General features: G+C 34.1%; 4 protein-coding genes across 8 annotated transcripts; all 4 read right to left on the reverse strand.

Moving 5' to 3' along the window:
- Positions 1-1917: 1917 nt before the first annotated feature.
- Positions 1918-4011, reverse strand: LOC126696465 (uncharacterized). Its single transcript, XM_050393202.1, has 2 exons — positions 3778-4011; positions 1918-2655 (listed from the first exon to the last, which is right to left on the reverse strand). Exons 1-2 carry the CDS (start codon positions 4009-4011, stop codon positions 1918-1920), a joined length of 972 nt encoding a protein of 323 aa, XP_050249159.1.
- Positions 4012-13690: 9679 nt separating this feature from the next.
- On the reverse strand, positions 13691-46757 carry LOC126696965 ((+)-neomenthol dehydrogenase-like). 4 transcript variants are annotated; one of them, XM_050393745.1, is made up of 5 exons: positions 46661-46757; positions 16248-16494; positions 15828-15875; positions 14869-15042; positions 13691-14238 (listed from the first exon to the last, which is right to left on the reverse strand). In XM_050393745.1, the coding sequence occupies exons 1-5, from the start codon at positions 46678-46680 to the stop codon at positions 13861-13863; spliced, it is 867 nt and encodes a 288-aa protein (XP_050249702.1). In that variant the 5' UTR covers positions 46681-46757; the 3' UTR covers positions 13691-13860. The 4 variants fall into 4 exon arrangements, with proteins under 4 accessions (XP_050249702.1, XP_050249703.1, XP_050249699.1 ...); XM_050393746.1 differs by having other exon boundaries at positions 46628-46674; XM_050393742.1 differs by having other exon boundaries at positions 46536-46666.
- Positions 27383-34901, reverse strand: LOC126694003 ((+)-neomenthol dehydrogenase-like). Its single transcript, XM_050390033.1, is given in 10 exon segments — positions 27383-27971; positions 28556-28732; positions 29353-29413; positions 29854-29891; positions 29944-30100; positions 31712-32088; positions 32818-32994; positions 33678-33746; positions 34437-34683; positions 34771-34901. Coding segments are annotated over 10 exon segments (1704 nt in total). The 5' UTR covers positions 34791-34901; the 3' UTR covers positions 27383-27590.
- On the reverse strand, positions 43670-46757 carry LOC126696973 ((+)-neomenthol dehydrogenase-like). 2 transcript variants are annotated; one of them, XM_050393753.1, is made up of 5 exons: positions 46661-46757; positions 46289-46535; positions 45631-45678; positions 44838-45011; positions 43670-44210 (listed from the first exon to the last, which is right to left on the reverse strand). In XM_050393753.1, exons 1-5 carry the CDS (start codon positions 46678-46680, stop codon positions 43833-43835), a joined length of 867 nt encoding a protein of 288 aa, XP_050249710.1. In that variant the 5' UTR covers positions 46681-46757; the 3' UTR covers positions 43670-43832. The 2 variants fall into 2 exon arrangements, with proteins under 2 accessions (XP_050249710.1, XP_050249712.1); XM_050393755.1 differs by lacking the exon at positions 45631-45678.
- Positions 46758-72089: the final 25332 nt, after the last annotated feature.

Raw genomic sequence — 72089 nt, forward strand, 5'->3', positions numbered from 1 at the left:
CGATGAAGCTAATGTGGCTAGTGAGTCGGCGTGTTTGTTTTGTGACCGACCTACCTGGGACACCTTTACCGTTCCGAATTGACCAATAATCTGCTTGGCTGCACTTAGATAGGCTTTCATTTGAGAGTCCCGAGCTTCGAAACTTCCTATGATTTGATAAACAACCAGCCGAGAGTCTGAATAAATCTCAACATATTTTGCGCTTAGATGCAATACGGCCCTCAAACCGGCCAGTAGGGCCTCATACTCGGCTTCGTTGTTTGAGGCTTTAAATCCCAATCTGAAGGAGTGTTCCAATCGTATGCCCTCCAGGGTGATTATGACAATACTAGCCCCGGCCCCCATAACATTTGAAGCACCGTCTACAAATACCTTCCACGGACGAATTTCTGCATTACAGATTACCTTGCCATCGTTCTTAGGTGTGAATTCTGCGATGAAATCTGCAAGAACCTATCCCTTTACCGAGCTTCTCGGTTGGTACCTTATGTCAAACGATCCCAACCGAGTCCCCCATTTAGCAATTCGGCCCGTGAAGTCTGATCTCTTTAACAGTGACTGCAATGGATACTCGGTGAGGACGAACACCGTATGAGCCTGGAAGTAATGTGGCAACTTCCTAGTGGCATGTACCAGGGCTAAAACCAACTTCTCTAGGGGCAGGTACCTCGTCTCGGCATCTACCAAGGTTTTGCTTATGTAATACACTGGCATCTGTACTCTTTGGTCCCTTAGTAACACAGCACTTACAGCATGATCGGTGACTGAGAGGTACATAAACAAATCCTTCCCGGGCTCCGGGGTCGTCAACCTTGGTGCCTTTGCCAAGTATTCCTTCAGCTCTCGAAAAGCCTCATCACATCCCTCGTCCCAATGAAACCCCTTCCACTTCTTCAGAAGTTGATAAAATGGCCGGCAGCGATCGGCGAATTTGGAGATGAATCAGTTTAGGGCGGCTAACATCCCGGTAAGCACTTGCACTTCCTTGGGATTGCTTGGTGGTCTGAGACGGTTCACGGCCTCTATTTGGTCGGAGTTGGCCTTTATTCCCCGAGTAGAGATCAGATAACCCAGGAACTTGCCAGCCCCCACACCGAAAATGCACTTCTCGGCATTCAGGCGCAATTTATGCCTCCGTAGTATCTTGAATACTCCCCGGAGGTCTTCCGTATGTTGTGACTCTTTTTTGCTTTTTACCACCATGTCGTCAATGTATACTTCAACCGTGCATCCAATTTTTCTCTCAGAACATTCTCGTCATCATCCGCTGGTACGTGGCCCCGGCGTTCTTCAATCCAAACGGCATGACCTCGTAATGATAGTTTGCACTCAAGGAGATAAATGCTGTCTTTTCTCGATCCTCGGGCGCCAAGGCAATCTGGTAGTAACTCGGGAAAGCATCCAGGAAGCTTATCCTTGGGTGCCTATACGTGGCGTCTACTAGTTGGTCAATCTTGGGCATTGGGAACGAGTCCTTGGGACACGCCTTGTTCAAGTCTGTGAAGTCCACACAAACTCTCCATTTACCGCTCTTCTTCTTCACTATAACTGTATTTGCTAGCCATCTCGGGAAGAATATTTCTCTTATCACTCCGGCTTCCTTCAGCCGCTGGACCTCTAAGTTTACTGCGTCGACATGTTCCTTTGACGCTCTTCTCAGTTTTTGCTTCTTCGGGGGAAATGATGGGTCCACATTGAGTTTGTCGACAATGAACTCGGGATCTACGCCGGGCACTTCATACGGGCTCAGGCAAAAACTTCTACGTTCTGCAAAAGGAACAACAACATCTCTACCTTTTCTCGGTCATTCATGCTTGTACCTATCTGGAAATACCTATCAGTATTTGGAAAAATTCTAACCTTCAATACCTCCTCGGCCACGTCCGCCCTCGTTTCCCCTTGGGGCTTCTGTAATTGCTATAAAGTTTCTTTCTCGGTTTGCTCCGCTTGTCCGAGGTGTTCACTTTTCCACCTGACCGCGGCGACAAGACACTGTCTCGCCACTTGTTGGTTCCCTCTCACCTCGGTGACTCCATACTCAGTGGGAAATTTTACTTTCACGTCGAGGGTGGACGGAACAACCTTCATTGCGTGAATCCATAGCCTCCCCAGGATTGCGGTATACGGTGAGAATGATCGGACTACTATGAAGGTCACTATAATTCCCTTGCCTTCCATGTCCACCGAGAGAGAGATTTGTCCCTCGGGAATCACGACTCTCTCGTCAAATGAGACCAGCGACGTGTCATATTTCGCCAAATCCTGGGTCTTCAATCCGAGCCCTTCAAACAGGTCTGGGTACATGACGTTAGCCCCGCTTCCTTGGTCTATCATCACCCTCTTCACTAGGAACCCGTTTATCCGAGCCGTCACCACCAATGCATCGTCATGAGGTTGGACCATCCCTTCCAAATCGTCTTCTCCGAACGAGATGGTCAGCCGTTCAACTTTCTTCTTCTTCTTGGCTGAATCTCTTTCTGTGCAAGCCACTGTCAATACCCTTTTTGCTGTTGCCGTTCCTCTTGGTGCAACATGAATGACTTCGATCACCCCCAGTGGTGGCGGGAGGGGGTTCCTTTTCTGTTGGACGCCCTGGCCGGCTTCTCGATCAGTGGAGTCTACTACAAACTCTTTCAGGTACCCTGCCTTTACTAGCTGCCCGAGGTGATTTTTTAGTGCCTGACACTGCTCAGTGGTGTGCCCTTTGTCTCTATGGTATGTGCAGTATAGGTTTTGGTTCCTCCGAGATGGGTCGCCCCCCATTTTGTTTGGCCACCTGAAGAATGATTCGTTCTTGATCCGATCTAAGATTTTGTGCACGGGCACTTTGAACGCCACATTAACTCCTTCAATTTGCACCTCTGGTTCCTGCATTCTGAAGTCTTTTTTAGGTCTTGCCGGCACAACGCCTTGTCGAGATCTCCCGAGTAACGGAGCTTTCCCCCTGTTCTGTAGCCGATCATCCTCCAAGCATTTGTACTCCTCTATGTGTTTCATAAGTTGCCTCATATCCTCGGGAGGTCTTTTTGTCAATGACTCCCATAATTCAAAGTCTTTGGGGAGCCCCATCCTGAAGGTGCTTGCCGCAATTTTCTCATTTCCTCCACCAATCTCGTTGTAGAGTTCCCAGTACCGGCTGGCATAACTCCGAAGGGTTTCTCCGACCCTCGTCTTTATGGAAAGTAGTGCGTCCACCGGCTGTGGCACTCGGCTGCATGTCACGAATCTACTGCCAAACTCTTGAATCAGCTCGGCGAAGCTACGAATGGAGCCTTTTTGTAACCCATTGAACCATCTCAGGGCCGTTGAGCCGAGACTGGAGGGGAATACCTTACACATCAACGCATCATTGTGTGCATGCAAGGACATCATATGGATGTAATGACTGACATGCTCCACAGGGTCTGTCTTCCTATCGTGGGAATTGAATGGCGGTCGTGTAAATCTACTCGGCATAGGGGCCCGTTCAATCTCATTAGAGAACGGTGACCGGGCAGCCATTCGTAAGGCTCGGCTCATGGCGTCCATGGCAGCATTATGGGGCTGCCGTTCCTCCGGTGATTCTGACCCTCGGTCATCGTATCCATGCGACCGTGAACGATCCTGGTGATGACGTGTCTCTCGGGAGTGTCGGTGTGACTCTTGAGAGCGTAATCGGTTTTGGAATCGTTGCGTACCAGATCAACTTGAGCCCTCTTCGCCCCAATTTCTCCTTTGCCGGAGGTTGCGATTCCTTTCTTGGTGTCGACCCCTTGCTTCCAGCTCTAGATCCATTACCAGTCTATGCAACCGCTCCAGTTCTCGGTCTCTATCATCATACTGCCTATGCGCCGAGACACCCGAAATCGTTCGGTGGGTCTGATCCAACCCTTCTCCCAATCCGGACCTTTCCTCTCCTCTGGGGTGCTCCGTATCTTCCTGTCGTTTCTGCCTTCTCTCCCTCCACGTCGATCCCCGAGAAGATCCTATGGAACTGCTCGGTGCACGCCCTCCCGAACGCTCCTCGGACATTTCCCTTATTTGAGTCTTAGTTGAACCACAACTTCGTAGAAGAGCCCTACGGTGGGCGCCAATTGTGGGAACCAGAGGTGAGACTGTTGGGCTTATACTCACTTGGGCTCACAATTTATTTGTAGAGTGGACTTTAAGATTTCCTACTCTAGGTCGTTCTTAGCAGAGAGACTCAAAGCAATATTCATTTTCTCTTCCTCCTTGACTGTTTTTTCTCTTTTTTTTTTTTTTCTAAACCCCCTCCTCTTCCCAAATTTCTGCTATTTATAGCTAAGGTTTAGTGGGGAGATTATGATTACAGCCACCGCTAGTGCTATTGAAGGTCCAATATTATCTGCTTTAAGTGGGTGTTTAGGTGAGAGTGGGATGCAACAATTATGGCCTTGGAACTTGGTTTCAGCTTAGTCGATTGTGCTCGGTAATGCAGTTCCCCGAGCATTTCATGGTTTTCTCGGACAGGGTTCATATGATTGTTCGGGAAAGTTTATGCCGAACACTTCTCAGGATTCGAGACCCAAAACTTGTTTTTACATGAAGGCAGTTTCAAGAAGGGCTTAGGACAATGGGGTCGTTCCATTGGGCCTGGGCCCATATGGGTCTTGGGATCTCGGTGCCATACAACAAGTAAAAAAAAAAAAAAAATCCTTGATTTCACAGAAGCATAAACTACAAGACATATATCATGAATAACCTCGTAAATATAAATCAATAATCAATGTAGCACAATGTGAAACAAGAAACAGATATAAATACATCATAGTATCTCCCCCTATCATAGACAACTTAACTAAAACAAAATACATCAAAAGCCAAAAAATATAAATACAAGATGAAGCACCTAGATACAATCTAAAAGCTCTAAAGCTCCAAAACAACAAAAATATCTCCCTATCAACAAAATCTCCTATCCAAATGTACTCCTCCATTTTGTGACGAGTTGCCAAAGGGCAATCACACATCATCAAAAGGAGGTGGTGGAGGTAATCATCTCAAACTCGCCAAGTCTGCACACCAAGCCTGAAGCTCCGTGAGAACATCCACTAGAAGCTGACCATGAGCTGCCTTAACGGTCATGACAGTGTCTAGAGTACGACAAATGCTAGAAACATCCGAAGCAGACGGTGGAGGAGCATTAGCAACAGTCGGATCGATAAACTCATCAGCAGCTGGATCACCTGAAGAAGAAGGAGGAGGAGGTGCACCAGAGGAAGACTCGACCCTAAGGCGTTTAGAGCTAGCTCTCATCTGAGCAGCTCTTTGTCAAAGGAAAGTGGCACCTATGGGAGCTATGATATGAACGGGCTCAGACGCCGGAAAATGCTTTAACCCTAAATGTAATAAAATCCTATAAATAAAAATAGGAAAGAAAAGAGCATGAGCAGAAGAACTACTCTTATGAACCTCAACCAAAGAATGAATGAAAAGATAGGGAAAACTCATAGGAGCATCTGTGACAAAAGCATACAAAAATGCACATCTCTCTATAGGAATAGTGTGCAAATGAGAGATGGGCTAGATCGATTGGTAAGAAATCCGGAAAAATAGATAATGAATCTCGGTCAACTTGTGAGAGGTGATTCGAGGATCAGAACCCCATTGGATAGAAGATCCAATAAGATATGACACGATGTCATCCAGGGGAGGAGACTCATTGTAAGGATAAACAGGATGCTGGACCATAGGCATCCCAAGAGCAGAGGCCACTACCATATGAGTAATGGTGTACTCTTCAGCTCGTATTCAACTCTTCACCTGAGTGTTGGAATCATAGGAGTGGACAGAGAGGTTCGAGTAGAACTATCTGATCAAGGTAGCAGGAGGAGGATGGCCAACATCCAACAAAGGAAACCAGCCCCTGTGCTCAAAGTTTCTTCTAATTTCCAGGTCAAGCTCATCTAAAACTACTTTTTGCTCAACCCACACATTCCTAAGAATGTTCAGCTTCTTATACGTCTCTTGGTTTTTCTCACTTAGAAACCACTCACTATCAAATGATGGAGTAGAAGAAGAAGATGATGTCCTATGAGCTCCAGTCTTCCTAACCATGATGCTAAAGAGCAAAAAGGACAGTCAGAAAAGAGACAAAAGACAAAAACAAGAAAACCCAAGGGCGGACTGCAAGTTAGAACAGAAATAATATAGAAAATAACAATCTATATAATGCATGAACAATATCAACCCATGATGCATGCTCTAATGTAGTGAGAATAAGTTCAATTTCATTATAAAATCACAAAATTGGCTTGAGCATAGAGTTTATATCCAAAAACCCCAAATTTTGAAAAACACTTTCACGAATTTCAACAAACTAACCAATTGATCATTACACAAGATAGAGAACAGATTTTAATGATCAAATCAATTAATCTAACAAGCCATCAAATTAAGCTCAATTAAACAAAATCCCCAATTCGGGTAGTTTCAAGCCCTAGAAAAATTCAATTTTTTCTCAAATCAACAATTGATCAAATTAAATACCAAGGAACAGTTTAATAAAATCCCATAACAAAAACCCAATGATCAATTTTGAAAGAATTGATTGAAATCAACAAAAACCCCAATTTTCCATAGGTTCGAAATTTCCCAAAATGCATGAAACATGAAAATAAATGAAAAATGAAGGGCAAAAAGGTCTTACCGGCCTTAGAAGTAAAAAACCCTTGAAGAAATTTGAGGGAAAATGACAAAAAATTTGCTTTGAACCTTGACCGATCAAAGAAAGAGAGAAAGAACTTTTCGAAAAAGTTTGAATAGTGACAAACACATGAAAAACTTATGTTTTTAAAAACTCTCTGAACGATTTTCAATTGATCGAAAACAGATTCGATCGATTGAAAATTACATTTGATTGATCTAGAACCAATCAAGCCAGGCAGATTCAAAATAAATTTTTAATCGCAATTTCGATCAGTCGAGAGACAGGTTTGATCGATTGAAATTCTGGAATTTTTTTTTTGAAAAACAGAGCAATTTTATGCAGAAACTCCTTAAAATATAGTATTTTATGAATAGAATGCATGAGTATGAAATGAAATGTTTTTCAAAAACACTTGTATTGAACCAAGATCTTCCAAAAATAAGATCTTCAATCAATTTTCCTTAAATTCTCAAACTTCAAACACATTTTGCATTATAATCAAGGAATTTTCAATCTTAAATGGCCAAAACAAGATCACACACAATAACATGTACAAAGTTTAGCAAAGAGTAACTTGTGTAGTGTGTGCAACTAGAAAAAGTTTTAGATATATGTGAGGTGATATGTGAAGAGTAATCAAGCACAATTTCTACAAAATTCATCCCATAAATTTGAAAGAGACTATCACCTAAAAAGTTACATCATATAACTCCCACATCTCCTAGAAAACAAGTTTGCAATCATGTAAGTTTCTTGATTTGCCTCATATTGTACACACCAATTTTATTTGATCAGAAACTTATTAAAAATAGCCAGGATAATGTACACACCAATTTTATTTGATTGATTTAATTATAGTTCAATAATGTACACACCAATTTTAGCATTTAAACCGAGACTACACCTTATGTTCTTTTTGTGCATGTGCTACACTTTCTCGAGCACAAAATCTTATGATATGCACTAAGGTGTTTATGATTGGCTAGTAAACAGTGGTGAGATGGTTATTTATGCCTTTCTCATTAAGTTCAAGTCCAACAATCAAAGACATGTGACTTCAAGATCAATAAAAAATAATCAAAAACTATAAACATCTTAATGTACACACCAATTTTATTTGATTGATTTAATTATAGTCCAATAATGTACACACCAATTTTAGCATTTAAACTAAGGCTACACCTTATGTTCTTTTTGTGCATGTGCTACACTTTCTCGAGCACAAAATCTTATGATATGCACTAAGGTGTTCATGATTGGCTAGTAAATAGTGGTAAGATGGTTATTTATGTCTTTCTCATTAAGTTCAAGTCCAACAATTAAAGGCATGTGACTTCAAGATCAATAAAAAATAATCAAAAACTATAAACATCTTCCCACACAATATGTACTACAAATCTCAAACTAGTAAAGTGCAATAAATAAACTCATCCAAACTAAACAAGGTACAAAGACATGTTATGTAAAGATAAATTGGCCAACCTTGATTTCAAATCCAAGAAATAATGCAAAAACACATTTTGCTTCCCTTTTCCTTTTTTTGAAAAAAAAAAATTTATTTTGAAAAGGAATAACAAAAAACAATCTAGAATGAAATGCATGAATGTTATGCAATGCAAATCCTAGAAAAGTAAAGAAAAAAAATGGTCACAAAGAGTAGAGTAATGAAACACAAGGACCATGTCAGAAAGACTCACTTAGATTGAGCCTCTTGCATCCAAAACCTTTTAAATGCAACTCTAGCATTGAAGTTATTATTCACATTAGAATGATGACCAACTCCAGAATTGGAATAAAGGTTTAAAGCCTCTACCAAGTCACCAATAAGTACCATAGGATCTTGTGCTTGAGGCACAGGTACTTTTGGTTTATTTGCTCGCTTAGCAGCTTGCAACTTGAAACTTGAAACAGTTTGGACGAATATGCCCAGACTTTTAACAAAAATGACAAACCCAAGCAGGTCTATCATGCACCATGTCCTTAGGAGGGTTAGGAGTCTTAGGTTTAGACTCTTTAAGATCAACCTTAATCTTCCTAGGAGGTGTAACTTCTACAGGTTTGACAATCTCACTCATGGTGAGCTTAAAAGAAGGAACAAAGTTTGTGGAATGAGTTTCAGGCACAGAGATGCTTTCTACAAAACCTAAACTAGTTTTGTTTGAAGGAGACTTTTGACCACTCAGCATCTTGAAACAGTTCGGAAGAATATGCCCAGACTTTTCACAAAAATGACAAACCCAAGCAGGTCTATCATCCACATGTCGTTAGGAGGGTTAGGAGTCTTAGGTTTAGACTCTTTAAGATCAACCCTAATCTTCCTAGAAGGTGTAACTTCTATAGGTTTGACAATCTCACTCACGGGGAGCTTAGAAGAAGGAACAAAATTTGTGGAATGAGTTTCAGGCACAGAGATGCTTTCTACAAAACCTAAACCAGTTTTGTTTGAAAGAGACTTTTGAACACTCAGCATGTGATCAAGTTTAGAACTAGCAGACTTCTTTGTTTGTTCTCTAGCAACAGATAATTCAAGTTTCAAATTCTTAACTTTATCAAGCAAAATCATGTTCTCGGTCTTCACATTATTTAACAATTCATTAGCATCAAACAGTTTCAAAAGAAAAAATTTCTTATCAAGTTCAAGAGATGCAATTTTCTTTAAGTCTAAATCAACACTCATAGCATCCTTTGTAGTAACTTTGCAAAGTTTATTGTAGGCTTCTTGCAAATCTACATCCTCAGAGAGTTTCCCATCAGAAGGGTTCTCTTCAACAGCAACACTTTCACCAACTTCAGCAGTAGCTGTGAAAGTAATGAAGTTTCCATCCTCATCACTACCAGACTCATTATCAGAAACTTCTTCGTCATTAAGGGTTACAGCCATAGCTTTACCCTTAGACTTCAAGAATGTAGGACATTCCGATTTCACATGACCATACCTTTGACATCCAAAACATTGTTGACCCATAGAATTATTAGGGGTTTGACCTACTTTCTCTCTAGGTTTTTCAGTATTATTTACCTTAGTGGGATCATTCCTCCTAAAATTTCTAGGTTCGATATTGTTTTTACCTCTTGCCCTTCTGTTATTGTTCCTAAAAAAATTTCTAAAGTTCTAGGTAAGGTAAGCAATCTTTGTAGCAGAAAGCTCATCATCAAATTCATTCACATCAACATCATCAACAGACTTAAGAGCCATTGATTTGGATCTGCTTGTCTTAGGTAGGTCCAACTCATAGGACTAAAGAAATCTTACAAGTTCATCAATAGGGATGAAGTCCACATTCTTGCTTTCAGTGATGGCAGTCACTTTGGGTCTAAAGTCCTCAGTCAAGGATCTAAAAATCTTCTTAACAATTTTAGGTTGATCATAGATTTCACCCAGATTATAAGCAGAATGAACAATATCATTAAGCTTAGCATAGAATTCATCAAAACTTTCATCATCAGACATCCTAATGCTTTCAAATCTAGTTGTTAATTGCTGCAACTTATTGATCTTAACTACCTTTGTGCCTTCATGCACAGTTTGGAGAATATTCCATGCAGTGTAAACAACCTCAACATTTGAGATTCTCTTAAATTCCTCTATAGAATTAAAAATAGTGTTCATGGCTGTGCTATTAAGAGCAGCTGGAGTAGTGGGCTTCTCCCATCCGTATTTAACGGAGTTCCAAACTCTTTCATTAATAGATTTCAGGAATGCTTTCATCCTTACTTTCCAATAAGCATAGTTGTTTCCCATCAAAGTGAGGTGGGATCACAAGAGAATGACCATATTCCATGACAACAGGGGTCAAGGATCAAATCCAAAGGATCTAAACACTAGAGCTAACCCGTTCTAATACCCCTTAAAACACAATCAGATTAACTTAGTTAATTACCCAAGTGATTACTTAGTCAAATTATTCAAATCTAGGTTAACACAAATATATCTTATCATTGTAAAGTGCGGAAAATAAATAACACAAAGATATGATGACCCAAGAAAACTAAACCGGTAAAAAAACTCGGAAGGATTTAACCTAGGTAACCTCAAGGTAAAACAAATTCACTATGAAAGAATTGAAGTTTACATGATAGTGACTTAGACCACTAACATCCTATTGCTACCTCAAGGAGGAAACTTACTACCACGACCACGTGATAGCTCCGAATCCACGGACTACTTCTTTCTTGCATTCACAGCAAGCACAAGTACTTTCGCTTGTATATCTTTAAGCTCTTTATGCAGCAACCGAACTAATCATCAAGCTCTTGACATCAATCTTGATTCTTGATAATCCTAAGTATATGTGAAGACAAATATCCCTAGATCTCACAAGAGATTCACATACACAGCATAAGCAACAGCCTAAAACGTGGCTAGAGTTTTTCCTTTTATACTTAAGGAAAAACATAAAACCCTATACGTCAAACGGGCTTGGGCTAAGTTGGTTTTTGAGTTTCTAAATTGATATAAACTAAATATATATTAGTATTTTTTTTAAGATCTCATCCATTATAACTTCGCTTTGTTCTGTTTTTCTTGCTGTGCTCCACTCCACTCATGCCACTCCACTCTTTTGCAACATCCATAGGGCTTCCAACTCTATGGCCGATTAACAAATATGAGCCACCTCTAACAATTTTGTTGTTTTCATTTAGGGGGGTAAGTAATTCAATTCTATTTACTGTGATCTTTTAGTTAGACTCCCTTAGTCTTAAAAAAAAAAAAAGTCAGATTTCTTTATTCTAGATTTAGCTATCGCCGAAATTATTATCAAGGGAACTCCTTGAACACTGTCTTCTTTTGAATTGTCAAATTTGCACAGTCACACTCATCATTGTATCACACTGATTTTTCAGACTAGCACAATTGGGAAAAAAATCAACTATTTGTCTGATCCCGGAATAAATACGTTGAAAAGAACTTATATCTAGAAGATCATGATCCCAAAAATATCGGATGCATTCCAAGTTGAGAAGCCAAAGGTACATTGCCTTGTATTCCAAGCTACCAGTCATTTTTTATTCCTTCTAGCTGATTGACTATTGGATATGGTCATATAAGAGACAATTCAAGAGAAACACAACAAAAGCCAAAGAAAAGCATAGAAAAAAAGATCAAAAGAAATGTAAGAGAGAATAGGGGTGAAGACAACCAAAATGTTAATAGACATGTCCTCATAGACACCTTACAGCTAGCATTTGAACCTTAGTTAAATTTGTTGGAAACATTAGAAAGTGTCTGTTGAGCTACAAAGTTCTTAGATTTTCTTTGCAACTATGGTTAGTGATACACAATCATACAAAGACTTTGCTACTATAAGCTGCCTTTCATAGGCAAGTATGGCTAGCGATACAAAGTGTTGGTGTGTTTTGCAACTATAAAGTGCTTTGACCCACTAAAAAGGTGCTTTAAGGACTCTTTTAACACTAAAAAACAACTTTAAGGTTAGTTGAAAATTTTGGAGCTGAAAGCTCCAAAATGTGTTAAAAACACAAGAGCTATTTAGACTCCCAAATAAAAGTTATGGCTCGATAGATTTTACACTAACTTAATTCTGAGTGCGGAATAGTGTAAATGCTAGTGGATAAACAAACAAGCTACTCTAACACATATTCATATAATCACAGCAGTAAAATGAAATGCAAAAGAGTAAAGAAGAAGAAAGCAAACACAAATAACACGCCAATGTGTTATCAAAGAGGAAACCGAAGAATTTGGCGAAAAACCTCTCTGCCGCCCTCCAAGTGGTAATAGATCTACTAGACAATCAGTTGGGATACATGGGTTAGCAAGAGACCCTCCAAGCCTAATCTACCCGTTGTACTTAAGCCCTCTAAGCTCCTACTCCAACAAGGCTTATCGAAACTGTGTCTTGTCTAGCTCTCTAGATCCCGCAACAAGCTCCATATTGCATCTACAATCCTTGGCTTCTTCCAATGCTTCTCACTAGCACCAAAACCTCACTTGACACTCTGAAAGGGTGTGGTAAGTGTTTGGGCTATCAACCTCTCAATGGTATGGAAATTGAGAGGTAGGAGTTGAGGAAATCCACAAGTTTATGTGTAGAGATATATGGGTATGATAAACTCTAACTCTCAAGGTGTTTGGCTAGGGTTTTCTCTCAGAAGCACTCTTCAACATTTGTGGGTAATGTGGTTATATATAATGTGGGTACAGAAAGTGTGTATCAAATAGTACAGTATGGCAGAACAGAATGTTTCGCGGGTGTCTTGCGGGAAGGTCTTACCCGCGAGCTACTCGCGAAACACAGCTGTCTCCATCTGTACTGACACTTCGCATTCCAATCATGTGCAAGGCACATGCTTCACTTCGTGGGATGCTTAGTCGCGAGATACCCGCGAGAAATCTTCTGGCTTCAATTGCTTGAATCTTCACACTCTCTCTCTTTAACACACAATCCTTACAATCAAATCCCACAATAAATACAGGGTACAAAAGATTGAATAAAATTATAATCAAATTTGGTACGGAATAAAAGCCTACAGAATACATATTTGTAAATCACAACTTTACAGGAGCACATGCCAATGCCAAGAATGTAAACATTATTCATTATTCACTATAATTTGCCAACAGGCCCAACACTAAAAATAGTTAAGAACTTTACCATTGAAGCTCTATATCGCAAAAACACTAATAGTTATAACTCTGTTTTCTACATGAATGCCAAATGGACACAAAAGACATTACTAATTCATTTCTCTCTCTCTCTCTCTCTATCTTTCTCTCTAAAAGATAATATCAGCTCCCTTTCACCATGAAACAGGAAACCTCTTTCTTTCTTTTTCTTTTTCTTCCTTTTTATTTAATATTTATTTTTGTTGAGTGTAAACACCATTGAAAACAACAGGATGCTTCTCTCAAAAAAAGAAGAACAATGGTATGCAAGAAATTATCTTGAGATCTCCCTTTTCTAAGTATACTCAAATGCTAAGTTTGTTTCTTCATTTTTTTCCCTCACTATATTTGCAAAATTATTAGTACTACAGGAAAGTTGACCATTAGTTAGATTGCATTGTGCAAACCATATATTTCACATGACATAAAAAGTTACCAGCTTATATTATGGCATCAAAATCCCAAATTGGTGTTATTAAGTTCACCATCAAGGTCTTACGTAAATTAGAGAAAACAGACTTAAATTCAAAACTTACAATCCGTGTGGTTTTATAATCCATCCAAATAAATGGGTTGTCTTCGATCAAAAAGGAGACACTTCTTGCCGAACAAAAAAAAGGCCAGAAGGACTGCCATCAGGCAGCAGTGCTAACCTCACAGGACTTGCAGCACCTTCTTCAACAGGTAAGATGCCAGTGTTGCGATTTATATCTGTTTTGACAAAGCCAGGGCAGACACAATTGATGCAGAAGCCAGGGTACTTTTTGGCTATAATTCTTGTGTAGGCATTCATGGCTGCTTTTGAGACTGTATAGGCAGAAAGAAAAGTAGGCCAGCCTTTGGCTTCCAGTGAACCTTCTTTGTAATCCTTTAGAAATTCCTCTAATACTTCATCCACTTTCTCTTCTGTAAGGTTTTCATCATCACATAGCACTCTTTTAGCCCATTCATTTGGGATGTTCTGAAACATGACAAGAAATATTTATAAATGTTGTTGACAATAAAAACTAAGGTAAATTCTTTCTTGAAATAAAATTACAAATTCAAAATGGATATAAGATCTTAATCTCTGATGGAGTGAACAAGATGGGAAAAATAATGTATAATAAGATAAAGATTCCTAACCATTTTAGAAGAAGACCTGAATCACAATAAATTGTTGGAAAAGTGTTCCATAATCAACTAAGGAAAACAAGCAGGGTCATCCAATGTTTAATGGAAGGGCATTTTCTGCTGATATTATGGTATACACCTCTCTCTCTCTCTCTTGTTTCTCAAGGAAATTTGTCCAAGCCAAAGAGTGATAGAAAGTGGAAAAATGTGCCACCTCTGTTATTGTTCTAAAATGAACTCATTAGCAATGATTTGGCTTGGTTGGCTCAGCTTGATCAACTAATGAGAGGTGTTAATTTAAATTTGGTTCGTATCTCACTCATTTTAAGCCAATCTAACCTTCAAATTGAGTCATCTGCTCTATGGCTAACTTGCATGAGTTTCAAGCCTACCAAACTAGTGTCGAACTCAACCAAGTTTCTTACCAAGGGGCGCGCTGACAATGTATTTCTATAGAAGGATTTTGTTACTTCCATACCTTTAGCTGACCCATGGAGGATGAAACATTAACAATCCGTGGTGAATTTGACAATTGGAGGAGAGGAATGAGTGCTTCAGCCGTTCTTTTAGCTCCATAGTAGTTAGTTTTCAAGCATTCTTCTGCTAATTCATAAGTTTGAATCAGTTTAGGCTGAACAATTCCATCTCCTTCCTGCAGCAGTAAAAAGAACTCAATCCACTCGGTAACTATCACCAAATACTTCCAAGCCCAAGGTAGAATGATACAATCTACTGAACTTTAATATACAAAACAGAACAAAAATACCATAGCTTTAACGTTAATATCCTACCCCTTGATCATAAAAGAGAAGTAACTCTAAATTCAAAAAGCCTAAGTGGCAAACAAATATAATCCTGATTATTGTCCTAAATAGGCATCATGTTAAGCTATAAAACAGAGCACTTATAGATACTAATATTTCCAAGGAACAGTACGGGTATGAAAGATTATTCTCTTTGAACCTCCCCAATGCTCTTTGGCATCACATGGAAGATATAGTGTGCTTTTACCCAGCACTGAAATTATTGTTAAGCTGTGTTTTGCGTTTTTTTGGGGTCCCATGGCACTGTTCATGGACCACCAAATTCAGCAAAATGTAGATTTTTAGGTAAATTTGGATCTCACAGTACTATTCATACCTTTAAAAATTATTTTACTACAATATTTTTAGTAATAAGTTTTCAATTTTCAGGAATAAGCGGTATCTAAACAGACCCATAGAAGTATTCCCCATGTTAGTTCTAATTTCTAAATTAACAATGATCTCAAAGTAAATTACATGAAGAAGTCCAACTATGACGTCAAAAGTGAAAACAAACTGCACAAGACACTTGCAACTGTTGTAAATTAAACTTTTTGCCAAAGGCGCATATATGAATTTCAAGCCCACCTGTATTCTGCTTCAAAGACGAATCATGCATCCATAAAATACTTACCCCACCATCAGAATCGAATTTGACTCCACCAATCCCTGCATTGTTCACCTGCACATAGTTTCAACACTACATGACTAATTTTGTTTACATCGAACAAGAATTGGATTTGAACACAGGGAACATTATTAAATCTGTCAGGTTATCACATCAGTGAATTTCATTAACGGCAAACTTGTCCTCAAATCTTATCCCTTCTGTACATTATCCACTGAATTAAAATATGATGAATCTCACAAGCTCTATCATATCTAGTAGATATGAGGTAATAGACTATAGTTGATTTTTTCTTTATAAGGAATTTAAGTAATTTTGTTTCACAATAACATGGGAAGTTTAAGTTCAAAGAGAATTAATTTCAAGATGAATGATATTCAAATTAAAGAGATAGAAATCTATAAAGAAATTAGCTTAGAATCATACCAAGATATCAAGTTTCCCGAACTGGGTTTTGATGAAATCTGCCAAAGAAGTAATGGAGGCAGGGTCAGCCACATCAAGCTGATGAAAAAGCACATTATCAGAGAGAGCAGAGTCTTTCAGTTTCCCAAGAGCTTCAAGACCCTTCTTCTCATCTCTTCCTGTTAGCACCACTACGAACCCATTTGAAGCCAACTGTCTAACTGTTTCAAATCCAATCCCCTTATTTGCTCCTGTAACAACTGCAAACCTGAAAACAACAACAACATGATCACATGAAAAAAAAGAGAGATGGGTGTTATGTTTGTGGTTAGAAGATTTTATGGAAATTTAGTATATAGACTATAGAGACACCATGGAAGGACCTTAGGACTACCTCTTTATTTCTTCAGCCATTGATAATGTCTGAGGCTGGGACTTGGTATGAGAATGAGACAGTAAATAATGTGTGTCCGTTTGGGACTTGGAGAATATGTTTTGTCGTTACTTTCTTATTTTATAGTATATTTTAATCTATCCACAAGTGGAGTGGGTAATTAATATCCTAGTAATTAATAACCAGAACCCTTTTTTGAACATCTTCGGATCTTCTTTACATTTTTTCCCCCCTCCAATTTTTTGTCAAAAAAAAAAAAAAAAAATTGTCTGTAATGTATCTGCATGGAATGGATGGAGACAGTATTTCGGGCATTAATTGCATGATAATATATATCCTGTATATATGGTTGGGCTAGAGCCCATATGAAGTAATGTTATGCGATTAGCAGTGAGAAAGACATTAAGATTGGAGACAATTTTGTGCATTAATTCATTGTTTGACAATATCCAGAATAAATGGACCATAAGATTTTTTTTCCCCCTTTCAAGTAGGCCATATGTATTAACGTAAAGCATTGAGCAATAAGACAAATGTTAAAATTTCAATCCCTAAATGACCGCCAAGTGATAAAGGAGTGGAGAGACAACCATGAGATTTGCCCAGAAGCATCCTCCCTTGCAAGAGTGCGTAAGTTTGGGATCATGACTGATGTATGACGAGATGAGTCATGCAAACAACAAAAATTCACAAGTTAGCATGTTATGTCATTAAAAAATATTAAATTAAAAATTGTTTCTTAAAAAAATTTAAATTACAGATTGTAGTGGATCCATATATGAAGTAATACTTCTCAAAAAAAAAAAAAAAATGAAGTAATAGACTAATTTATGAATGTTGTGAATTTTTATCGTACTCCTAACTTTATTGCAAGGAGATATGATCAATTATTACTATGTGAGCATTTTACCATATTTTTTTCATTATAAAATTTTGTCAAACTTGAAAATGTTTTTTGTTAACTGTAAAATTCTTTTTAAAACATTTCACCAATAAAACTTTGTAAAATATTTTACAAAAACACACAATAACTCTCCTTCTCCATCTAATGGCTAGGTCACTTGTCCTATGGACTGGGCCAATAGTTTGGTGGCCGATGGTATTTCGGAGGCACTGGTTTTGGTGGTTTGTTCTGGAAAAATTGAATGTCACACCAAACACCTTTTTTTTTTTTTTTTTTTAATTGAATTTATTGTTCAATGGTATTTGGGAGACACCAGCGAAGTCTTTATTTTTTTTTGTTCCTTCTACAAAATGTATTTATTTGTTTTTTACTTAAAGAAAGTATTTATTTATTTATTTCAAGGTATTCTTAAGATTTTTCTACTCAAATTAAAGCTTTTATATATTGTACTATATCGATTAGTATCATTTTAAAAATTTATCAATTCCTATAAAAATAATTATCAATTACTCGGTAATTAAATTTTCTAAAGTCCTTTTTTTATTTAGAATTAAATTTCCTTAAGTCCTTATATTGCTCATATGTTATAGAATGAAAATCATTCAATTTAGAAGACAAATTCAGATATTATCAATGATTAAGCTGCTGAATCAGCATGAATTACACTCTCAATGTCTGGTGGAAATTAATTTGTCCATCTAGATTGTTAAACTAGAAGAGAATTTCTTTGTCTTGCAAAGATATGAGCTACAACATCAAATATGGGATGGAAGTACTTATTGTAAATTAGTAACCACTTGAGTGAGCATGCAAGAGACTTTGCATCCTGAATAATATGACCAGACCATACTAGGAAAATGATTGTTCTTCACCGGAAGAGCCTTGATAATCTACTTTGAGTCTTCTTCCAACACAGCCTTTATCCACACCAATCTCTATAATTAAAGTGCGTGTCCAACCACACCCAGGGCCGGCTCTATGGTGGAGCAAGAAATGCGACCGCCTAAGGCCCCAAGTAAAAAAAAGGCCCCCAAATTTTAACCAATAGGATTATTTATAATCAATAAGTAAAATAATTTTTTTTATTAGATGAAAAACAAATAAAAAAATAGAGAAAAATGCAACGTCGTCCACAATATTTTTCACAACACTTTTACAACTAATGCTAAGTAGCATGTTATTACAGCCTATTGTTGATGGCAAAAACATAATTATAGTGATATTTTCAAATAAAAAACAAAAAGCAGTTTAAAATTTAGGATTTGTTGTAAAAAATATTGTGAATGTTGCACTTCTAAAAAAAAAAGAATAATAATAAGAGTTTAATTAGCAAACTTTTACTAATTTTCATCTAAATCTACCACTAACACCACTGTTTTACTTACCACTATCAATCTACCACATCAACAAGTATGAAAAATTTTGTCAAATTTTTTTGTCTTAAAAATTCCAAAAAAAAAAAAAAATTTCTATGTAGTTCATGTTAATTAGTAGTAATTTTGCATCTAAATTAAGATGATCAATTTTTGCCTTAGGCCCCCAAATGCATCAAGCCGCCCCTGGCCACACCAGTGCTTCAACTTCCTCTCCAATGTGTGCGAGTGTAATTTTTTAGCCATGGTAGCATTTACCAAACCCTTGTCAATTCCTATTACAACACCCAAGCCTACCCTTCCTTCTTCCTTGAATAGAGCTCCATCAAAATTGATTTTGAAATACCCCTTATTTGGTGGTTTCTAACAAGCACAAATAGTACTGAGAGACGAAACAGGGTGGTGCATCCGATGAGAATGAAACTTATGAACGTTCTCTTGTGCTATCAGAGCCACTTGCTCTAATGGACTCACTATTTGGCGCAAACGTGCTTGGTTCCTTGTTTGCCATAATGCTCAAATTAGTCGCAAACAACTCTAGATTTCAATTTTCTAGTAGTACTCTTCACACATATAGATTTTCCAAAATTGTATACAATTATGTACATTTAACGTACACAAATTTTCAAAGAATGTGCATAATCATGTAAATTCAATGTACATATTTTCCAAACAATGTACATGATTCTATACTTTCTTTGAAGCATTATTTATTTTCCAAAAAATAATTAAATCCTACATTTTCTCTTAGAAACATGATAATAACTTCTCTTGCATTTAGTTACTCTTGTGAACATATTTGACACTTTTTTTTTCTCTTGAAATAAGGGAATTCAAAGATAAGCCTAGGACACAAAATTTGACCAATCTTTTTTTTATAGTTGATATTATCTGAGTGATTGGTGCAAAATTTTACTTTGGCTTTCGTTTTGGTAAGCATAGGACACAAATTTTGACGACATTTTTATAGTTGATATTGTCTGACTAATTGGTGCACAGCAACATAGATGAGGTTTAAAAGTTCAACTTTCAGCATTAATCAAAATAGATGGCGACGAACCCGACTTAAAGTTGGCTAACAATAATCACATCTTTTTTTTTTTCATCACCATCTCCTTTGTTTACTTGCTATTTTGCTTGAAATAAAGCTAAAAATTGAAAACAAGTATTTACTAAATATATTAAATGCTTAATTGGTTGGTTTTTTATAATATCTTCCAAAATTATACGAAGATAACATATGCAAAATACTAAATTAGAATATAATAAAAGAGATGCGGTTTTTAATTGCTAATGTGGCACTGTTATTTTAAGGATTTTATTAATGAATTAATGAAATGGCATACTACCAACCATTTAATTCAAAATGAAGGGTCAAGATGATGCGGTAAAGTACCCTTGAAAAACTAAAAGATTTGATCGTGAAAGTGTGTTATATTAGACAAGGAAAAAATAAATAAGTGGGTTCCCAATGGGCCAAAGTCCAACGGTCACTTTGCATATTAAATGTTCAATGAGCAAAAAGAGGCCTAAAAGTGTGTTATATTAGCCAATTAAAAAATAGACTAGTACGTTTCCAATGAGCCAAAGTTTAATGGTCACTATGCAATTTAAATGTACTAATCCAAATGGTCAATGAACACTAACGGAATGAAAAAGAGAGAAAATTAAGGCCCAAAACAAAACTTGTTGGATCTTACACACATGACACATGCATTGTGACAAGTCATTCTCTCATATTAGTTATATGTATAAGCCCTAAGCCCACCATTTCAAGATATTAAAAAATATGGGCAATTACTTATAAACACATAAGTGAACTCACTCCTAACCAATTTGGAACAAGCAACAAAAGAGCAAAAGTGTTTGAATCACACTCATCCACACCAACAAACAAAAGATTCTTAAAAGTTTCATTACAAAATGCATATAATTGACATTACATACCCCAAGTGAAAAAACATATTCTTTGCATACATTTTATTACATCAACGTTAGACATTGGCTTTCAAGTAGCCTATCAAATAGAAATTCAAAGCATAGAAAGTAAACAATTCCAGGAAAAGTACAGATTTATTAGTATTTATATCTTTGAGAAGTGGTAGAAATGAAAATTCTTAATCAAAAGTTGTCACTTCATTCCGAAAAAAGAAGAGGCCAGAAGGACCATCGTTGGGCAGGAGCGCTAACTTTACAACACTTTCAGCACCTTCATCAGTTGTCAAGTAGCCATTGTTGTAGTTTATATCTGTCTTGACATAGCCAGGGCAGACGCAATTGACTTGGAAAGATGGGAACTTTTTGGCCACAATCCTTGTGTAGGCATTCATAGCTGCTTTTGAAATTATATAGGCAGACGAATATCTAGGCCAGCCTTTGGTTTCCAAGGAACCCTCTTTAAAATCTTTTAGATGTTCATTCCATACCTCATCAACTCTTTCTTCTGTAAGGCTTTCAGCACTACCTAACACTTCTTTAGCCCATTCATTTGGTATATGCTGAAACAGCAGAAGAAGAAAACTCATTTTAATTTGATTAATGGGAAAATGAATTGCAGTTTAATTTGAAAAAAAGAAGAAGAAGAAAAGAGACTCTACACCTCTTTTAGAAAGTAAATAAGAGGAGTGCTTCTTATAGTCCCATCAATTTGTAAGAAAGAAAGGAAGTAACTTCCTTAAAAAACAGTAATAGTGATTAATTAGCAACAAAGAAACAGAGTGGCAGCCATTGGGTTCCAGAGTGGTAGCCATTTGAGTTTGATGGCAGAAAGTGTGCGTGTGTTGAGAGAGAGAGAGAGAGAGAGAGGGAGAATGCGATTTATTTCGACTTTTTAACTGTTGGGATGGAAATGTGTTATGGAAGCACAACGAAGATAACCTCAGGAAGGCAAAGTTCAACTTTTTAGATCGTGAAATGAAACTACCTCAAACCACAAATGGCATAAGCACACAAGTATCCAGTCCATTAAAAAAAAAAAATTACATAACACTTAGATGGGAATCAAATTGGTGAAGTTTCAAGTGGCACTGAAACAAATAATGATACATGGATCTATTTCTTAAGCCAGTTATAAGTTGAACCATCTACTTTTGATTGCTTGGGAATTAGTGTTGACTCGTTCCAGGACATTTGCTTGTAATAAATTTCAAAACCAAATGAAAACTTGTAAATAATTAATTCTAAGTTCTAATAAGGGTTCCAGAAATTTTATATTTAGTTTTATACCTTTAAGCGTCCCATGGAAGAGGAAACATTAACAATCCTTGGTGAATTGGACAACTGGAGGATTGGAAGAAGTGCTTCAATCATTCCCTTGGCGCCATAGTAGTTTGTTTTCAGGCACTCTTCAGCTAACTCATAAGTGTCGGTCACTATTTTACTCCAATCCACATTGGCACCTTCCTGCATCAATAAGAAAATTCATTCTCTTCCAAGCCAATTGTACAAAGAAAATGGTAGGCAGAGACAGGTTGCTTAACAACAGTACTTAGTTAGCTTCCCAATCCCAGTCTGAAGACCCAAACACACTATACTTATGGAAAAAACATCCATAATTTTGTGGCCAAACATTGCAAGATTTCATAGGGAGTGCAACAAGGAATTCGAAAAAGCTAATCAGCTACCAGACACAATACACTAACTTTGGTTCTATATGGGTTTTCTTTCTAGAACATGACCAATATCATAAAAAAGTCATACTTTATGCACAAAATCCCTTTTTTCTGGAGTCTAGAGAGGTGATTGGTAGATAACCTTAGTCCTAATTTTTATTGGAGAGATTGATTTCTAGACTTGAACCCGCAACCTAATAGGTTATTTACTTTAATTATGCAAGAGGGCTTTGGCTAATAATGATTTGGCTTAAGATTCCTTCTTACTTTTAAGTTTGTTAGGAATTAACTACAACAATGATCAACGAGAGTTATAACAAGATAATGTCTAATCCTGAAGTTACAGTTAAGTCACTCTTTCTCAAAGTCATCTCGCCCTTGCCTTCAGAGAAAATTTTTTGAGGTTTCCAATAACAATCTAAGAATATTGATTAACTTATATAGAAAATAGATATATATATATATATATATATGTATGTATGTATGTATGTATGTATATTGATAAACTGCAGTTCTATTAAAGCTACGGACCAGAACAACCTGGGGAATCTCCCTCGCATACAGCCTCTAGAGAGGGAGGGAGATTTCCATATGAAAAAGCAAACAGTACTAGAAGAGTGGGGACACGCCATTCATCTCCCCATCTGGGGAATCTTGTTTCTTTCATTACTTTATTTAATATCCTTCGCCATTTAGCTACCACCTTAGGTTTTTTTTTTTTTTTTTTTTTTTTTTTTTTTTTTTTTTTTTTTTTTTGTCACTTACTTCCCTGCACTCACGCAAAACTTTGGAACCTGAAATATCAATGTCATCCTCTTTCTTTTTCTTTTTCTTTTTTTTTTTTTTTTTTCATCTCATCATGCCATAATAACTACCACATGCATAAAAAATTTCACTTTCAAACATTTCTCACAACACAACATTTGTGGTAAATTTAAGTTTGATAATTTTTTTTTTTCCATCTCATCATGCTATGTCTACATCCACAACATTTTTCACAACACTTTATAACAAATCATTTGTTGTAAATTATTATTAATTCTAATTTGAACTTACTAATGAAATCGCTTTTTTACTTAACAATTACAACTTATAACAACCTACAGCTTATGGTTTGTTGCGAAAATATTGTAAATATAGTATTTCTCTTGTGAAAATGTTAAGACATTTTGTTGTCGTCATAATATATTCACAACTGCTAAAGTGTCAATTCTTTACAAGTTAAAACAAAATTATAAAGACATTATGAAAATATTGTACCATTCTATTGTGTTTCTAGATTTTTTTTTTTTTTTTTTTTTTGGTTTAGTTAATTTTATTGAGCCAAAATTCACTGCTTCACATACAATTCTCTTGAGTATACTTTTTGTATTTTTTATTTTATTTTTATATTTATGCACCATTTTACGTGAAAACACAGTTTTATATGAAAGAAAAAAAAATACTTAGGATTAAAACATTTTTCATCCTTTTTGTTTGGGGTAGTTCACAATTCCTTCTTAAACTTTAAAATCAAGCAATTTTTCCATTAATATTTTGGAAAAAAGCAAATATGTTATATTGTTATTCTTACAGGTTTAATTCCTAAACTGCTTTATTTCTAGGATTGATAATTCAATAATAAAATTTTGGAACTTGTTTGAAGCCAGAATGGCTCAAAATCCTTATGTTCTCTACACATATGAAAAGTAAGAGTACTTTGGTTCTGTTGTACTTTGGTCCACTTCCATATGATGGGGAGGATAAATGCAACAGAAACAGCATATACCACTTCAACTGGAGAAAATACATGCTGTTTTTGTTGCATGTATTCACCCCCATGTGAGTATGGGGTCCACCCTCATGTGAGGGGGAGGATACATATAACATAAGTAGCATATACCACCTCCTGCAACTGGGATTTAGGAGTTGATAGTACATATACAAATTAAATAAGGCAACATAATGCTCTGGCTGTCATGTCATGGTAGCTATATAAGTTAAAAAAATAAGAAGTCTTAACACAAACCAATAAACAAAAAATATTCCAAGAAACGAATTACGATGATACCAAGATATCAAGGGGTGTTTGGTTAGCTTAGTTTGAATACACTTTTGAGCATTTTAAACAAAATTACACATTTTTCCACACACTTTTTCATCTACATGTATATTAAAATCACCCAAACAGAATTACTCAAACTCCTCTACCAAAGGTTGCTTTGATGAAACCTGTTAGGGAAGCAATACTTAGGGATGGCCCAACATTATTTAGGGCTTAGGGCGAAAAATTTATGTGGGGTTTTTAAATTATAAATATTAATTAAACAAAATTATTTAATACTAATCAAATTTAGGTTAATTTGATACATTAAATACATAATTTCATGAATAATACAAACTAAATTAACGTTCATTTCTGTGGGGGGTAAAAGACCAGGAGGTCCATGTTAATGTTTACATTGGGCCAAGAGCCCAGTCCAAGGAAAAACCCCTCCTCGGCCATGGGAAGAACCCTCCTCGGCATGGATGTAGCCGAGGACAAAGGGAGGAACCTACCACTGGTAGTGACACTCCAGGTCATTCTAAGGACTAGAAAAAGTACTAAAGCAAAAAATGATAACAGAGAAAATGGAAATGTCAGAGGGAAAAGCTGCCATAATTTCATTCAGTGCCTTGTGCCTGACATAGCCATGCTTTACTGCCTTTATAACCACTCCCAACAACTGGAGGGGAGGGCTGATGGGACAAGTACCTACCCTAGGAACTCCATTCAGGAGGAATGAAACTATTATAAAAAGGGAGTGGAGGGAGACAAAAGAGGGGGCTGAAACCCCTAACACACCAGAGAGCCATCAGAAAAAGCTCCTCGGATCGTGTCAAGGACCAATCCTCTCTGGTAAACTTAGTTCATCTCAGCTTGATTGTGAAAAACACCGTGTTAACCGTTGTCCATACACTAAAACCTAGCTCTTTGGCCCACTCTCTACAAATTCATTGTACCGGGCTCACTGGTCTAAGGTCCCATGCATCTTAGGTCTGGGCTGAAAAATGTGACCTTACAATTTCATATAGAGAATTGAATATCATAGTTGAACCATAAATATTAATAAAAAGAAATAAAAATATAATACGATTAAAAAAAAAAGGTTATTTTAGATATACAACAATACATAGTTAAGTAAAGTTAAAATCTAATTTTTAATTCTATATCTTGTTTTTAAGAGAGGAGGATATATATTATTTGATATGCGGTTTTGTAGGATATTAATTTACAAAAATTAAAGTCTCAAATTATTAGGAGAGATTAATCTATAATTGATGATTTAACACATTGCAACATTTTTTTGAAACATTTTAGAGTTTCAATTGGGTTAAGGTTCATTGGTCTCAAACATTGAGAGTCTTAATAGAAATGAAAACGAAAAATACGCTTAACGCACTATAAAATGTTCACGATATGATGTGACATCGATTCTCATTGATGAAATTTATCAATCTAATTAGTGAATGTTTAAATAACTTTTTTTTTTTATTAGTAACATGGCAATTTGTAAGTCAATAATAAAATTTATAACATCCTTAACATCACTAATAACAAATTGGAAAACCTTGAAAAATATATATAAGTTTATAAAAATTTTGGTCTTTAATTATTGGAAGGGGGGCTTTCTTTTCTAAAGGGAATTTTTTTTGGGTGGGCCTTAGGCCCGGGCCTAACTTGCCTAGGCCTTGGGCCGGCCCTAGCAATACTAGCAGGGTCAGTGACATCAAGCTGATGAAAAACCACATGGTCAGTCAGCAGGAGTTGGAGAAATGGGCGGTCACAGCATGGGCGATATGGGCCGCGAGGAACAAATTTTATTTCCAACACTACCAAACTCACCCAAAAGTGATAGCAGACATGGCGTGTGGACTGCTTGAAGAGTATCAAAGGTTCATGGATACTCAGGGACAAGACTAGGCTTCTACGTTTTGTTTCACTGTGTTTGCATGTGATATGTTTCCATAATCTACTGTAGCCATTTCTGTTTTGGGCACCTCCCTGGGCCCACCTTTGTATGTATTTCTTTACCATATTAATGCAATTCTATCGTTTGGATCTCAAAAAAAGAAAAGAAAAGCCAATTGCCTACATGTATCAAACCCAATCCCCCTGTTTACTCCTGTTTACAAAAACTACAGGTGTTATTCTGTAATATAAATACTATGTGGTTTGGCTAGACTTTAGAGGCTGTGTTGTGTTGGGAAGTGTACAAACTCAATGAAAAAAGAAGCGGCAAATACCTCTTTGGTGCTTCTGCCATTGAAGATGAAGTGGGGACTTTCTTAGAAGTAAGAGAACCGCAAAATGAAGTGGATTTTCGTTAGATTTTGACAGGAAGGACTAAGGAGTCAAGTTTAGCTTTTGACTTTAATCACAGAGCAACATAGTGTTTGACGTTAGCTACTGACTTTAGTCACACAGCAACATCTTACTGTTTGGCTGAGTTTTGGGCTATCAGACACGGGCTGAAGTTGTTGTGTGCACTAGGATATTGTGATATTATGGTAGAATTTGACTAAAATATAATTTTTTTAATCTCTAGTAACAACTTGTATCTATAGTTTTTTTTTTTTTTTTTTTTTTTTTTGAGAAACAGCAACTTGTATCTATGTGGATATGGGTTTGTCTTCTCTTGTGATGGAATGCATGAATCTAATGTAATGTAGTGACAATAGAGGGTCTATTTCAGTCCACTTGTCCCGTTCACATTTCGGTTCACTTAGATTTATTTGGTCTAATTTGGTTCACTTCTGTCTATTCGATCAATTTCGGACTAATTGGACCTACTCTTTGTTCACAAATCACCATTCATTGTCCATCAAATATGCTTCATTGCACGCACAGCATAGAACAAAAGATTCTTCACAATTGCATTACTAAAAGCATATAATTGACATTACATGCACCAAGTGAAAACACTTATTCTCTGCATACACTTTATGCCATTGTTTTCAAATAGACAATTAAATTGTGATTCAAGACATAGTAAACTAGGCAAGGAAAAGTGCAGATTCATTAGCATTTTTATCCTTGAGAATTGGTAGAAATGAATAATCTCAATCAAAAGTTGTCACTTCATTCCGATAAAAGAAGAGGCCAGAGGGACCATCGTTGGGCAGTAGCACAAACTTTACAGCACTTTCAGCACCTTCATCAATTGTCAAGTAGCCAGTGTTGCGGTTTATATCTGTCTTGACATAGCCAGGGCAGACGCAATTGACTCGGAAAGACGGGAACTTTTTGGCCACAATCCTTGTGTAGGCATTGAGAGCTGCTTTTGAAAGCACATAGGCAGACGTATATCTAGGCCGGCCTTTGGTTTCCAAGGAACCCCCTTTAAAATCTTTCAAAAATTCATTCAATACCTCATCCACTCTTTTTTCTGTTAGGCTTTTAACATCACCTAACTTTTCTTTAGCCCATTCATTCGGTATTTTCTGAAAGAGCAGAAGAAGAAAACTCACTTTAATTTGATTAATGGGAAAATGAATCATGGTTTAATTTAAAAAAAAAAAAAGGGTAAAGAAGATGAAAAGAAACTCTGCATCTATAGAAAGTAAATGAGAGAGGAGTGCTGCATATAATCCCATCAATTTGTTAAGAAAGAAAGATAGTATCTTCCTAAAAAAACCCTATAAAAGCAACAAAGAAACAGAGTGGCAGCCACTTGAGTTTGATGGCAGGATTGTGTGTTGAGAGAGGGAAGTTTATTTCAACTTTTTAACGGTTAGGATGGAATGTGTTATGGTCCTTATGGAAGCATATCAAAGATAACCCCAGGAAGGAAAAGTTCTACTTTTGAGATCATGAAAAAAAAAGAAGAAAAAGTACATAAGCATCCCTTTTCCTAAAGATAGAAAATTTTACTTAATTGGACACTTAGCTGGGACTCAACTTGGTGAACTTTCAAGTGGCACTGAAACAAATCATGATACATGGATCTATTCTCAAGTCAGTTATAAGTTCAACCATCTACTTTTGATTGGGATTCCATGACATTTACTTGTAATAAATTTCATACCTTTAAGTGCCCCATGGAAGAGGAAACATTAACAATTCTTGGTGAATTGGACAACTGGAGGATTGGAAGGAGCACTTCAATCATTCCTTTGGCACCATAGCAGTTTGTTTTCAGGCACTCTTCAGCTAACTTCTAAGTTTCAGTCAATATTTTACTCCAATCCACGTTGGCACCTTGCTGCATCAATAAGAAGAAACTTCATTCTCTTCCACGCTAATAGTACAAAGAAAATGGTAGCTAGACAAATTTCCCAACAGCAATAGTTAGTTTCCCAACCCCAGTCTGAAGACACAAACACACTATACTTAATAGTAAAATTATCCATAATTTTGTGGCCAAAAAGCGAATTGCTACCAGATACAATACGTTAAATTTGACTAAATAGGTTTTAGGAAACTTGACATTAAGGTCTTCATATAACCAAATAAGTCTAATAGGCAAATTAATTGATGCTTGTATGATTCGACATGGATTTTTTTTTTTTTTTTTTCCTTTTTCTTTCTAGAATATGACTAATATAATAAGACTTTTATTACATTCTTCCTTTGGGAGTTTTAAATAGAATATTTACTTTCAACCTACAGGCTACAAGAGGGCTTTTGGCTGGACAAAACTGCTTTGGCTTATGTTTCTTTCTTACTTTGTTAGGAATTAACAACAATGATCACCAAGAGCTATATAACAAGATAATGTCTAATCCTGAAGTTACAATCAAGTCACTCTTCCTCAAAGTTACATCCAAGTCCAATCACTGTTTTTTTTTGGCAAAGAAAAAATATCATACTTACAGAACTTACCATATCATTACCTGAATCAGCTAAAGCATCACCATCAATTATAGCTCCAGGCGTTGTTGAACTGCATAGAAATTTAAGATTTGTTATCATTTATTTTATATTGTAAGTTTGACTTATGAACAAGATATAACTCATAGCAAGTATTGTCGAGAATCTCTAATCTTTTGATAATTGACCAATCATATCAAAAATTTCAATTTGAAGTAAATAAGATGGGATTATAACAAGAGCAGTCTACAACATAGCTTTAGTTCTAGTTGAAAATTCATTGATTGAGTCAATGTGCAAATTTTTATGCATTTTTAAGCAAGGTATAGTGTTAACTGTTTAGACTCTACAGTCTACACTCATATCAATATTTCCAATACCTTCTACCCCTCTCTTTCCTATTCTATGTCATTCATATTCAAAATAAATAAATAAAAAACACATATCACAGCTTTCAAATAGTTACAAAGTTCAAATGGCTCGTTTAAGCACCAGGAAAATTTTCAAACTTACCAATATATCAAGCTTCCCATATTTGGTTTTAATGAAATCTGCTAAGGAAGATATACTAGCATGGTCAGCCACATCAAGCTGATGAAATACCACATGGTCAGATAGCCCAGACTCTCTCAGCTTTTCAACAGCTTCAAGGCCTTTTTTCTCATCTCTAGCAGTTAGCACCACCATGATCCCATTTGAGGCCAATTTCCTGCATATTCCAAAACCAATCCCCTTATTGGCCCCTGTAACAACTGCATACCTGAAAGGAAAAAGTAAGTAAAAAAATTAAAACAAATAAAAAGAAAAGTATAAATAAATTGCAGTGTCATAGCACTGTTACGAAAACAACATGAGAGAAGAAGCAAAGTACTTTTTTGTTGCTTCTGCCATTGATGATAAAACTTGGGACACTTTTGTAACAAGTGAAAGCAGTGCTAAACTGCTTAAAGAAGAAGAAATTCAGCTGTGAGACATGTTCACGTGTGGGTTGAATTGTGCCCCATACTAATGACTGGGTTCCTATCAAAAAATAAAAAATAATGACTTGGTAAGCAAAAAGTAACTTTTGTTTTTGTTTTCGGTAAGCCTAGGACACAAAATTTGACCAATCTTTTTTTTATAGTTGATATTATCTGAGTGATTGGTTCAAAATTTTACTTTGGCTTTTGTTTTTGGTAAGCATAGGACACAAATTTTGACAACATTTTTATAGTAGATATTGTCTGACTGATTGGTGTGCACAGCAACAGAGGTGAGGTTTAAAAGTTTAACTCTCAACATTAATCAAAACAGATGGCGAAGAACCCGACTTAAAGTTGGCTAACAATAAGCACATCTTGTTTTTTTCATCACCATCTCCTTTGTTTACTTGTTATTTTTCTTGAAATAAAGCTAAAAATTGAAAACAGGTATATACTAAATATATTAAATGCTTAATTGGTTAGTTTTTATAATATCTTCTGAAATTATAAGAAGATAACATATGTAAAATATTGAATTAAAATATAATAAAAGAGATGTGGTTTTTAATTGCTAATGTGGTATTGTTATTTTAAGGATTTTATTAATGAATTAATGATATGGCATACTGCCAACCATTTAATTCAAAATGAAGGGTCAAGATGATGCGGTAAAGTACCCTATAAATTCTAGAGGATTTGATCATGAAAGTGTGTTATTTTAGACAAGGAAAAAAAATAGACAAGTGGATTTCCAATGGGCCAAAGCCCAATGGTTACTATGTATATTAAATGTTCAACGGGCTAAAAGAGGTTTAGAAGTGTGTTATATTAGCCAATGAAAAAATAAACTAGTGGGTTTCCAATGGGCCAAAGTTCAATGGTCATTGTGCACATTAAATGTGCTAATCCAAATAGTCAATGAACACCAACAAGATGAAAAAAAGACAAAAATTAAGGCTCAAAACAAAACTTGTTGGATCTTACACACATGCATTGTGACAAGCCATTCACTCTGCCACTCACTCATATGAGTTATATGTATAAGCCCTAAGCCCACTATTTCAAGAAATTAAAAAACATGGGCAATTACTTATAAACACATAAGTGAACTCACTCCTAACCAATTTGGAACAAGCAACAAAGAGCAAAAGTGTTTGAATCACACTCATCCACACCAACAAACAATAGATTCTTAAAAGTTTCATTACAAAAAGCATATAATTGACATTACATACCCCAAGTGAAAAAACACATTCTTTGCATACATTTTATGACATCAACGTTAGACATTGGCTTTCAAATAGCCTGTCAAATAGAGATTCAAAACATAGAAAGTAAACAATTCCAGGAAAAGTACAGACTTATTAGTATTTATATCTTTGAGAAGTGGTAGAAATGAAAAATTTTAATCAAAAGTTGTCACTTCATTCCGATAAAAGAAGAGGCCAGAAGGACCATCGTTGGGCAGGAGCGCTAACTTTACAACACTTTCAGCACCTTCATCAGTCGTCAAATAGCCATTGTTGTAGTTTATATCTGTCTTGACATAGCCAGGGCAGACGCAATTAACTCGGAAAGATGGGTACTTTTTGGCCACAATCCTTGTGTAGGCATTCATAGCTGCTTTTGAAATTATATAAGAAGACAGATATCTAGGCCAGCCTTTGGTTTCCAAGGAACCCTCTTTAAAATCTTTCAGATATTCATTCAATACCTCATCTACTCTTTCTTCTGTTAGGCTTTCAGCATTACCTAACACTTCTTTAGCCCATTCATTTGGTATTTTCTGAAACAGCAGGAGAAGAAAACTCACTTTAATTTTTGATTAATGGGAAAATGAATTACAGTTTAATTTGAAAAAAGAAGAAGAAGAAGAAGAAGAAGAAGAAGAAAAGAGACTCTACACCTCTTTTAGAAAGTAAATAAGAGGAGTTCTTCTTATAGTCCCATCAATTTGTAAGAAAGAAAGGTAGTAACTTCCTTAAAAAACAGTAATAGTGATTAATTAGCAACAAAGAAACAGAGTGGCAGCCATTGGGTTCCAGAGTGGCAGCCATTTGAGTTTGATGGTAGAATGTGTGCGTGTTGAGAGAGAGAGAGAGAATGGGGTTTATTTCGACTTTTTAACTGTTGGGATGGAAATGTGTTATGGAAGCACAACAAAGATAACCTCAGAGGGCAAAGTTCAACTTTTTAGATCGTGAAATGAAACTGCCTCAAACCACAAATGGCTTAACTACATAAGTATCCACTATCCAGTCCATTAAAAAAAATACATAACACTTAGATGGGACTCAAATTGGTGAAGTTTCAAGTGGCACTGAAACAAATAATGATACATGGATCTATTCTTAAGCCAGTTATAAGTTTAACCATCTACTTTTGATTGGGATTTAGTGTTGGCTCGTTCCAGAACATTTGCTTGTAATAAATTTCAAAACCAAATCAAAACTTGTATAAAAATTAATTCTAAGTTCTAATAGGGGTTCCAGAAATTTTATCTGCAGTTTCATACCTCTAAGTGTCCCATGGAAGAGGAAACATTAACAATCCTTGGTGAATTGGACAACTGGAGGATTGGAAGAAGTGCTTCAATCATTCCTCTGGCGCCATAGTAGTTTGTTCTCAGGCATTCTTCAGCTAACTCATAAGTGTCGGTCACTATTTTACTCCAATCCACATTGACACCTTCCTGCATCAATGAGAAGAAAATTCATTCTCTTCCAAGCCAATTGTACAAAGAAAATGGTAGGCAGAGACAGGTTGCTTAACAACAGTACTTAGTTAGCTTCCCAACCCCAGTCTGAAGACCCAAACACGCTATACTTATGGTAAAAGCATCCATAATTTTGTGGTCAAACATTGCAAGATTTCATAGGGAGCGCAACAAGGAATTAGAAAAAGCTAATCAGCTACCAGACACAATACGGTAACTTTGACTAAAGCCGCTTTAGTCAAAGTTAATTGATGCTAGTGTGGTTTTATATGGGTTTTCTTTCTAGAACATGACCAATATCATAAAAAAGTCATACCTAATGCACAAAATCCCATTTTGTGGAGTTTGAGAAAGGTGATTGGTAGATAACCTTAGTCCTAATTTTTATTGGAGAGACTGATTTCTAGACTTGAACCCGCAACCTAATAGGTTATTTACTTTCAATTTGCATGAGGGCTTTGGCTGAATAATAATGATTTGGCTTAAGATTCCTTCTTACTTTGTTAGGAATTAACTACAATGATCAACAAGAGTTATAACAAGATAATGTCTAATCCTGAAGTTACAGTCAAGTCACTCTTTCTCAAAGTTACATCAAAGTCCACTCACCCTTTTCTTATTTTTTGGCAATGAAAAAATATCATACTTTCATAACTTACCTTACCAAGACCTGAAGCAGCTAAAGCATCTCCATCTACTATAGATCCAGCGATCCCGGCGTTGTTGACCTGCATAGAATTTTAAGATTTGTCATCATTTATTTTATTTTGTAAATTAAACCAAAAAAAGGATCATGAACAAGATGACCCGCAGCAAGTATTATTGAGAGTCTATTATATTGATAATTGACCAATCACATCAAATTTTAAAATTTGTACATAAGATGGGATTATAACAAGAGAAATTTACAACAAAGCTTTAGTTCTTGTTGAAAATTCATCGATAAAGTTGATGTGCAGATTTTTATGGAATTTAAAGCAAGGCTGTGTTTGCTGTTTAGTCTCTACAGTCTACACTTTTATCATATTAAAATTTCCAATATCTTCTGCCCCTCTTTCCTCTTCTCTGTCATACATATTCAAAGAGTTGATTATATTACACAGCACAATATATGTATAGATAACCATTGATTATATTTTCTTCTTGTTTTCTTCATGCTTGTAAAATTTCAGAACGATCAAAAGGCCAGTGACTATATTATCTATAAAATACTTAAATTTCATATTTTTGTATATTAAAACTATGCATAAGAGACAAAACTTTATAGGTTAAATAGTAAATAACATCTAATTTGGTTCAAAATATAGCATGCATGTTAATAACATACATAAAAAATAATAATAATAAGAAGAAGAATCTCGGTTTCCAAACAGTAATTCAAATGGCTAGTTAAACCACCAGAAACATTTCAAAAGTACCAATATATCGAGCCTCCCATAATTGGTTTTAATGAAATCTGCAAAGGAAGCTATACTAGCAGGATCCGCCACATCAAGCTGATGAAATACAACGTGGTCAGACAGCCCAAACTCTCTCAGCTTTTCAACAGCTTCAAGGCCTTTTTTCTCATCTCTAGCAGTTAGCACCACCACGATCCCATTTGAGGCCAGCTTCCTGCATATTTCGAAGCCAATCCCCTTATTGGACCCTGTAACAACTGCATACCTGAGAAAAAAAGAAAAAGAGAAGTATAAATAAAACACTGTGCCATGGCACTATTGCGAAAACACCATGAAAGAAGAAGCAAAGTACTTTTTTGTAGCTTCTGCCATTGATGTTGAAACTTGGGACACTTTTGCAATAGTGAAAGCTGTGCTTAATTCTTCTATCTACTACGGTAGTAGCTACACTACTTTTTGGTTTTGTCAAGATAACCGTTTAGTGGCGTTCTTTTTATTCTTTTTTTTTTTTTTTTGGGTAATATCGCCGGGTCTTTTTTCTTTTCTAATTTTTTTTTTATATACATATGGGACCCGTTTATATTAATAAATTGTCACAAAATTTTTATCATTTTTAAAATTTTAATTTTTTATAGGTTAAAATAAAATATTATATTAGAATCAATCATAACTAAAAATAAAAATATTGTAAAAAAAAGAAATGTTACACCCATAACATTTCCCATAAATACCGTACTAACTACATTACTTTTTTGTTTGTTCAATATGTATAACTTATTGGCTTTTTATTTTTATTTTTTTTGGTAATACTGCCAAGTCAACTTTTTTTTTTTTCTAATTTTTTTTTTATATACATATGAGACACTGTTTAGATATATATATATATATATATATAATAGTAATATATTAATACAATAAATTGTCACAATATTTTCATAATTGTTAAAATTTTAATTTTTTATAGGTCAAAATAAAATATCATATTGGAACCAACTATGGGTCTGTTTGGATACCGCTTATTGCTGAAAACTGAAAATACTGTAACAAAATAATTTTTAAATGTGTGAATAATGCCGTGAGACTTAGTTTTAATGAAAATTTTACTAAAAAAAAGTATTTGTAGGTCTTGTAAATAGTGCACAAAATCCACTAATTTTGATGCAAATGCAACTGAAAGTGGGTTTTAACTCTATCTAAACTCACACTATGACTAAAAATAAAGATATTGTAAAAAAAGAAGAAGAAAATTAAACATACCGAGAGTGAGAAGAAGAAAATTAAACGAATGGGTGTGGGTTTGGATCCAAGTCTACATTTTAAGTCTGCGTTTTCCCTTTTTTTTTTTTTTTTTTTTTGCTTTAACCGCAGTTGTTGACCAAGTCAGCAGTGAACAATATACCCGTACACTGTTTATGTGTCCCACAAACTTCACTTTTCAGTAATTTTTTTATTAAAAATAGGTCTACGGTACTATTCACACATTTAAAAATTATTTTATTACAGTGTTTTTAGTTTTTAGTTTTTAATTTTAGTAAAATAAGTCCTATTTAAACAGAGCTAAAAGATAAAAACCACTTTTCTTTTGTATAATAATTTAATAGGGTGCTTCTTCTTTTATTGTCGTCATTGATTACGTCTAGAGAGGGAGGGAGATTTCCATACGAAAAGCAAACATTACTAGAAGAGTGGGGCACACGTCACCCACCATACATCTCTCCATCTGTTCAGGGTATGGGTGTCAATGTTCGACCTAACCCACGAACACGACACAAACCCGACACGGGTTTTTTCGGGTTAGGGTTGGACCTTAATGGGTTTGGGTCATAAACGGGTTGACTCGAAAACGACACAATAAGAAACGTGTTATAAGTGGGTCAACCCGCATAACCCGCAATAGACACGTTTGACACGCCAATTTATTTGTGTCAACCCGAAATGACCCACTTAACACAACTCGTTTAACTCATTTAATAAATAAATATTTATTTTATTTTAGATTTGTCAAATACCTTTTATATCCAACATATATTTTAAATTTAAAAAGAAAAGTGAGTAATTACAAAAATTTACAAGAGATATAATTGGAAATTGAAACTTTACAAATCCTAGAACTACTAATACTTTTTTTTATGTTTTTTTTGGCATAGAACTTGCACAAATAAAATTGGATGAGCTTGTGGAAGATGTTATGAATTTGAACATCAACAAAGAATTTATGGATGATAATTGTGGTCATAGTCAGGATTAGTCTACTGTTTACTCAAATTCTTTAAATATTGATACTTAGCATTTGACGAGTTCCAAGGATATTATATATATATATTTTTTAACTATGTTATTTTATTTTTGTTAAACTTAGTTATTTTGAATTTGGGTTGAAGTGTATGCACTTCTTTTAGAGTGTAAAGAACTTATTTTCTAGATGAATATTATATTTTTGTTGAACTATATTATTTTGAATGTGAGTTGAAGACTTGAAGTGTATGCACTATTTTTTGGGATGTAAAAAAAATTATTTCTAGATGTATGTTATATTTAATATTATGCAGGTTGAAATAGGTTGTGTTACATTCGTGTCAACCCAACACGACTCGTTTATTAAGCGTGTCAAATGGGTTGGGTCAGGTCAACCCGCCTTATTAACAGGTCGGGTTAGGGTTTAAAAATCATGACACGATTATTAAATGGGTCGGGTTAGGGTTGAACCATTTAGTCGAATACCCCTACCTTGACACGACACGAACCCGACACGCTAACCCAAATTGACACCCCTAGTTCAGGGTATCCGAATCTTGTTTCTTTCATTACTTTATTTAATATCCTTCGCCATTTAGCTACCACCTTAGGTTGTTTGTTTCTTTTTTTTTTTTTTTTTTTTTTTCACTTACTTCCCTGCACTCACGCAAAACTTTGGGACCTGAAATATCAATGTCATCCTTTTTTTTTTTTTTTTTTTCATCTCATCATGCCATAATAACTACCACATGCATAAAAAATTTCCCTTTCAAACATTTCTCACAACACAAAATTTGTGGTAAATTTAAGTTTGATAATTTTTTTTTTTCCATCTCATCATGCTATGTCTACATCCACAACATTTTTCACAACACTTTATAACAAATCATTTGTTGTAAATTATTATTAATTCTAATTTAAACTTACCAATGAAATCGCATTTTTACTTAACAATTACAACTTATAACAACCTACAGCTTATGATTTGTTGCAAAAATATTGTAAATATAGTATTTCTCTTGTGAAAATGTTAAAACATCTTGTTGTTGTCATAATATATTCACAATTGCTAAAGTGTCAATTCTTTACAAGTTAAAACAAAATTATAAAGACATTATGAAAATATTGTACCATTCTATTGTGTTTCTAGATTTTTTTTTTTTTTTTTTTTTGGTTTAGTTAATTTTGTTGAGCCAAAATTCACTGCTTCACATACAATTCTCTTGAGTATACTTTTTGTATTTTTTATTGTATTTTTATATTTATGCACCATTTTATGTGAAAACACAATTTTATATGAAAGAAAAAAAAATACTTAGGATTAAAACATTTTTCATCCTTTTTGTTTGGGGTAGTTCATACTTCCTTCTTAAACTTTAAAATCAAGCAATTTTTCCATTAATATTTTGGAAAATAGCAAATATGTCATATTGTTATTCTCTCAGTTAAACCCTAATGAAAGCTTACGATTCTTAAAATATATCAATTGTGTAATGTCTAAAATATTCCCACTAAATTTTAACATCCCAAAAATTTTCTTCACATATTTTGAGTATTAGATGATAATAATGCTTAGAAAGTTTAAATTGTGATATAAGATGTTTTATTTATTACCTAGAGAACATTGATTTTCTAGGTTTAAATCTTCGAAACTTTTAATTTATGTAATGGAAAATTCAATAACACATGCCTTTTGTTATCTTCTTCTTCCTTTTTTTTTTTTTTTTTTTTTTTTAATGCCTAAAATGGGTGTTCATTAAAAACTAAGCTAAACATTGCACCTAGACTCATGTAGAATGATAAAGAAAAAGGTATGAATGACAAAATTTTTATTGTGTATGGTTGAAGGTATTTGATGAAGAGTTTCAGTTGTAGCATATAAAATCATTTATTACAAAAATTTTAATATTGTGATAATGTCTTAGCAAAAATCAATTGCTTATTATTGGGAAATGATGATATTCATTATCATACTTAGAAGTTTTTAGTGAGTAGATATTGCTTTTAGCAAATAAGTACTAAGAAACTATTATAATAAAATAAATATTCATATGTTAAATAACTACTATAATTTTGTGTGTGATTAACTATTAAAATTTTTATACAAATAAAATTAATTTTATATGACATACATTTTGTATGTATATAGTTTCATACTTCTTCAAATAAAAATTTTGTTTTAATTTTTTTACTTAAGACATAGTGCGTGCAGGACTAGTCTTAAATAAAAGGAAATTCAGTTTGTTTTATGTGAGAGATGTTCACGAGTGGATTGAATATATTGCATTATTGCCCCATAAGAGCACTCATAGCAATGGTGCTAAATAGTTATATTGCTAAAATTATAACTATTTAGCACCACTAATCACAAAAGTAGAGCTGCAGTAGTAAAGGTAAAGCAAAAAAACTTAGCTTCTCAGTTACAGTGCACATCTAAAGATAGATGTGCATTGTAGCTCAAAGGTATAAAAATATATATATTTTTAATTGGATTCTCTCTCTTCTTTTATTAAATTAAGCCTTTCTCTCTCCTTCTTTCTTTTTCACATTCACTCTTTCTTCTTCACCGAACCAAACCTAGCACTTCTTCCTTTCAAAAAAAAAAAATTTGTTCCTTCCTCCAGCCTTTTTTTCTCTATTTTTTCTTTCTACTTCACATTTCTTCTTCACTGAACCCAGCCCTTCTCTTCTCCACCTTCATTTTTTTATTTCTTTCTTCCTCCAACTCCTCACCACTCCTTAGCCACTGCCCTCCAAGTCGCCAATGACCCAAGTCCTAATCCATTGCTGACACAAGTCCCAAGCCATTGGCAACCCAAGCTTGGTGGTGGTGGTTTTTTTTTTTTTTTTTTTTAATCAGAGTTGTGGGTGGTGGTTGTTGAGGTGGGTTTGTGGTGGTGGTGGTGGGTTGTTGATTGGGTTGTGTTTGTGGTCTGTGTTCGTGGTTGTGGTGCGTTGTCCCAAGCCATTACTGTGGGCGGTTGCTGTGGCGGTGGCGGTGGTGGTGGTGTGGGTTTTTTTTGTTGGTTGTCCCTGGGTTTTTTTGTTGCTAGATTTGTGGGTTTGTTGAATTTTGGTTGTTTTTATGTGTTATTTTGGTTGGTTTTTGAGATGATTTTGTTGAAATTTGACGGATTTAGGTTGTGTTAATGGTTCCCTGTGGACAATGGGGGTGGTTGTGGGTGGTAGTGGAGGTGGCTGGGGTTTTGGGTTTGCTTATTGTTCTTCAAAATCTTCAGATGATCGGTTTGTGGTGTTTTTTTTGGCCATGGGGTGTATTATTTTATTGTAATAGATATATTATTTTATTGTGATGTTTATATTATTTTATTGTATTGAAAGCTAAAATAGATTCACTGCTGCCGGATGTTTTGTAAAATGAGTAGGTAAAATAGATAAAGTGACTTTTTATGGTGCCAAATAGCTAAAAAAATAGCTTCATTGCTGTGGATGCTCTAAAAATGACTGGGTTGCCAAAAGTAACTTTGTCTTTTGCTTTTGATAATTTTTTAATTTGTAATTTTTTTTTTTTTTTTTGGTTGATAATGCCTGAGTGATTGGTGGAAGAAGTAGTCTTTGGATTTTGTTTTAGGTAAGCCTGGAGGACACAAATGTTGACATCATAGGTGAGGTATGATGTGCACTTAAATGCTTCTTCTACGTTCTACCTCAAAAAATAATATAAAAAAGAATGCTTCTTCTCTGTGGTTTTCGACCACAAATTATACTATTAGTCAACTGCTTTTAGTCGATTATGTCCCCATCTTCAATTATTGGTGGTGAAAGATAAACTACTTATGATGCATTTGGATTGAGGGGGAGGGAGGGAGAGGAGAGTAAAGTAGAGTAGATTTAGACTGCGTTTGGTTCTATGTAAAATGTTTTCCGAGTGTAAAATAATTTCAACTAAAAATATTTTCGAAAAGGAAAATATTTTCAATTGTTTGTTTGTGCTTTGAAAAACTTGCTGGAAAAATATTTTTAGCGTTTGGTGCATGTAAAAACCTATTTTCAAAAAACCAACAACCACAATCACCATCATAAACCAAGCCACCACCGGCCACTACAAACCCAGCCACCATCATCTACCACATAACCAATTAATTAATCTGAAAACCTATTTTCAAAATCAAAACCCATTAATCTCAAAATCAATATCAAAACCATCTACCAAAACCCATAATCCACCACCATTGAAACCGACAAACCACCATAGCCAACGATCCACCACCCCCAATCGACCACCATCAATGCTTAAACTCACCCCCACCCCACCACCATTGAAACCCATGAATCACCCCAACCACCAATCCTCTAAAACCCAAGCAAAAATGTTATTTTACAATAAATAATATATATATATATATATATATATATATATTTAAGGCAACGACGGCATGGGTGGAAGAAGGATGGGTATGAGTGAGAGAGAGGACGGAGGTGAAGTAGATGAGAAACTACCTTCACTGGCAGAGGGGCTTGTAGGCACGACAGTGAGGCCGTGGGTCGGGGATTGGGATGTGGTGAAAGCAGGGTGGGTTTAGTTGGGTTCATCGAAGGAGCTGAGGCGGCATGATAAGATCGACGATGGGTTTGAACGGCGTGATCAGACCGACGGGGCCGTGGGTCGAGGATTGCATCTAGGCTTCACCAATGATAGCTCTCTCCGTCCTTCGGCTTGGGCTCGGTGTGAGTGATGAGAGTGAGTGAGGAGAGAAATTTTCTGAGGAGAGTGGAAATGGTTTGAAGGTAAAATGAGAGTGTAAAATGATTTACGGGTGTGGGGTGGGTATTTTATGGTCAACGGAAATGATTTTCCGTTTGACCAAATTTTCCATGCACAACCAAACATACGGTAAGGTGTAAATTGTTTTCCTAAATCCATTTTCAACCAAAACAAACGCAGCCTTAACTTAAAATTAGTATATTTTCTGTCATCTTTACTCTACTCCCCTCCACTTTCTCTCATTCCCCCCTCCATCTAAATGGGCCCATAGTAAGACTTTTTCTCATTGTCATTGCTTGCGGATGCAGGCAATTTATCAAATCACATAAATTCTTATGTTTACTATTTTGCATTTGTTGATTTATTTTTGTTTCTACTGTTGCACAACATATGGTATCAGTGCAAGGTCAGCGTTTTTATATCTTTGTTACAGTAAAAGATGATGAGCACCAAATTCTTTTCTTTTTTGCTGAAAATTCATATATAAGGACAACCAGTGCAATTCATCTCAACGTAGGTGATAAGAGGCCATTCACAAATCATTTAAATTGATATAAACCAAATATATATTAGTATATTTTTTAAAGATCTCATCCATTATAACTTCGCTTTGTTCTGTTTTGCTTGTTGTGCTCTGCACCACTCATGCCATTCCACTCTTTTACAACACCCATAGGGCTCCCAACTCTGTGGCCGATTAACAAATATGAGCCACCTCCAACAATTTTGTTGTTTTCATTTAGGGGGGTAAGTAATTCAATTCTATTTACTGTGATCTTTTAGTTAGACTCCCTTTGTCTTATAAAAAAAAGTCAAACTAAAAGATAAGTTCCCTTGGTCAAATTATTAGTAAAAGATAAGTTCCCTTAGTCAAACTAAAAAAGTCAAATACTATTGCAGAAATTATTATCAAGGGAACTCCTTGAACACTTTCTTCTTTTGAATTGTCAAATTTGTACAGCCACACTCATCACTGTATCACATTGATTTTTCAGACCAGCACAATTGGGAAAAAAACAACTATTGTCTAATTCTGAAATAAATACATTGAAAAGAACTTATATCTAGAAGATCATGATCCCAAAAATATCTGATGCATTCCAAGTTGAGAAGCCAAAGGTACAATGCCTTGTATTCCAAGCTACTAGTCATTTCTTATACATTCTAGCGGATTGACCATTAGATATGGTCATACGAGAGACAATTCAAGAGAAACACAACAAAAGCCAAAGAAAAGCATAGCAAAAAAAAAAAAATCAAAATAAATGTAAGAGAGAATAGGGGTGAAAGACAACCAAAATGTTAATAGACATGTCCTCATAGCCACCTTGCAGCTAGCATTTGAACCTTAGTCAAATTTGTTGGAAACATTTTAAAGTGTCCGTCAAGCTACTAAGTTCTTAGATTTTGTTTAACTATGGTTAGTGATACACAATCATACAAAGACTTTACTACTATAAGCTGCCTTTCATAGGCAGGTATGGCTAGCAATACAAGGGGTCGTTTGGTATGGCATTTAAGCAACAGTTTTTAGTTTTTAAACAACATTACATGTATTTTTACACATTTTTTCACCCACACATATTTTCAAAAAATACAAACAACATTACTAAAATAACGTTACCAAACGGCAATGTTGGTTTGTTTTGCAATTATAAAGTGCTTTGACCCACTAAAAAAGTGCTTTAAGGACTCTTAACACTAAAAAAACAACTTTAAGGTTAATTGAACACTTTGGAGCTTATAAAAGCTCATGCATGCCAATGCCAAGAATGTAAACATTATTCAGTATTCACCAAAATTGGCCAACAGGCCCAACACTAAAAATAGTTAAGAACTTTACCATTGAAGCTCTATATCGCAAAAACTCTAATAGTTATAACTCTATTTTCTACATGAAAGCCAAATGGACACAAAAGACAACATTACTAATTCGTTTAACTCTCATACTCTCTCTCTCTCTCTCTCTCTCTCTCTCTCTCTAAAAGATAATATCAGCTCCCTTTCATCATGAAGCAGGAAACCTCTTTCTTTCTTTTTCTTTTTCTTCCTTTTTATTTGATATTTATTTTTGTTGAGTGTAAACACCATTGAAAACAACAGGATGCTTCTCTCAAAAGAAGAAGAACAATGGTATGCAAGAAATTATCTTGATATCTCCCTTTTCTAAGTATACTCAAATGCTGAGTTTGTTTCTTCATTTTTTTTCCCTCACTTATTTGTAAAATTATTAGTACTTCAGGAAAGTTGACATTAGTAAGATTGCATTGTGCAAACCATATATTTCACATGACATAAAAAGTTACTAGCTTATATTCTGGCATCAAAATCCCAAATTGGTGTTATTAAGTTCACCATCAAGGTCTTACGTAAATTAGAGAGAACACACTCAAATTCAAAACTTACAATCCATGTGGTTTTATAATCCATCCAAATAAATGGGTTGTCTTCAATCAGAAAGGAGACACTTCTTGCTGAACAAAAAAGAGGCCAGAAGGACTGCCATCAGGCAGCTGTGCTAACCTCACAGGACTTGCAGCACCTTCTTCAACAGGTAAGATGCCAGTGTTGCGATTTATATCTGTTTTGACAAAGCCAGGGCAGACACAATTGATGCAGAAGCCAGGGTACTTTTTGGCTATAATTCTTGTGTAGGCATTCATGGCTGCTTTTGAGACTGTATAGGCAGAAAGAAAAGTAGGCCAGCCTTTGGCTTCCAGTGAACCTTCTTTATAATCCTTTAGAAATTCCTCTATTACTTCATCCACTTTCTCTTCTGTAAGGTTTTCATCATCACATAGCACTCTTTTAGCCCATTCATTTGGGATGTTCTGAAACATGACAAGAAATATTTTTAAATGTTGTTGACAATAAAAAAATAAGGTAAATTCTTTCTAGGAATACTATTACAAATTCAATATGGATACAAGATCTTAATCTCTGCTGGAGTGAACAAGATGGGAAAAAAATGTATAATAAGATTCCTAACCATTTTAGAAGAAGACCTGAATCACAATAAATTGTTGGAAAAGTGTTCCATAATCAACTAAGGAAAACAAGCAGGGTCATCCAATGTTTAATGGGAAGGGCATTGTCTGCTGATATTATGGTATACACCTCTCTGTCTCTCTCGCTCTTGTTTCTTAAGTAAAGTTATCCAAGCCAAAGAGTGATAGAGTGGAAAAATGTGTCACTTCTGTCATTGTTCTAAAATGAACTCATTAGCAATAATTTGGCTTGGTTGGCTCAGCTTGATCAACTAGTGAGAGGAGTTGATATAAATTTGGTTCGTATCCCACTCATTTTAAGCCAGTCTAACCTTCAAATTGAGTCATCTGCTCTATGGCTAACTTGCCTGAGCTTCAAGCCTACCAAACTACTGTCAAACTCAACCAAGTTTCTTACCAAGGGGCGCACTGACAATGTATTTATATAGAAGGATTTTGTTACTTCCATACCTTTAGTTGACCTGCGGAGGATGAAACGTTAACAATCCTTGGTGAATTTGACAATTGGAGGAGAGGAATGAGTGCTTCAGCTGTTCTTTTAGCTCCATAGTAGTTAGTTTTCAAGCATTCTTCTGCTAACTCATAAGTTTGAATCAGTTTATGCTGAACAATTCCATCTCCTTCCTGCAGCAGTAAAAAACACTCAATCCACTTGGTAACTATCACCAAATACTTCCAAGCCCAAGGTAGAATGATACAATCTACTGAACTTTAATATACAAAACAGAACAAAAATACCATAGCTTTAACGTAAATATCCTACCCCTTGATCATAAAAGAAAAGTAACTCTAAATTCAAAAAGCCTAAGTGGCAAAGAAATATAATCCTAATTTTTGGCCTAAATAGGCATCATGTTAAGCTATAAAACAGAGCACTTATAGATACTAATTTTTCCAAGGAACAATACGGGTATGAAAGATTTTTCTTTTTGAACCTCCCCAATGGTCTTTGGCATCGCATGAAAGATATAGAAGCATTCCCAATGTTAGTTCTTTGCTCAATCTGATTATGCTGCACTGCCTATGTTAATTCCCTATGTTAGTTCTTATTTCTAAATTAACAATGATCTCAAAGTAAATTACATGAAGAAGTCCAACTATGACGTCAAAAGTGAAAACAAACTGCACAAGACACTTGCAACTGTTGTAAATTAAACTTTTTGCCAAAGGTGCATATATATATATGAATTTCAAGCCCACCTGTATTCTGCTTCAAAGACAAATCCATCCATAAAATACTTACCCCACCATCAGAATCGAATTTGACTCCAACAATCCCTGCATTGTTCACCTGCACATAGTTTCAACACTACATGACTAATTTTGTTTACATCGAACAGGAATTGGATTTGAGCACAGGGAACGTTATTTAATCTGTCAGGTTATCACATCAATGAATTTCATTAACGGAAAACTTGTCCTCAAATCTTATCCATTCTGTACATTATCCACTGAATTAAAATATGATGAATCCCACAAGCTCTATCATATCTGGTAGATATGAGATTATAGACTAAGACTATAGTTGATTTTTTTATCATATGGAATTTGAGTAATTTTGTTTCACAATAACATGGGAAGTTATGGAATAATTTTATAATAATATTATTATTCTGCTTCTCTTAAAAGAAAAACTAAGCTGCTGTCATTTGTTATTTTATAATCAGTATTAATAATATTAAAAATAAAAATAGCAATAAATTATTATTATATTATTATAAAAAGGAAAAAAGATAAAAGCACCAAAAGCAAATTGATCACGATGATGGCTTAAAAATATAACTCAGACATTAAGATCAAACTTTAAACAATTTAGGGTTTCAAAGAGAATTAATTTCAAGATGAATGATATCCAAATTAAAGAGATAGAAATCTATAAAGAAATTAGCTTAGAATCATACCAAGATATCAAGTTTCCCGAACTGGGTTTTGATGAAATCTGCCAAAGAAGTAATGGAGGCAGGGTCAGCCACATCAAGCTGATGAAAAAGCACATTATCAGAGAGAGCAGAGTCTTTCAGTTTCCCAAGAGCTTCAAGACCCTTCTTCTCATCTCTTCCTGTTAGCACCACTACGAACCCATTTGAAGCCAACTGTCTAACTGTTTCAAATCCAATCCCCTTATTTGCTCCTGTAACTACTGCAAACCTGAAAACAACAACAACATGATCACATGCAAAAAAGAGAGAGATGGGTGTTATGTTTGCGGTTAGAAGATGTGATGGAAATTCAGTATAGACCATAGAGACACCATGGAAGGAGTTTAGGACTACCTCTTTGCTTCTTCAGCCATTTGGTAATTTGGTATGAGTAAGTAATGTGTGTCAGTTTCGGACTTCAAAAGAATATGGGTAGACGTGGCAAAACGGTTGGTTTCGGGCCGGGTCAATCAGGTTTACAGGTTAAACGGCTCGCTGGTCAAAGCATGTCATTTTTAAATGGGTTAATTGAGTTGCGGTAAACCTGTATTTTTCAAACAAATTTTTTTTTTTTTCAATTACAAAAACAAATTAATGACAACTTGTCTAAAGAGAATGAATAAAATCAATTAAGCAAATGAATTGCATTTAATGCCACTTGTTAATATCCTTTCAATTCTGATAGTTTTGAGCATGACAAAAATTATTTATAGTCATAAATTTATGATGGAAAAAGTCTTAAATGTTAATAGTTCACTATCAAAATGTATATAATTACAAGTTTACATCTTCAAAAAGAGATAAATCTTAAAACAAACAAAACAAGTAAACTAGCAAAGTAGCAAGTTATCGGTCTTCTTAAATGCACATGTTCTTGTTGCATTTAAAATAATAGTAAAGTTAGATTACTTAAAAAGATAAACTAAACAAAAAAAAGATTTAAAAATAAACATAAAATATTAAATAAAAAAGAATAAGTAAATGTTTTATAAGAATTACACCTCAATCTCAATCTACTCAACGTTGATAACAGATTCAGCACTGCAAATATTCATACTTACAAATTATTGCTCAGCTAAATGAGGTTTTTTTTTTTTTTTTTTTTTTATTTATTTTTTATAATGGTTGTCTCACTCTTAACAGCCTTGGCCCTTGCCTTGTGTAACGTATGTGGTCTAATGGCCTTGTCTCATGGCAATTGGCTATCACTAAAGGGCCCTTGCCTTGTGTAACCTGTGTGGTCTAATGGTGTAACGTGTGAAGGCTGAAGCTAGGCCTTTTTTTTTTTTTAAATGGAAAGCAGTGCACTGAAGCTAGGCTAGCTAGCTTTTGACTTTTGATGAATCAAACAGTCATTTTTTATAATATATAATATATTGATTATAGGTTTTGGTACTTTGTACTTTATGCATTTAGTATTAGGATGTAATTTAAATATTTTTTAGCGAATTTTTTTTAACGGATTGGGTCACAGGTTATTTGAGTCGGGTCAGATTGATTCGTAAAAAAGATTGGGTTAGGTTACGGGTTAACTCGTTTTTGCTTCGGGTAAAAAAATCGGGTTCGGGTCAAGTATTTTTCGGGCCAGGTCAGGTCAGAAAATTCTGACCCGCATTGCCATGTCTAAATATGGGTCGTTTGCTAACGTTATTACAGTAACGTTGTTTGTATTTTTTGAAAATACATGTAGGTTGGTATGAGACAATATGAGTAAGTAATGTGTGTTAGTTTGGGAATTCGAAAGAACATGGGTCTTTTACTAACGTTATTATAATAACGTTGTTTGTATTTTTTGAAAATATGTGTAGGTAAAAAAGTGTATGGATATATTTTAATCTATCTACTATAGAGTGAGTAAATTAATTACCACCAGTCTTTTTTGAACATCTTCGGATCTTCTTTACATTTTTTCTTCCTCCAATTTTTAGTCAAAAAAACAAAAAGAAAATTGTTTGTGATGTATCTGTATTGAATGGATGGAGACGGTATTTCCGGCATTAATTGCGCGATAATATATTATCCTGTATGGTTGGGCCATATGAAGTGATGTTATCCGTTTAGCAACGAGAAAGACATTAAGATTGGAGATAATTTGTGCATTATTATTATTATTATTATTATTTTTGGAGAAATATTGTGCATTAATTCAGTGTTTGACAATATTTCGTACAAATGGACCATACGATGATTTTTTTTTTTAATAGGCCATATGTATTAGTGCAAAGCATTGAGCAATGAAACCGATGTTAAAATTTCAAATCCCTAGATGACTGCTAAGTGATAAAGGAGATAGGGGTGGAGAAACAACCATGAGGTTTGCCTAGAAGCATCCTTTCTTGCAAGAGTGCATAAGGGTACGTTTGGTACACTGAATGTAAATTACATTAGGAATAGTAATTTTTATTACTGGGAATAGAAGACATTGTAATGGAATAATTATTACTATTCATAAGTTTGGTTGTTACATATGGAAAGTTTGTAAAAGATAATGTATAAGGAAACTTTATATTTTTGGAAATATATTAATTTTAAAACTTATTATATATACTAAGGAATAGCTATTACATCCATTTTAAAGAGGAATAGCTATTCTTCAATTTAAAAAATAGTTATTCCAATGTAATAACTAATCCATGTAATAAAGATGCAAGTCATGCAACCAAATAACTGAATTGCTATTACACATGAATAACTATTCCATTACAGGAGCTATTAGAGCATACCAAACGTACCCTTCGTAAGTTTGGGATTATGATTAATGTATGACGAGATGAGTCATGCAAATGACAAAATTTCATAATAATTTTAAAATATTCCTAAATTAGCATATTATGTCATTAAAAGAAATTAAATTATAAATCGTTTCTCCAAAAAAATTTGAATTCCAAATTGCAATTTGTCCATATATGAAGCAATAGACTAATTTAGGAATGTTGTGAATTTTGTTGTATTCCTAGCTTGCAATGAGATATGATCAATTATTACTATGGGAGCATTTTACTGTGTTTGTTTCATTATAAAATTTGCTCAAACTTGAAAAAAATTTCCATTAACTGTAAAATTCTTTGTAAAAAATTTTACCAACAAAAACTTGGTAAAATATGTTATAAAATCACATAATAACTATCCTTCTCCATCTGATGGCTAGGTCACTAGTCCTGTGTGGACTGGGCCAATGGTTTGGTGGCCAGTGGTGGTTGGGAGACACTAGTTTTGGTGGTTTATGCTTGAAAAATTGTACGTCACACAAAACACCTAATTTTTTTTTTAATTGAAATTATTTTCAAATGTAAAATGACATTTTACAGGCGAAGTCTTTATTTATTTATTTTTTCCTTCTAAAAAAATATTTATTTGTTTTTACATAAAGAAAGTATTTATTTAGTAATTTATAAGTTATTCTTAAAAATTTTCTACTCAAATTAAAGCTTATATATATTGTAGTATATCAATTAGTATCATTTTAAAAATTTGTCAATTCCTATAAAAATAATTATCAATTACTCGGTAATTAAATTTTCTAAAGTCCTTTTTTATTTAGAATTAAATTTCCTTTAGTCCTTAAAGTTGCTTATATGTTATAGAATGAAAATCATTCAATTTAGAAGAAATATTCAAATATTATCAATGATTAAGCTGCCAAAGCAGCATGAATTACACTCTCAATGTCTGGTGAAAATTAATTCTTCCATCTAGATTGTTAAGCTAGAAGAGAATTTCCCTAGTCTTGCAAAGCTATGAGCTACAACATCTAACATGGGATGGAAATACTTATAGTAAGTTAGTAACCACTTGAGTGAGCATGCAAGAGACTTTGCATCCTAAATAATATGACCAGACCATAATAGGAAAATGATTGTTCTTCACCTGAAGAGCCTTGATAATCTACTTTGAGTCTCCTTCCAACACAAACTTTATCCACACCAATCTCTATTGCAAATTAAAGTGCGCGTCCAGCCACACCAGCGCTTCAACTTCCTCTCCAAAGTGTGGGAGTGTAATTTTTTATCCATGGTAGCATTTACCAAACCCTTGCCAATTCCTATTACAACACCCAAGCCTGCTCTTCCTTCTTCCTTGAATAGAGCTCCATCGAAACAGGGCGGTGCATCCGATGAGAATGAAACTTATGTGAAGGTTCTCTCATGCTATCAGAGCCACTTGCTCTAATGGACTCATTATTTGGTGCAAACATGCTTGGTTCCTTGTTTGCCATAATGCTCAAATTATAGTCGCGAACAACACTAGGTTTCAATTTTCTAGTAGTACTCTTCACACCATTTACCACAGTGCATGCAATGAGTCATCCATATATAGCATCTTTGCAGCTCTCACACCTTGGTTCAACTGGCACCTTTCTCTTCACAAAGTTGGCTCAGGTAGGGATGGCATTAATTTTTGCATACATAGATACACGCTGTAAATTAAAAGTTCTTGGACCTTGTTTGGGACTCTCAGAAACCATACTCCTTAGTCCTTTCCACATAGTGTTCATCTTTTTGACGTCCTAGAGTCACAGTGTTGCTTAGTCCTCCTATAGATATCGGTACCTCCAGCACACTGAGTATTGGCCATTGGTAGAGACTGGCCAAATCAAGAGGCCTCTCTAGATGCACTAACTTGATGAAAGTTGTTTGATGATAACTAGTTCAAAAGGGAGGAATAAATTGGCAATATCCAACATTCAATGTATATTTTATTTTTATACATTCAATGTGCACAATTTTTTAAAAAGAATGTGTAGAATTCCGTAAATTTTTTATTATTGTGTACGTTAAATATATAGAAATATGTACATTAAACACACAATTTTTCACAGAAGGTTTATAATTCTATACACACAACGTACACATTTTTTAAAGAATATACAGAATTGTGTTCATTTTTCAAAATTGTGTACATTGTACACTATTTTTTACATTCAACAAACGCATTTTTCAAAAAATGTACACAATTTTATACATTTAATATACACAATTTTTAAAGAATGTAAACAGTTCTGTAAATTCAATATACACATTTTTTTAAAAAATGTACACAATTTTGTGCATTAAACATACATAATTTTTAAATAATGTACCCAATTTTGTACATTTCACGTACACAATTTTTTAAAGAATGTGTACAATTCTATAAATTCAATGTACACATTTTTTTAAAATGTACATAATTTTGTATATTCAACGTACATAGAATATATCAAATTATGTACATTGCATGTACACATTATTCAAAGAATGTATAGAATTGTGTATATTTTTCAAAATTGTATAGTTTGAATTTACAAATTTCTTTATATTCAAAGTACACAAATTTTCAAGAATGTAACCAATTTTGAACATTTAGTGTATACATTTTTCAAACAATGTCACAAGTCTGTACATTCAACCTATACAATTTTATAATTCAATCTACACATTTTTCAAAGATTGCATCCATTTCTGTGCATTCAAGATTTTTTAAAAGAATATATACAATTTTGTAAATTCAATATACACATTTTTCAAACAATGTCGCAATTATATATATTCAATGTATACATTTTCTCAAAAAATGTACATGATTTTGTAAATTGAAGTACACATTTTCAAACAATGCACACAATTCTATACATTCAAAATACACATTTTTTAAAGGATATGTACAATTCTGTACATTCATGATTCAACACATACATTTTTCAAACCATGTACACAATTTAGTACATTCAACCAATACAATTTTCCACAAAAATATTCCTAATTATGTAAATACAATGTTCACATTTTTCCAAGAATATATAGAGTTGTATACATTTTACGAAATGGAATATGTTGAATATACATATTTTTATACATTCAACATATAAAATTTTCAAAAAAAGTACCCAATTTTGCACATTTAACGTACATAATTTGTCAAAAAATGTACACAATTTGTACAATCAATATACATATTTTTCAATGTACCCAATTTTTTACATTCAACATACATATTTTTTCAATGAATTTACACAATTCAGTAAAATCAATTACACATTTTTCAAACAATGTACACAAGTCTATACATTTAGTGTACACATTTTTTTCACAAAAAATGTTCCCAATTATATGTTAATAGCATGTACACAATTGTATACATTTCACAACATGGTTCATGTACATATACGTTTTTGTACATTCAGTGAGTATTTTTTTTCAAAGAATGTAGCAAATTGTGTACATTCAACGATCATAATTTTTTAAATAATATATAGAATAATGCAAAATTTTAAAAGTGTGTACGTTGAATATACACATTTCTATACATTCAACATACACTTTTTTCAAAGAAGGTACCGAATCTTCTTTTTAACGTACATATTTTTTTCAATGAATATATAGAATTATGTACATTTTTCCAAAAAATGTGTACATTGAATATATTCATTTATGTATATTCAACTAACACATTCTTCAAAGAATATAAAGAATATTGATTTTTTATTTTCAAATTTGTGTACATTGAATGTTCATATTTCTATACATTCAACGTATAGATTTTTCAAAATTGTACACAATTATGTACATTTAACATACACAAATTTACAAAGAATGTGCATAATTATGTAAATTCAATGTACATATTTTCCAAACAATGTACACGATTCCGTACTTTCTTTGAAGCATTATTTATTTTCCAAAAAATAAATAAACCCTACATTTTCTCTTAGAAACATGATAGTAACTTCTCTTGCATTTAGTTTCTCTTGTGAACATATTTGACACTTTTTTTTCTCTCTTGAAAATAAGGGTATTCAAACATATTCGAGTTCTTGACTATTCCTTCAAGTGTGTGTAGTCCAGTAGTCACATACACTAGATTACTATAGGGAAAAATCCCTTGAGAGAAACTCCTAGATGCTAGCTAGAAAGTTTGAAACCAGGACCCCATGAATATAATGAGGTATTACTAATTATGAGCCAACCCCTTGGAGTTACATACATGACTCTTCTAAAGACTTTGTATTTTGGCCATATCAACCCATGTGGTCACAACCTTTCAAAAAAGTGCAGCTCTTTAGAGCATCCACAATAGTGGTACTATTTTTTTAGTTATTTGGCACCACAAAAAGTTATTTTATTTATTTTACCTACTCACTTTACAAAACATCCAGCAGCAGTTGATCTATTTTATCTTTCAACATAATAAAATAATATATCTACTACAATAAAATAATATATTCACTACAATAAACAACAATCACAACCACCGCTACCGCTACCACTTCTGCCGCCATCGCCATTGCTGCCACCATCGACTCTTCCACCGCCGTCGCCACATGATAGCAAATAATTGTCTAGTGTTAACAAGTGATTTTTTTAACCCCAAATTATATTTATACATTTTTTTTTTACTAAAAAAATTTCTCAATTATCATGATAATCATCTAGTGTAACAATAATATTTTGTTTTAACCCCAAATTATATATATACAAATTTATATTTTGACTAAAAAAAATTCTCAATCGTCATGATAGCCTATTATCGTCTAGTATAACAATATTATTTTTTTTAAAAACCAAATTATTGTGAAAATATTGTGGTAGCATTTCTCAATTAGGATTTTTTATTCTTTATATTATTTTTCCGTTCTTTCATTTCATTTTCTTAATAATATTTTTCCTTTCTTTCATTTCATTTTCTTTATATTATTTTTCCTTTCTTTCATTTTCATCCATACATTTCTTTTCTTTTTTTCTTATTTTTCTCATCCACACGCATGTCCAGTGTCCTATCTCTATCCCCCCCCCCCTCATTTATTTTCTTTTTCTCCCTCGTTCAAGAACATTCCAGCAATCTAGCTCTCATTCTCTCTTTCTTTCTCCAGCTCTCTCTTTTTCATTTTTTTTTTTACTTGATTCCAGAACATTCACTAGCTCTCTCTGCGATAAGAAAAGAAAGAAAAGAGGTATAGAGAGAAACAACAAGATAGATGGGTCATTGTACCGTTGCACATCTTTGTCCCTAACGCGGTCAAAATGGGTCAGATGGCTTCTGACTTCTGTCTTCTTCTCTTTGTTATGATTTGATTAATTTTAAAGTTGTGTTTTTGAGTTTGTATTCTAATAATCTGATTATGCTCTGAGAGCTTGAGAAGAGAAGAAAGAAAAGAAATAGAAAAGAGTTGAGAGCTTTGTCTTTTTGTGATAAACGGAAGGAAGAAAAGAAATAGAAAAAGAATTAAATAAAGAAAGATATTATTTTAATGCTAGTGGGAATAAATAAAAATAAATAAATAAAAAATTAGCTTCAATCTACTGTAGCTCTAAAGCTAAAATATTTAGCTATACCTTCACTATTGTAGAGCACTTTTTGTATTTTGGTGAAGCTAAAATAGCAATATAACTATTTAGCTTCAATATTGCTAGTGCTCTTATGCATGTAATTTCTACGCTCACGGAATCTCATCTCACTAACACTAACATTTTTTAGTTTTTCTTCTAAACATTCTTGCATGACTAGTAGTGTTACAAAGAAATTTCAGCATTATTAATACTGTATCATGCAAACAATAATTTTTCACACCACGGAAATATTTGCAAGCTTATTACATCACATATTATGATATAAAAAACGCCCAAATTGGTGCTTTTAACTTCAACAAGAAATTTGTAATCTTACACATAAACTAAGGGAAAGTGCAGTAAAAACCATAGATCACAACTTGTGTGTTTTCTTATTCATCTACATAAATGGACTATCTAGGATAAGGATGGTGACACTTCTTGCTGAACAAAGAAAAGGCCAGAAGGACTGCCTTTGGGCAACAGTGCTAACCTCACGAGATGTGTAGCACCTTCCTCAACAGGTACCTTGCCGGCATTCCAGTTTGTACGTTTTTAGACCCTTAAAACACAAGTTGTTTAACCTAATTATTTAACCAAGTGATTACTTAGGTAAATTATTCAAAACTAGGTTAACACAAGTAAATCATATCATGTAAACAATGCAGAAAATAAAGAAAACAACGATATGATAACCCAAAAAAACCAAACCGGTAAAAAACCTGGAGAGGATTTAACCTAACTATCCTCAAGGTAAAACAGATCTACTATGAAAGAATTAAAGTTTTACAATAGCGACTTAGACCACTAACATCCTATTGTTACCTCGAGTAGAAAACTTACTACCACGACCATGTGACAGCTTCGAGTTCATAGACTACTTCTTTCCTTGATCCATAGCAACCACAAGTACTCCCACATATGTTTTTCTTTAAGTTCTTTATGCAGCAACTAAAGTGATCACCAAGTTCTTGACATGAATCTTAATCTTGATAACCCTTAGTATGTATGAAGGTAAACACCTTTAGATCTCACAAGAGATTCATACACACAGCATATCAACAACTTCTAAAAAGTGGTTAGGGTTTTTCCTTTTATACTTAAGGCAAAACATAAAACCATACACGTCGTATGGGCTTGAGCTGAGTTAGAAAATTATGCAGAAAAAACATTCTACATGAGTTTCGATTAATTGAGTCTAATTTTCGATCGATCGAGCCTTGCAAAAATTGAATAGTAATTTCTTGCAATTACTCGATTCAAACTTTACACATAACCACACTTTGAGCAGCCTAAATTTAGACTAAAAGTTTTGATCATGATTTGCCAACATTACACATTGAATTTCTAATACATTTAGATCCTAAATCCTTAGAACCTAACAAACTCCCCCTTTGGCAATCCGTGACAAAATACATAACAAAACAAATATGCTCAAAATTACAAAACAGCCCATTACAACAAAATGCCCAAAAACAATTCAACCTAACTACTATCTATCAGTTGTCAGTGTAGACAACAACACAACTAAATCAACCTGTATACTCCTGAAATACTCAACAAACACAAAAACGCATGTGTGGAAAATACAAGTAAAAAGAAAATGAATTTTTTATTTCACAAAATAGAAAATAAAAGACATATATCATGAATAACCTCATAATATAAATCAATAATCAATGTAGCATATGTTAAACAAGAAACAATAAAAGAGATAATAATAAATAAATAAATAACATAAAACAAAGTATCTCCCCCTAACATATACATCCCATAAAAACAAATACATCATGAGCCAAAAAAAATGAATACATCATGAATCTCCTAAATACAATCTAAATCTCCCTTTATCAACAAAAACACAAATTCTCCCCCTATCAACATGCATAAATACTCCCCCTTTTTGTGACAAATTGCCAAAGGGTAATCAAGAATCATCATCATCAAAAGGTGGAGGCGGAGTAGAATGTTGAACACTCGCCAAATCTGAATGTAAAGCCTGAAGCTTAGCAAGCACATCCACCAAAATTTGTCATGCACCACCTGAATGGTCATAACAGTCTCCAACATACTCTGAATGGAAGCATTAGAATTAGAAGGTGGAGGATCAACTGTGATAGTGGGATCGACAAACTCCTCAGTTATAGGGTCACTTGAAGAAGGAGGATGGGATGCAACACCTGAGGAAGACTCTACATGAGGGCGTTTAGAGCTAGCTTTCATCTCAGCTGCTCTTTGCCCAAGAAAGGTGGCACCTATGGGGGCGATGATATGAACAAGCTCGAATGCAGGAAAATCTCTAAACCCAAATCTAACAAAATCCTATGAATGAAAACTGGAAAGAAAAGACCATGCCCTTTTGAGTATAAACCTTAACTAAAGTGCTAATAAACAGAAAGGGAAAACAAATAGAAGCATTAGTGACAAAAGCATACAAAAAAGCACATCTCTCAATGGGAATAGTGTGAAAATGAGAAATAGACCAAATGGAATGACACGAAATCCAGAAAAACAGATAATTGAGCTTAGTAAGCTCATGGGAGGTGATACGAGGATCAGTACCCCACTGAATGGAAGTACCAATGATGAGCGATATGATGTCGTCAAGAGGAGGGGTCTCATCATAAAGATAAACAGGCTGTTGTACCAAAGGTACACCAAGAGCAGAGGCCACTACCTGAGAAGTAATGACATACTCTTCTCCCTTTATCCAACTCTTCACAAACTGAATGTTTGATGAAGTGGAGTGAACAGAGAGGTTTGAATAGAACTCTCTGATCAAAACAGCCGGAAGATGATGATCTACATCTAAAAGAGGCAACCAACCCCTACGATCAAAACTCCTATGAATCTCAAGATCAACCTCATCTAAAATCACTTTTCGCTCTGCCCACACCTTCTTATAGGCATTTAGCTTCTCAAAGGTTTCTTGATTTTTCGGGCTAAGAAACCTATCACATTGGAAAATAGGGGTAGAGGAGGTGGAGGTTTTCTTATGGGCTCTAGACTTCCTAACCATGATGCTATGGGTTGGAAAAAAAAAAAAAAAAAAAAAAAAAAAAAAAAAAAAAAAAAACCACACATGGGCAGACTGCATTGGAGAGGGTTAAAGCACAAAAATCTCAACAAATGACAATCTATATGATGCAAGAACTGAATGAACAAATGATGCATGCTCTAATGCAGTGAAACCTATTCAATTATACTTTAGAAATCAACAATTGACTTGAACATAGAGTTTTAGAACAAAAACCCCAAATTTTGAAAAACCCAAAATCAAAAAGTAACCCAAATTGAGCAATTAACCATCATAATAGTTAGGAAACATCATATAATGAATTAATCAATCAATTACACAAGTCAATTTTACCAGTTATAGCCCAATTAAACAAAATCCCCAATTTCATGTAGTTTCAAGCCTTAGAATTTTAAATTGTTCTCAAATCACCAAATTAATCAAATTAATGCAAGGGAAACATGTTTACAACATCTAAGAACAAAAACCCAGTGAACAAATTTGAAAGAAACCAACTCAAAAATCAAAAACCCCAAAAATCTATAGGTCCAAAAATTTCACCTAATATGCATGAAAATTGTGAATAAAATGAAAAATAAGGGGTAAGAAGGTCTTACCAGCACTTGAAGACAAATAGGTCTGCTAGTTTTGAACTTGAACACATGTTGAGTATTTAGAAGTTTCCCTTAGACAAAACTGGTCTAGGTTTTGAAGATAGCATCTCTGTGCCTAAGACTCATTCCACAAACTTTGTTTCTTCTTTTGAGCCCCTTGTGAGTGAGATTGTCAAACCAGTAAAAGTTACACCTCCTAGGAAGACTAGGCTTGATCTTATAAAGTCTAAGCCTAAGAATCCTACCCTTCCTAAGGATAAGTTGCATGATAGACCTTTGTGGGTTTGTCATTTTTGTGGAAAGACTATCTTGTTCGCAATTACTTTTTTTTAATCAAAAAAGAAATATATGGGTTAGGTTTAAATTACACTACCTAATAAGAATATATCATAAGGCAAGTTGAAATTATTAGATATATATATATATATATATTAGGGACGGACCCAAGTGGAGGCCCAAGGGGGCCCGAGCTTCCCCTAGGTCCAATTTTTTTTTTTTTTTTTTTTTATAGTAATTCTCTAATTCATTTTTGTATTTGGGTCTTTTCTCCCTAATCAGTCTAGCTAGCTTAACCTAAATAGCAACTATTCAACCCAAAAACTTAACAAAAACAATAAAAATATTCACAATGGCGATTGTATTTTAGCTAAAAAACTATTTTACCACCAAATAACAAAAAATCATGTGATATTTGCAACCACAGTAAACTGGTATAAATACCAATTAACTGTAGCAAGTTGTTAAAAATAAAATACAATATTTTATTAAGATCATATATCTTCCTTCAATTAAAAAACTCAAATTCTCATTTTCCTTATTATTTTAATGAGTTGTTTATATTATTTTAAATGAAGTGATAAAAAAATAGAACATTTAATATTTGGTGTATTGTAAAGTGAGGTAGTGAAAATGATAAAGTAGCTTTTTAAGGTACTAAAAGTTGAAATTTTTAGCACCACCATTATAAATTCTTTAACTTCAAAAAAACAAAGAAAAACTAGCCAGGTTAGTATTAAAGAAACATTATTTTGTTTTTATTTTGTCTTTGTTGGTAGATGATTGTATCTTGATGTATTTAGAAACAATAATTTTGTGTATTTATAATTTTTTAATACCATATGATCAATGTCTATATTGAGTTTTTTTTTTTTTTTTTTCTTTATACTCTAGTTTCTACTAGCTTAAAATTCTAGTTTCGTCCCTGATATGTATACATATTAGTTGGCATGTATATATACATTATGCATGGACACTTGACTTATATATATATACCAACTAATGTATATAAGAATATAACATGAGGCAGGGTGGAATTATTTTATAAATATAAAATGTAAGTAACATGTTCATATATATATATATATATATATATATAACATGAGGCAAGGTGAAATTATTTTATAAATATAAGATATAATAAGTAACGTACGTTACTTTTTTTTTTTTTTGAGGAAGTAACGTACGTTATTTAAGTATCGTACGTTAGTTATTATCTTATATATAAGAAGTGTCAATGGACAATGAATAGAATCTTTGGTTTAATCAATCGGTGAGCTGTCCTCTTTTTCCTTTTTTTTTTTTTAAGATTTTATATGTTTACTTTGTAAGCTTATGTTGTAGACATACAAAAAGTGCCAATATTATACACATTTACAATAAAATAAAGGTAAATATTATACAATTTTTGCAAATGTGTACACAATTTGCCAAATTTATGTGTCTATAATATAAATTTACATTGTAATTATAATGTATACATAGAGATATTGTAAAAATGTTATAACGCATGTGTCAATTCTTTATGGGTTAAAATCTATATATAAAAAGAATGAATGGGAAAAATTACAGTAGTAGTTTTGGTTTATTCAATTTTCACTGTTTCGCTTGCCGCTTTTTTTGGTTGTGAATGTGTAAAACTGCAGTAGATTTGCTACATTATTTTTTTTGTTTGTCCAATTCACACTGTTTCACATTATAATAAAACATTAACACAACAAACTGGTACAATATTTTTACAATTGTTGAGGTACCGTGTTAATTCCTTATAGGCCAAAATAAAATAATAAAATATCATATTGATACCAACTACAACTAAAAATAAAGGTATTACGAAAAGAGAAGTGTTACATTCACAATATTTTTCACAACACTTTCATAACAAATCATAGGTAACAAATTTTTATTGGTTCTAATCTAAAGTTACCAATGAAACTACTTTTTTGTCCATTGATAACAAACTGTAACAACTTACTACTTATGATTTGTTGTGAAAATGTCGTGGACATAGCATTTTTAAAAAAATGTTAAGACATTTTGCTATCATCACAATATTTTCAAAATTGCTAAGCTGTCAATTCTTTATGAGTTAAAATAAAATATAACAAAATTGTAAAGATATTAGAAAAATGTTGTATCATTCTGTTGTGTTTTTAGAAATTTTTGTTAATGTAGTCAGCTTTTTTGAGCCAAAATTCATTGTTTCACTACAATTTTCTTGGGTTGATTTTTTTTTTTTCTTTTTTTTTTGTGACACAAAAACATAAACATAAACTTAAAATAAAAATACTTTTCATCCTTTATTTTTGGGGTAGTTTACAATTCCTCCATAAACTTTAAAATCAAGAAATTTTTCCCTTAATATTTTGGAAAAAAGCAAATATGTCATATTATTATTCTCTCAGTTAAACCCTAATGAAAACTTATAATTCTTAAAATATTTTATTGTGTAATGTCTAAAATACTCCCACTAAATTTTAACATCCAAAAATTTTATTCATGTATTTTGAGTTTTAGATGGTAGTAATTATTGGAAAGTTGGAATGATGATATAAAGTGTTTTATTTGTTATCTAAAAAACATTGATTTTCTAAGTTTAAATTTTTGAAACTTATGATTTATCTAATGGAACATTTGATGACACGTGCCCTTTGTTATCTTTTTTTATTTATTTATCTTTTAATTTTCTTAACAAAACTCAATTGTTTATTGTTAGAAGATGATGATATTTGTTATCATTCTTAGAAGTTTTTAGTGAGTGGATATATTGCCTTTAACAAATAGGTACTAAAAAACTATTATAATAAAATAGAAATTTATATGTTAAATAGCTACCCTAACTTTGTGGTTGATCAAAATTTTTATACGAATGAGATTAATTTTTTATGATATAATTATTAAAATTCTTAAAATTAATGTCTTTTTTAATTAATGTAAATCTATATATACTTTAAAAAATCAAATGATTTATTATATCTTTATTTTTTGATACAAATAAAATCTAGACCTTAATCACTGCTCTTTTTCCACTGACAAGCACGTGCCTTGCACATGTTGCCCTAACTATAATATACAATATATGTATTGAGATTTGAGAATATCCATTTGCATATAATATCGTATAATTGGGTTCCACACAGTCCCAGCTAGGGATGGCAATTTTTCCCCGCCCCGCTTGACCCGCCCCTCCCCGCTTCGCCCCGTGCGGGTTTTCCCCGTCCCGCAAAGGTGGTGGGGCGGGGATGGGGCGAGATTTTAGACCCACACCACGGGACGGGGCGGGGATGGGTTTACACTTTTTAGACCCACCCCACCCCGCCCCGCCCCATCCCCACCCCGCCCCGCATTAATAAGGGTTAAATTGTAATTTTATTGTATCCTAAAACCCTACTATTTAAACAAAAATATCATCAACTTATTTTATTCTACCTAACGTGGCTCTACCTCTTTTTTCTCTCTAGCAAAGTTGGAAATAAGGTACCAATTTTAACTTCTTCTTTTTTTTTTTGTCTTTATTGGAAACAAATTTATATACTATTGAATTGATGATTTCATTCATAATTCATACGGTCTTTCTCAACTTACTTTTCATCATGTACATAATATAATTTTTTTTAATGAGTTACGGGTCTGTGGCTCTAAATATGTGTCTGTGTAATTATTTTTGTAATTTTGTGTGGGCATTTGGCTGCTTAACAACATTGTTTCTTTAAGCTTGTTAAAATTTTATTTTATCATGTTATGAGATTTTTGTTGTGATATTGTCTTGTTAAACATTAAGATAATATTATTTAGTTTTTGCTAAAAATTAGTTTAATTTGATAGGATAAATTTATTTATAATTTTAAGTATATTTTTATTATTGAAACATGTCATTTTATTTGAAAAAATGGTAATAGTTGTAGGGAAAATTAACAAGAAATAAAGTTTTACGGTGTAGGGTGGGGCTTCGCGGGTCTTCGTGGGGCCTTAAGGGGCAGGGATAGGGCAAGAAATTTTCCCCATCATGCGGGGCGGGGCGGGGATGGGGCAAGAAAAATCCATGCGGGGCGGGGGCGAAGATCTCATCCTTCGGCCCCGCCCCACCCCATTACCATCCCTAGTCCCAGCAATGAGCGAAGTGGTCCTTTAATTATTTATAGTTTTGGAATTGGTCCTGTAGGGGGGGGCGGTTTTGGGGCTCAGGCCCAACAGGCGGGTGGTTCTGGCCCAAAAGTCCCTCAACAATGAATTTGTAGAGAGCGGGTTACAGAACTAGGTCTTTGACAGAGGAAATGTAGTTACGACCAAGCCATGCAACCAGTTGGACGTAAGGATCTTCCTTCAAACTTTTGGAGTGACGGTCCCTGGGGCTGTTTCTTCTACTTCTAGCTCTTTTCCCTTTCTCTGTCCTTTTCTCCTTTCTGTTCGCGATCCCCTTTCCATGGGGATCTTCTTCTCTTATATAGCATCCTTCCTAAGATCATGACCCTACACTTGTCAACCATCTGACCTTCCACTTGAGTGCCTGTCCCATAGGTCATCCTTTCTCTTTTCTGTGAGTTGCACTGGCCAAGATGATTCTGCCTTCCTCTCCCTTCCACATTAATGCGGCTGGAAAAGTAGTTCCTTGGCATTTAATGCGGCAGTTGTGGTTACCCCCCTTCCTGAACGCCACGCACCATTCCTTTGTATTGGGTGACCTTTCGCCATGTAGGGGGTGCGAATTTGACACTCACTTGGCGAGTCCGAGGAGGTACTCCTCCTCGGACGCCCCTAAGCAGGCCCGGCCCATCATGGTTAGGAGGGGATATCCTGCGCCCATGCCTTTTCTTCTTATCGTGGTTGGGCTTGGTACATGAACTACGGCCCAACATCAGCTGACAGATTTTACCCCCCACAGGTCCCAAAGAGCAAAGTGGTCCTTCCTTTGATTCTCGGTTATGCCAAATATCATTTTAGGCACGAGATTTATTGTTGCTATTGAGACTCTAAGAGTTCGCAATCTATTGGCAAGATTTTGAGATATACGATTTGTACAGCAAGTTGTGCATGTGCTTCTATTTATGCAGGAATAAACAAAGGACCACCAAATATTGTATAAATCAGATGGAAAATTCAATATTTCATAGCATATATAAGGTCCTTTTAATTGAAAGTAGTTAAGCAAATGTATATGGATACGGGACATATTCTAGTTTGAACCGTTATAGCGTTATGGGAGAGTCTTTCTTGTATAACTATGAGAATCACCAATAGAAACCTAGTATAACATTAATTTACTCAATCTTGGGTGAGCAAATTTGAGCTCAGTCTCATTCTACTTGGTGGGATCCACTAACAAATACTTACCCTTAAATCATTGGCTCCGATACCACTTGTAGGTGAGAATACCTTAACGGGACTTTAATTGAGAGGTGAGTTTATCATACAGGGACACTATTTGACCCAAAAGCTTAAGCCAATGAACATTGTCAGACCGTGAGCTATGTCATTCCACCTCAAAACCAATTGGTGATAAGTAAGACACACTCAAATCTTTTATGGCATTCGACATTGCGCCACGCAAACCTGTTTTTTAATTGGTTGTAGGGAGTCAAATTATGGTCCCCCCAACAATCCCTCCCTCACAACGACACTCCCGTGACTCAAACCCATGACCTTATCTCTGGTACCATTTGTCGGACTGTGAGCTATGTAATTCCACCTAAAAATCAATTAGTAATAAGAAAGACACACTCAAATCTTTTATGGCATTCGACAACACGCCACGCGGGCCTATTTTTAGAGGGATTATAGGAAGTCAAATTGTGGTCCCCCAATAAATATAAACCCAACTATATTATATTATAACCATTCACTATTTTTATTAGTACCCAATGTAGGACTTCACTAGTTAACAACCACGCAATTCAAATGTGACTATTCCAATAAAACTACACCTGCATGTTAATCACACAAGATTGGTATGTATTAGGAAAAGAATTCCTCTTCCTCGATAGAAAATTATGGCACGAATAATGAGCGTACTTAATTAGTTAATCAATGGACCAAACAAATTGTACCAATTGGTTGCTGATTAACTAGTATATAAGTAACGTGTTCACACTTCATATCAAATCTTTTCTATTATAAAATATAAGTAACGTATTCATATCTCAGCAAAAAAAAAAAAAAAAAGTAACGTATTCATATATATATATATATGAACACGCGTAAGGCGGAGCTACGTTGGTGACTAGGGGGCCCATGGCCCCACAAAGTAAAAAAAGAAAAAAAAAATTAGAGCAAGTAAAATTGCATACTTGAACCATTTTTCTAAGAACTGGCCTCCACTTGAAAAATTATTTGGCCCCCCATTTGTCCACATTTAGTGTTCCTTCCAAACTTGCTTAATTTTCATCTTTTAATATATTTCCTCATTTATTATTAGTCTTTACTGTTGAAACTCTTTCACATGTCAGACCATTGACTTGATTAGAAATTTTACTTTTTCAATTCCCAAGCTTCAATATATTTTTCTTGATCTAGTCTGAGCTGATATTGCTCTTTATTGTTATTATATTGCTTTATGTTGTAAGCTGGTATTGTTGTTGCATATGTTGCTACTTGCTAGTAAATGTTGCTCTCTGTTACTGAATATACCTATTGCTATTTTTCCTGCTCTATTTTTTCTACTCTATTTTGTTGTGGCCATTCTTTTGGCTTTGTATTCGTTCTTTTCTTTGCATAAAATTTACAATTTTGTCTCAAAAAAGAGTGCTAAGCTTATTTGGAACTAGCAAAAATGACTTATAGATCTTGAGAAGTACTAGAGTATTCTTCTCTTTCTTTTTTTTAATAAACCAATTGATGAGCTTTATTCAAAATTTCTTTTTTGGCTTCTATTCTACTCAAACTGCCAAATGTGAAAGTCATCTTGTATTTTTATATATAATTTCATATTGGCTTATAAGGATTTTGTTATTTTTATTTTCTAAAAATATTATATCTTCTTATAGATGTAGTTGTTATATTTATATTTAATTTCTTGAATGGTTTGAACTTATGGTTTGTTAAAAGGACTAAGAGAAACTTAGAAGGGAAAATGAACTTAAGATACTTAATTGGTCATTTAGTTTTGTTAAGTGCTAATAAGAATTACATTGATTAAACTAATGCACAAAAACATATATGTAGCATTTTGAGGTTTTCTTGAATTGTGACTCACTACGAGATAGTTTAACATTGGCCCCTCAAATTGAAATTCCTAACTCTGACCCTGAGCGTGTTCATATATATATATATATATATGAACATGTTACTTATATTTTATATTTATAAAACAATTTCACCTTGCCTCATGTTTTATTCTTATATATGAGTAAAGTCAACTACAAGGAATAAGAACAAAAGATATGATCCTGTGATACATAATATATATATATATATATATATATATGTGTGTGTGTGTGTGCGCCAACTAATGTGTGTATATATGATATGCCAACTAATGTGTAATTGTGTGTGTGTATATAATATATATATATATATATATATATATATATGAACACATTACTTATATTTTATATTTATCTAATAATTTCAACTTGCCTCGTGATATATTCTTATAATCTTATCTATCAGGAACCATATACTCCTTTCCACAGAGTGTTCATCTTTTCGACTTCCAAGAGTCATAGTGTTGCCTAATCCTCTTTTAGATTTCGGTACCTCGAGCACACTGAGTATTGGCCATTGGTAGAACTTGGCCAAATCAAGTCAAGAGACCCCTTTGGATGATCTAACTTAATAAAAGTTGCTCGATGATCGCTCCTTTAAATGGAAGGAATAAGTCATGTCAATGTTTATATTCGATGTATACAATTTTTTTAAAGAATGTATCCAATTTTATACACTTAATACATTTATTGTACACAAATTTTCAAAAAATATACATAATTCTGTACATTTTTCATTATTATGTACTTTAAATGTGTACAATATTAAACTTAGATGTACACAACTTTTCATAGAATATTCCGAATTCTATGCACCTAATGTACACATTTAAAAAAGAATATACAAAATTGTGCATATTGAACGTACACAATTTTGTATATTTAATGTATACACAATTTTTCAAAAAACCGTACACAGTTTTTCAAAAAATGTGTACAATTTTGTAAGTTAATGTATGCATTTTTCAAAAAAAAAAAAAAATACACAATTTTATACATTTAAACGTACATAATTTTTTTTTTTTAAAAAATGTACTCAATATTACACACTCCACATACACAATTTTTCAAAAAAAGTGCAGCTCTTTATGAAAGGGTACATAGGTGAATAAACTTTAGATTGCCAGGCTATTGGGTTCTCATCCCTTACATTTTCTAAAGAGACTCTATGCTTCTACGTACGCTCACAAAATTTCATCTCTCTAACACAGTAACACTTAGTTTTTCTTCTAAACATTCTTGCATGACTAGTACTATTACAAAGAAATTAATTCAGCTTTAATTATTATAATATTGTATCAGGCAAGTTGATTAATTCAATTACCCAAGTTAAGATAGCTTGACCCCGATTAATTAATTCAATTACCCAAGTTAATTAATTAGGTTAAATTGCATGCAAATCATGAAGGCACCAACAAATCACCAAATAAACTAAATACAACGGAAATTAAATTGACACAGTGATTTGTTGACAAATGGAGAAAACCTCTTGCAAGGCAAAAACTCCATCGGGTGATTTTAAGGTCACCACTCTCAAGAATCCACTAATCAACAATCAAGCAATTACAAGTATAAGGAATCTTACCATTACCCTGGCCTATCCCAAAATACCAACCTAAAGTTAAACCCTTACTCCAATACCCAATTGGACTTGATCTTGTAGTAATTTTTTTTCCTTTGATGTACGAATCTCCAATCTGTGACTAACTCCCTTACACGAATCTCAATATGTGACTAACTCCAGTAACTTGAATAAATATTGTTGGCTACAAAGTTCTTTACTTCATTAACAATGAAGATCAGGAAGCACTTTGTTACAATACCCTATGGCGTACAAACGCGGTAGTTTTTCACAAAGTAAATAAAGCTCTTGGTCTTTATATCTATGTGTGACGACTCTTAAAATAAGCCTTATATATATTTAGGGTTGTGAGAAAAGAAACCCTAAACAAATACATAAGCTTAGGCCAAATTTCAGATCTAGAAAACTGAAAATTGTAATTCTCAATAGATCGAGCTTCTATTAAGCCATTTATCGAGTTTCTCATTTAGTCTCGATAACAGTATCTATCGAGCTATTTGTCAAGACTTAATGAAATAGCTTTTCATCACTTGTTTCTTAAATCAATCTTCATGTCCCTAATACAAACACTTGATATGCTTGAACAACATATTTCTTGATATATTAGACCCAACTTAGATCTACCCAATCACAAGTAAAGTGCATTTTGTAAAAGGATTAGTCAATTACATAAATTTATGACCCTAACATATACACACAGACCAAAAACGATATCATTTACCTTCAATCTTTTGATAACACATACCTAGTTCTAACATTGTTGTTTCATCTAATCCTAACCCATATGACTTGGCTATAACCAAGGAAGGGAGGCTTGCATTTTATATTGAGTGATAATAGCAATTACGATTTTGATATTAAGGTTGAACGTTGTGAATTTGTGAGCTTTGTAAATGATATGATTGATTATAGGTGTTTGGGATGTGTATTTTGTTTTAGAATTAAGGAGAAAGAGAAAGACACATTTTATATCAACTTTTATTCTATAATATTCCTCCAAAGTTGTTTTTTTAATTTTATTTCTCATTATTTCAATTGAATAATTATAATGGATATGCATGTGCAATTTATAATTGTTACTTTTTATGACTAATGCATTACTAATAAAGTTCTTTAACAATTATGCTATAATATAGATACAACATTCTCCAAAACCATTTTACATAAAATATTACAACATTATCCGTGTCTCGCATGGATAACTTACTAGTTTGTAAAAAAATTTATTGCTCTAAAATTTTTCCTCCTTTTAAAGCCCATAAAAAAATCTATAGATCTAAAATCAATATATATACACACACTCTCAAGCCCAAAAAAATTAGTCCAATAACAAAAATTGTTAGGTTCTAAGGAATTAGGAACTAATGTATTAGAACATTAATGTGTAATGTTGGCAAACCATGATCAAAACATTTAGTCTAGATTTAGGCTACTCAAAATGTGTTTTTGTGTAAACTTGGAATCGAGTGTACTGTAGGATTTATAGTGTAAATCTACAAAACTCGATCAATCGAAAATTAGACTCAATCGATCGAAGCTCTTACAGATTGTTTTTTTGCAAAATTTTCCAACTCAAGCTCAAGTTTGTATGACGTGTAGGGTTTAATGTTTTTCCTTAAGTATAAAAGGAAAAACCCTAGCCACGTTTTACTGTTGTTGTTTATGCTATGTATATGAATTTCTTGTGAGATCTAGAGGTGTTTGCCTTCATACATACTTAGGGTTATCAAGAATCAAGATTCATGTCAAGAGCTTGATGATCGTTTCAGTTGCTGCATAAAGAGCTTAAAGAAACACAAGTGGGAGTACTTATGGTTGTTGTGGATCAAGGAAAGAAGTAGTCCGTGGACTCGAAGCTATCACGTGGTTGTAGTAATAAGTTTCCTACTCGAGATAGTAATAGGATATTAGTGGTCTAAGTCGTTATTTGTGTAAACTTCAATTCTTTCATAGTGGATCTGTTTTATCTTGAAAATAGCTAGGTTAAATCTTCCCCAGGTTTTTTACCAGTTTGGTTTTCCTGGGTTATCATATCGTTGTATTATTTATTTTTCACACTGTTTCAATGATAGGATTTATCTGTGTTAACCTAGATCTGCATAATTTACCTAATTTAATCACTTGGCTAAATAACTAAGTTCAATAACTTGTATTTTAAGGGGTCTAAAAATGTACAAGTGGTATTAGAGCGGGTTAGCTCTAGTGTTTAAATCCTTTGATCTAAGAGTTGATCCTTGACTCCTGTTGTCATGGATTCTTGGAAGTACTTATTGCTAAAGTTCCATCTTGTTTACTTTTGGTTTGTGTCTTTTGTTGCTTTTGTAAAGTCTTCCTTTGAGTATCTTAGTATAATCACATGTGATAATAATTATGTGTGCTACACCGCTTTAATTGCCTTAAAGGCACGTGATTCTTATCTTTGATATTTGGATAGTGGTTATTCCAGACATATGACAGGAAATAAAACTTTGTTCAAGACACTCTTTGAAGGAAAGATTAGGACAGTCACGTTCAGAGATGGAAGCAAATCCATGATCAAAGGCATTGGAACTGTGGAGATTCCAGGATTGCCAGTTTTTGAAGATGTCTGCTATGTTGATGGGCTAAAGGCTAACTTAGTTAGCATCAGTCATATTTGTGACAATGGACTAAATGTTCTCTTCACCAAGCATGAATGTAAGATACTTGATGGAGGAGGTGACTGTATGTGTATTGGTGTGAGGACAGCTGACAACTGTTACGGTATAACACCAAGTATAAGCAACAAATGTTTCAGTGCAATGATCAACCAAGTAGACTTATGGCATCAACAGTTAGGACATGCAAGTCACAAGCAATTAGAGAAGATTTCCAAGTGTGATGCAGTTATTGGTTTACCCAAGTTTGAAAAGATAGAAAAGTGCATATTTGGACCATGTCAGATGGGTAAACAAGTGAAGTCCAAACATCCGTCTGTAACTGAAGTTCAAACTTAAAAACCTCTAAAGTTGTTGCACATTGATCTCATGGGTCCTGCCAGAGTTTAGAGTTTAGGTGGAAAGATGTATATTTTAGTTGTTGTGGATGATTTTACTAGATATAATTAGATTGTGCTTTTAAGAAATAAAGTTGAGGCTCTTGAAAAGATGATGCACTTGTGCAAGAAATTGCAAGTTGAGAAAGGTATTGTGATAGCCAGAATTAGAAGTGATTATGGAAGAGAATTTGAAAACACAAAGCTGGCTACCTTCTGCAATGATCAAGGCACACATCAAGAGTTCTCTTCACCCAAGACACCACAACAGAATGGAATAGTGGAACGGAAGAATAGGGTTATTCAAGAGATGGCTCGTGTCATGCTACACAACAAAAAGATGCCCAAGTCCTTTTAGGGAGAAGCAGTTAACACTACTTGTCATACACTCAACCGGGTGTATTTCAGACCTAACTCCAAGAAAAATCCTTATGAACTTTGGAGTGAAAAGAAGCCTATTATCAAATACTTCCGGATATTTGGTAGTGACTGTTATATTTTGTGTGATAGGGAGAACCTTAGAAAAGTTTGATGCAAAGAGTGACAAAAGATACTTTCTAGGATACTCTTCCACTAGTAGAGCATACAGAGTATACAATCTAAGAACTAAAACAGTCATGGAGTCTTCAAATGTGGTGATCAACGATAAATTGTGTTCAAAAACTCATTCAGAAAACACTCCTCCGGTTCAAGAAAAGACTGTGGAAGTTGATGATTCTATTCCTAATGATTATATTGGGAAGCAGAGTGATGAAGAGCTACTGTTGTTGAATGATGCTGTTTCAGTACCAACAAGTTTAGAACCATCTACACCACTTCATGAAACTCAACAAGAGTAGAGTGAGTCTAGTCCTTCATAAAACAAAAAGGTACCTTCACATCTCTAGTCAAAGGTCCATCCTCTAGAGTAAAGCTAAATCACCCTATCACAAACATATTGGGTAGTTTGAATGACAACATGAGATTGAGATCCAAAGCCTTGAATGTAATTACTCACTCATGTTATCTATCCTAATTTGAACTGAAAAAGGTGGATGAAGTACTTCAAGATGCTGTTTGGGTTAATTCTATGCATGAAGAACTTCATCAATTTGTTCGGGATGATGTGTGGGAATTAGTTCCTAGACCAAAGGGAGTAAATGCGATTGGAACTAAGTAGATTTTCAAGAACAAGTCAAATGAACATGGTACTGTTATTTGAAACAAAACAAGACTTGTTGCTCAAGGATACACACAAGTGGAAGGGATTGATTTTGATGAGACTTTTGCATCGATAGCAAGACTGGAATCCATTAGGATAAAGGCCATAGCAAGTCATTTGAATTTCAAGTTGTATCAAATGAATGTTCAGAGTGCTTTCTTAAATGGGATGTTGCAAGAAGAGATGTATGTTGAACAACCAAAGGGTTTTGTTGATCCTCACAGACCGGATGATGTCTACAAGTTGAAGAGAGCCCTCTATGGTTTGAAACAAGCTCTTAGGGCATGGTATGATAGGTTAACCGCATATCTCATTGAGCATGGATTCAAAAGAGGATTTACAGATACTACACTCTTCATACGAAAGGATAAGAATTATTTTGTAGTAGCTCAAATTTATGTTGATGATATTATTTTCAGTGCTACTAATGATTCTCTTGCTCAATCCTTTGCAGATATAATGAAGAAGATGTTTGAAATGAGTATGGTTGATGAACTAACTTATTTCTTGGGATTACAGGTGAAGCAAACGGATTCTGAAATCTACATTAACCAAGCAAAGTATGCTAGAAATCTT

The sequence above is a fragment of the Quercus robur genome, chromosome 8, assembly GCF_932294415.1.
Source record: "Quercus robur chromosome 8, dhQueRobu3.1, whole genome shotgun sequence".
Taxonomy (NCBI): Eukaryota; Viridiplantae; Streptophyta; class Magnoliopsida; order Fagales; family Fagaceae; genus Quercus; species Quercus robur.

Coding starts and splice junctions, on each gene's coding strand:
- LOC126696465 (XM_050393202.1), bottom strand. CDS start 4,011: ATGTCCGAGGAGCGTTCGGGAGGGCGTGCACCGAGCAGTTCCATAGGA. Junction 2,656..3,777: donor TGGAGCGGTTGCATAGACTG/GTAATGGATCTA, acceptor CACCTCGGGCAG/CTAGTAAAGGCAGGGTACCT.
- LOC126696965 (XM_050393742.1), bottom strand. CDS start 46,630: ATGGTCTATACTGAATTTCCATCACATCTTCTAACCGCAAACATAACA. Junction 15,043..15,827: donor AATTCGATTCTGATGGTGGG/GTAAGTATTTTA, acceptor TTACTGCTGCAG/GAAGGAGATGGAATTGTTCA. Junction 14,239..14,868: donor CCTCCATGGGTCAGCTAAAG/GTATGGAAGTAA, acceptor GTCATGTTTCAG/AACATCCCAAATGAATGGGC.
- LOC126696973 (XM_050393753.1), bottom strand. CDS start 46,680: ATGGCTGAAGAAGCAAAGAG. Junction 45,679..46,288: donor TCGGGAAACTTGATATCTTG/GTATGATTCTAA, acceptor AACTATGTGCAG/GTGAACAATGCAGGGATTGT. Junction 44,211..44,837: donor CCTCCGCAGGTCAACTAAAG/GTATGGAAGTAA, acceptor GTCATGTTTCAG/AACATCCCAAATGAATGGGC.